At 50.7% G+C, this 65,798-nt stretch overlaps 4 protein-coding genes across 4 annotated transcripts; all 4 read right to left on the bottom strand.

The window, feature by feature from the left end:
• Positions 1-7,456: 7,456 nt before the first annotated feature.
• On the bottom strand, positions 7,457-9,979 carry IRF2BP1 (interferon regulatory factor 2 binding protein 1). Its single transcript, XM_041746305.1, has one exon. It carries the CDS (start codon positions 9,608-9,610, stop codon positions 7,856-7,858), a length of 1,755 nt encoding a protein of 584 aa, XP_041602239.1. The 5' UTR covers positions 9,611-9,979; the 3' UTR covers positions 7,457-7,855.
• Positions 9,980-12,998: 3,019 nt separating this feature from the next.
• On the bottom strand, positions 12,999-20,628 carry LOC121485662 (Myb related transcription factor, partner of profilin). Its single transcript, XM_041746343.1, has 3 exons — positions 20,474-20,628; positions 19,162-19,713; positions 12,999-14,326 (listed from the first exon to the last, which is right to left on the bottom strand). The coding sequence occupies exons 2-3, from the start codon at positions 19,658-19,660 to the stop codon at positions 13,611-13,613; spliced, it is 1,215 nt and encodes a 404-aa protein (XP_041602277.1). The 5' UTR covers positions 19,661-19,713; positions 20,474-20,628; the 3' UTR covers positions 12,999-13,610.
• Positions 20,629-31,684: 11,056 nt separating this feature from the next.
• LOC121485678 (nanos homolog 2-like) lies at positions 31,685-32,101 on the bottom strand. The gene has a single exon (XM_041746369.1). The coding sequence runs from the start codon at positions 32,099-32,101 to the stop codon at positions 31,685-31,687; it is 417 nt and encodes a 138-aa protein (XP_041602303.1).
• A 6,359-nt stretch (positions 32,102-38,460) lies between these two features.
• LOC121485679 (nanos homolog 2-like) lies at positions 38,461-38,877 on the bottom strand. Its single transcript, XM_041746371.1, has one exon. It carries the CDS (start codon positions 38,875-38,877, stop codon positions 38,461-38,463), a length of 417 nt encoding a protein of 138 aa, XP_041602305.1.
• Between the last annotated feature and the right edge of the window lie 26,921 nt (positions 38,878-65,798).

Genomic DNA, 65,798 nt, shown 5'->3' with positions numbered 1-65,798 from the left:
TATCCCTCTATCATGTGGGTTTTTATGTCTGTTCACACTCTGGGTGTTACCTGTGGGTGTCCTGGGATCTCTGTTTTTTGTTTTGTTTTGTTTTTTAAAGATTTTATTTATTTATTCATGAAAGACACAGAGAGGCAGACACTGGCAGAGGGAGAAGCAGACTCCCTGCGGGGAGCCCAGTGCAAGACTCAATCCCCAGACCCCAGGATCACGACCTGAGCCAAAGGCAGATGCTCAACCACTGAGCCACCAGGCGTCTGTCTCTTACTGTTTTGTGCATGTGGTTCTTTTTATACACCTACCCCTGGGTTCTTGTGGGTCTCACACTGTTAGGCGCACGTCTCCATTTGTCAGTTTGCATACCTGATGCCTCCAGGAATCTCTGTGTGGCTCAGTCGGTGTCACAGACCTGCCTGTCGCTGTGTGTTTTGTGCACCTCTGTGTCAGCATCTGCCTGTATGTTTAAAAGAGTCCGCTTGTGCCCTCCTATTATGCCTGTCACTGTTGTGTGGAGGGTCCCCTGTCTCTTCTGCAGGCAGGTGTGTAGAGAAGGAGCCTTTGGCAGCTCTGGGCCTCTGGGGGTTGGTGGGTGTCTGGGGGTCCCTGTTCCTCCAGGTCTCTCCCTAGGCTCCCGAGTCTGGTGTCAGGTGCTCAGATGCTCTAATCGCGTGGCTCTGGGGGCAAGAGGGTGTGCACATCCTGCCTCTCACTTCACAGAGTGGAAGCTGAGGCTCAGAATGGAAGGGACTGGGCCAGCGTCATTCAGCCAAGCTAGAGCAGGTGGGCAGGTTTGGTCTTATTTTTGTCTTTCCTTCTTTGGGGTTTGCCTTTCTCGGTCCTTGGTTCTCTAGTGGCTCATTCATTTGTTCCTCAGACATTCGTTCAGAGACCAAAGGCTGCCTGTTAACCAGTGTCTGTGCAGTGTCTCCCCCCCCCCCCCCAGTTTCTGTGTGTCCATATTTCTATCTCTTAGTGTCCTCTCTCTGTGTCACTCTGTCCTTAGCCCTCTCTTTGGGCTGGGCTGTTGTCTCTTGACTTTTTTGAACACTTTTGCTCATCCTCTGTAGTCTACCTCTTAGACAGTCGGCCTTGTGCTTTCTCTCTCATTCACTCCATTGCTTGGACTCTGTCCCTCCCTCTCTCTGGGCCCTGGGTGGCTCCCTCCTTCTCTTGGGGACTGTGACTCCTTTCCCAGGTCTGTCTCCCCCACCCTCGCCACCCCCACTCCTTTGGATCTCCAGCCTCACTCCTCCTTCTCTAGTCTCCCGTTCCCTGAGTTTCTGCCTCTACCTGCCACCTCGCAAGCCAGGCCCTCTATTTCTGTCGCTGTGCCCGCCCTGCCCGGCTGCGTGTCACCACCCCCCCCCGCCCCCTGCCGTGCTGGCTCCCCGTCAGCCGTCCCACCAGCCTCGGCTGTCCTGGGCAGGCCGGGGAATTCCTCCTGGTTCCTGGAAAAAACAACTGGGGCCGAGAGAAAGGCCCTCAGTCTCCCCGGGCGCCTGCCCCCCTCCCTCGGGCCTGGGGGTCTCTCCCAGAGTCGGCCGGCCCGAGGCAGGAAGCCCTGCGGTTTCTGGCTTCTCCCAGGCGGCCTCCGGATCTGGCCCCCGCCCCCCGGCCAACAGCCCAAATATTATTCCGCAGGAGGAGTCGGTGGTGGCGGGAGGAGGCCCAGGCTGAAAGAGGCTTTCAGGGCGGCCAGGCCTGGGGCTTCCTGTCCCCAGGCTTGGGCCTCAGGCCGCCCCAGTAGGGACCTCAGGTGGCCGGAGGGGCGGGTGTTGTTGTAGGGTCCTGGGGGGAGGGTGGGGCCATCCGTCAGGGTGTCTGGTGGCCACCGGCTCGGCTGGCGTGGGCAGGTGTGACCCCCACCCCAGGGACAGCCGGCTGATGTCCAGCGTGGAAAAATACCACGCTCAGACGTGGGACGCCTGGACAGACCGGAGGATGCCAGGGATCAGGGACGGAGGGATAGCCATGGGGACAGAGAAGCTAGGGCTGGGACAGGTGAAGCTGGACAGAGCCTGTGGGCCTGAGGTGACACAGTCCAAGGGAGGGGCCCATGGGTGGGGAAACAGAGGGCCTGGGCAGGGTCCCAGCTGCGGGCAGAGGTCCCATTACATCAGAAGGCGTGTGAGAATAATGTTAAAAGAATATTCATAATAGCTACCGGGGCTTCTCATCTGCCCGGCATTGTGTGAGCACTGTACCTACAGAATGGATTGACTCAATCCTTCCCACTCCCTATATATTATTGGTGAAACTGAGGCAGGATGAGGTGAAGCCACTTGCCCAAGGTCACAGGGGTAGTGTAGCGGGGGAGCTAGGACTTGAACCCTTGGCAGTCTGGCCCAGAGCCAGTGCCCTTAATCACTGTGCTGTTCTAGAGCATGAGAGGGGTGACAGCACAGCCAGGGCCCTGGGGTCCTGAGTCCTCCCTCGGAGTCAGCCCTATTCCCTGCCACAACCTGCAACAGGAGGAGGGAAGCACCCCCAGGAGCCAGCAGTCCAGGGGGGTTACAAGTGTGTCTGTGTGTATCTGTGTCACTGAATGTCACACATCTATCTTGGTGTCAGCATGTCAGGATCATTGTGTCGCAGGCTTATGTGTTACTCGTGCTGTGTCTCTGGTCAGCATTTTAGGGTGTGTCGTATGTGCCTGCCTGTCACTGTGTCCTCTCTGTCACTCTTTGTGCCTTGTCACTGCATCTCTGTGCCTAACCTCATGTTTGCCTATCGTTGTACCCTGATGTCTATTCCTGTGTGTCTGTCACTGTGTCTGCTCCAGTGTGTCTCTGTCACTGGGTGCTGTGAGTCTGTTTATGTCTCTGTCACTCTGGGTTTGCCTATATCTGTCCCTGTTTGTCACCATGTCTGTTCCCCTATGTGTCACCATCTACCCAGGTGTCGCCGTGTGCGTTACTCACCACCCAGGCCACAGGTGGGCGTGTCGGGCCCACTGGTGCCAGGACGAGGGCCCAGCCCATCCCACCCTCGCCTGCCGTGGGCCAGGCTGGGCGCCTGTTTGCAATGCCTGCCACAGGTAAACACCAAGATCCGGAACCCAAGGGCCACCTCCCTCACCTCTGTTCCCTGCCCCTTGGCCTGGCCAGGACTGGGCTTGTACCAGAGTCCCACAGTTGCTGCCCCCAAACTGGAGATGTGCCCTCACCCACCCGTCACCCATGGGCACGAGCCTCCCCCAAGCCCCTAGCCTCGGCTGGCCCTGTCTGCCTCTCCATCTGCTTCTCTCTCTCTGGCTATCTCCTGGCCTCTCTCTCTCTCTGTTCTTTGCTGTCCTTACTTCCTCTCACCTGAGTCACTCTGCGGCTTCGCCTTTCTCTGGAATGACCCCCATCTGCCTTCTGTCACTGTCCCTCTATGTCCAACTTTCTCTGTTTCCCTGCAGTGAAGTTTAATTCCCACCCCCTTTTTAAAAAAGATTTTTATTTATTTATTCATGACAGACACAGAGAGAGGCAGAGACATAGGCAGAGGGAGAAGCAGACTCCCTCCTGGGAGCCCGATGCCAGACTCGATCCCATGACCCTGGGATCATGTCCTGAACCAAACACAGATGCTCAACCACGGAGCCCCCAGGTGCCCCTCTCTCACCTCCTGATCTGCCTCGATTGGAGTCAGCCTTTTCCCCCTGCCCCTTGGGTTCTGACTCTGGGTCTCTGTCTTTCTGTTGCTCTTTCCACGCTTTGTAAGTTTCTCTCTCCTGTCACTGTGTCCCTCTCAGCCTGTGTCTGTCGGTCTTGGCTGCTCATCTCAGCGTGTCTCGGAGCCCCCAGCCCCCACAGGAGCAGACTGCTGCCATCCCCGGACCCCTAGGGAAGTGTGTGGCCCCCAGCCTCCCACCCCCAGCCCGCTGGTATATATATATACATACATATATATATATATAAAGGTATATGCACATATTATTTATATCTGTACCCGGGGGCAGGAGGGGCAGACACTGGGGCCTTTGTGTAGCCGCTGCCCGCTGCCTGCCCGCCCGCCACTCCTCTCCCTTCGTCCCTGCCACCCGCCCGCCTCCACTCCCCCCCCACCCACAGAAAGGTTCCTGTGGGGCCTGCCAGCTTCCTCTGCCTGAGGTGTGAGTGGGCACGCCACGGGCGAGGCGGGCAGGGGGGCCTGGGGACTTTTCCAGCTCCAGGGAAGCTTTCCGGGTGGGAAAGAAATGGGACTTCTCAGCCGGCTGGCTGACTGTCTCAGCCGCGCGTCTGTTGTCCCTGGGCGTCCCCGGGTCCTCACCTGGCTTCTCCCCGGGAGTCTGTCCATCCACCTAATGTCATTCTGACTTCTGTGCTGTTGCTTTGGGGCTTGTTCACTTGGGCACACAGTGTTGTCGGGCCCAGGTGCTAGGCCGTCTGGGAAGCCCCAGACACGGAGAAATGAGATGCTGTCCACCCCAGTTGATTCCTGGCTATTTCTGTCTCATTTCCTCCATTCTCTTCATTCAGTGCATGAAACCCTCTACCCATTCCCATTAAAATAAAATCTGAAGTCCTAACCATGGCCTACAGGGCCCCCGAGTTTCCCCTAACACCTCTCTGACCTCATTCTTTTTCATTTTTTTAACTATCACTTTTAAGTCATCTCTATTCCCAACGTGGGGCTTGAACCTACCACCCTGAGATTGAGAGTAGCACGCTCTACTGGCTGAGCCAGCCAGGTGCCCCTTCTGACCTCATCCCTCCCCTTTGGCACAGGTACTGGCCACCTGGCTGCTGCTGGAACAAACCAAGCAGGTTCCTGCCTCAGGGCCTTTGCATCTGCTACTCCCCCTGATTTCCCCCCGGCTCACTCCCTCCTCTCTTTTTTCAGTTTGGTGTCAGCTCCTCAGCAAGACCTCCTTTACCTCCTTCTTGACAGCAGCAACCTCCATCACTCTCTATCCCCTTCCCCCGGTTTACTTTTTCTCCTTAGGACTTACCACTCTGTGGCTGTCACATTTTATGGATCTGTCTGTATCTCCTACCCCAATGTTTGCTCCATGAGAGGAGGGGCTGCATTCGGTTCCCTGTTGTATCCATAGCACCTACCGCAGTGCTTGTCACACGAAGGATGCTGAATATTTCTCCAAGGGAAGCACATTACTCTATCCACCCTTTTAACTAACTCTGTTTTGGGTGGTGCTGGGTTCAGAGCACCGACTGAGACAGCTCTGGCCCTGCCCTCATGGGGCTAACAGTTCATTCCCCAGGGATAATCCAGAATGTGCTGGGCTGGGATAGGGGAATGCAAGGTTTGTGAGAATCCAGAAATGACACTTGACACAGCCTGGGGATCCAGGAGGGCTTCCTAGAGGAGGTGTCAGCTGAGCTGAGACCTGGGGGATGAGTGGGAGTGAGCCAGGCCTTGTTGTGGGGACCAAGTGATCAAGTCAGACCCAGCCTGGCCCTTCTTCATGGATCTGCGTTCTTTCTCTCAGTCTCCTAGGACTTGAGTTTGAGGATGTCTCAACTCTCTGTTTCAAACCCATACCTTTCCCTGATTTCAGTCTTTCTTTCTTCCGATCTCAATTCCTCTCTCTCCCTCCTTCGAGGTCCCTGTTCTTGGCATCTTATCTGTGCATCTCAGTGTCTCTGAACCTCTCTGGGGATTTCTCTACTTAGCTTTTCTGAAAGACTGTCTGCATCTCTGTGTCCACGGCATCTCCCCCATCTTGGAGGGTCTCTCAAGCTCTCTTGTCCCCCTCTGGATCTCTGTCTTCTTCCAGTGACCTGATCTCTATAGCTCCTACTCCACCTCTCCCTCTCCACTTTCACCATCATTCCCTGGGTCTCCCTGTCCATTTCTCCTTTTGGGAAGTCTCTTCATCTACTCACTGATCCCCCAATAAATCCAGAACCCCTCCACTCTGGCCCCACCCTGGCACAGGGGGGAAGGGGGGATGGATCCAGCCCCTCACACCCACACAGGTCAGACCGTCTGTTCTGTTAATGGTTAACTCAACCTCTATCTAGAATACACACCAGCCAGGCTGGGGGTGACTCCCCTGCCCACCCTCCCACACCAGCTGTTCTTAAAGGACCAGATGTCCTCCCCAGCTCTTCAGCCCTCACCAGGGGGTCCTGGTGTTTGGAGGCCCTGAGAATGGGAGGAAACTGCCTAGTGCTGGGGTCTGCAGAGCTGGGGCAGGGGGATGCCACAAGATTGCTGGGGATGGGTGCCCAGGCCTGGAGCTCCAGACAGTGTCTCCCTTGCCCCAGGCTTATCGCCTGGTATATTTAATCAGGGCTGGTTTTCCCAGCCCAGCCCAGGGCCCAGGCTGGCAGTACCAGGGGTGACAACACCTGAGGCCTGATGGCTGGGGGAGGGGATGGGAGCACCCCCTCCCTCCAGCCCAAGAACTGGGGGTTCAAAAGTTAAGGGTCCTCCAGATGTTGAGGACAAAGTCCCCGGGGCCCTAATATTTGGGATTTGGGACATGTGGATCTGCCAGATATGTGTGGGACACGTGGGTAGCCAAGAGGATGAGTCAAGACTATAGGGTCTTCCAGACTTAGGTGGTGGGACACCTGTATTCCTGAGATGTGGGGCAGTCTGGGGTCTCAGGGCTGTGTGCCAGTGCTGCGCGGTCACAGGACACACTATCATTCCCCATCTTTCCGTCCATCTGCTGGCCTTGGCGCCCCGCATCGCCCCTTCCCGCAATCTCCACTTGGGGGTCGCAGAGGGAGACTGCAGGGGTGGGGGCTGGGCTCTTGGGGCAGCCCCCTCCCCTTAACCCGTGCTTTGCCGCAGGCTGCTCAGGCCCCGCCTCTTGACGCCAGAGAGCAGGAAGTCCTGGTTAATGATCAGCCCATCCGGACAGGTGCGGGACAAGGCCGCGCACATCAGAGGCGGCCGGCCGCAAGGGTTGTGCCTTTTACCCAGCCAGTCACGGTGTCCTAGGATGGCCACTATTGAGACTGGTCTCCCAAGATGGGCGCGAGGAGCACAGTTCAGGGCACCACCAGAGGCAGGAAGCAGTCCCCTTGTTTCCAGGAATCCTGTTAGGGTACCCCACAAGGTAAATTTCCTCTCCTAGGTCAGTCCCCCTAAGCAATGTAGCCTAATTCTCTGCCTCTGAGCAAGAACTCACTATCCTTCCCTTCTAGGAAGCCTCCTGATGCCTCCTTCCCCTCTCCTGGAGGGCGCGGAGTCCCCTCACGTCCTGGACAGATACAGGGGCTGGCCTGGAAGGGAAACCTCCTTCCCTAGGTTGGCTCTGGTTCCCACGCAAGGAGCCTCCCCGTGCTCTGGGCCTCAGTTCTGCCATCTGGAAAATGGGCAGATGGCTAGCACGCTTGAGCTGTGGCCCGCCTTTCTAAAAACAGCCAAGGGGCCCGCCTGAGTGAAGGGCGCCACCTGGAGGCTACAACGCAAAGTCCCTTCCCTGCAGGACCAGTTCGGTCCCAGAGAGGGCGCAGCATCTCACACAACTAAGGGACCAACAAGAAAAAAAAAAACCCATCTTTCGGTTTATTGAAGGAGGAAAAGGGGGCGGGAGGGGGCGGGCAATAAAATGCTTTTGCTTTGTTTATAAAGAGCGAGATTTCAGGAGGCCCCTTCTCAAGGAGGAGGGGGGCACCTCTCCCCCAACTACAAGCAGCAGCAAAGCCAAGCCAAGGAGGGGCGAGGGATACTGGAGGGGCCGTGAGACCCCAAACACCCCCTCGAACAGAAGCCACAAGCTTTCTCCCCCCACCCTCAATGCATCTACCCCAGGGGACCCATCTGGGATGAGGAAGGGGGTATGTACACAGGTGGGGGTAGCACTGGGCTGGGGGAGAGGGAATAATTTATCCGCAGAAGCGGTGGGTAGCAAGGGGGTGGGAGGCAGTAGACTGGTGGCAGTGGTGGCCTAGGGGTCCCGTTCTTTCTTAACCTTGATGTCTCCAGCAAGGATAGTGGCGATCTCGCCCTGCATGAAGGCCCAGGGGACAGAGGAGCCCACCAGGGGGCACTTGTCTCCACTGGGGCAGTACACCTCCCCGGCAGGGCCCTGTGCCTTGATGAATTCCCGTGAGCAGGGAAAGCAGAACTTGTGTCCGGGCACTGAGGGGCACTGGACGAAGTGGGTATCTTCCAGCCGCTCCCGGCACAGGGTACAGCACAGGGGGGCCCCAGGGGTCGCCCCGGTGCCGCTACCACCCCCGCTCACAGCTTCTGCCCCTGCCGTGGGGCTGACTTCTGCCTCACCATTGCGAGCCACTAGACGATGCTGGGCGGGAGGCTGGGCGGTGGAGGAGGCTGCGGGGCTGGCACCCCCAGCGCGCACAGGGCCCCCGCCCCCGCCAGGGTCCTTGGGGGAGTGGCCCAGGGCCTCCGCCACATTCTTCAGGGCGGCGATGGGTGAAGGCACACCGGGGGTGTCGGCGGAGTATGGGCCACCGGGCGCTACCCAGTGCCGCTGTTGCTGTTCCTCCGTGGTCATCTTGCCAGCCGCCTCACCCTCGGGCTCAGGGGATGCCTTGCGACGGCGTGGTGTGGGCGCCAGGTTCCGGGATGGGGCTCGCGGGGGTGGGCCACAGAGGGCTGCAGGGGCTGGCTCCGGGTACTGCTGCGGCAGGGCCTCGGCAGGAGCGGGCTCTCGGAAGCTGCGGACCCCGTCGGTGAGCAGCTCCCCCAGCTGGCGCCATTCCCCTGAGCCGTGCCTCCGTTCATATTCGAGGTACTTGAAGCCTGATGAGGCCAGAGCCTTGCCCGGCTCCCGCAGAGCATCATGAAACATCTGGCGAGCCACGGCCAGGACTCCTGCGTACACGTTGCCAGAACCACAGGGGTATTCGGTAAAAAGCTTCAGCTCGAACTCGTAGCCCGGCGGGCGGGCGGTAGCGTCAAAAGCGAACACCCGCCCCACCAACCCGTGATCCTTCTTGAAGCGGACGTTGAAGGGGGCGCAGGCAGACAGGGCCAGCAGCTGTTCCCGCACGGCTTTGGGGCGCCCGTGCCACTCCTCTGCCCGGCCACGCATGGCCTCGTTCAGTTCTGCCAGACAGTCCGCATTCCTCTGCTGCTTCTCTTTCTCGAAATCGGAGCCAAAAGCTGGACGGGCAGGACTCAAGCCGGGTGCCAGCGTCAGCCCTCGGCTTCCCAGGCCAGACACTGCAGCTGCCAGCAGCCCGGGGGGCACCAAGCTGGGCATGGAGCCAAGCAGGGCCCTTCGCGCCCCCTCCGCCACGGCCTCCTCCCGGCCCAGCCCATTAGCCAGGCGGGACCCCAGGGTGTACTCCAGGGCGGGCGAAGGCAGGGGGAGGCGGCCGGACGATGTGGCCCTGTCATAGCGGTCCTGGCCCGAGATGCCGCCGCCTGTCCCTGACGGCTGGGGCTGGGCCTGCGGAGGCGGTAGCTGAGGCCCCTGTGTGGCGGCCGCAGCCAGGTCCTTAGTGGTCGGGTGCTTGAGGGCTGGGGGCCCGGGGGAGCGGCCCTCGGGGAGCACGTGGCTGCGCTTGAGTTGGCGGGCAGCGTCGATGAGCAGCTCGATGCGATCCGCGCCCTCGAAGTTCACGCACCCGCGGCACACAGCCTCGCTGAAGTCCCACACCATGGCCCACGGCATCTTGGGCAGGTCGCACAGGTAGCACCACTGGCGGCGGGACGCCTGCACCGACGCCATGACCCCCGCGCGCGCGCGCCGCTGAGCCCCGGCGTTCCACCCGCCGCCGACGTTCGATCCGCGCCGCCCGACGTTCGATTCTTGTCCCGGGGACCGCGCGAGCCACAGTCAGGCCTCTCCGGCTCGGCCTCCCCGCCGATCCAGGCCCGGCCCCCCTTCCCCGCCCCCTGGGCCCTAAGCCTTTTTCCTCACTCCCGCCTCCTTGAAAAGCCTGTAGGAGGCACGTCGGCGCCCCGCCCGCTCCGGGCTCCCGGCCGAGGCGCACAGCTCCGGCCCCGCGATGGGCCGCGGGCGCCGCCGCCTCGGGGTCCCGCCGCTCCCGCCGCCGCCGCCGCTGCAACGGCCGCCGCCGCCTCCACCTCCTTCTGCCCCAGAGGCCGCTTCGCAGGGAAAGTTACATAACGCGCCGGCAAAGCCTTCTGGGAAACGTAGTCCCGCCGGGGCCGATTCTTAAAGGGGACGGCTGGCGCCGGAGGAGCGGGCTCGCCGTCTCTCAGACGCGCAAATCCTACCGCTCGACGCTGCCCGGCAGTGAGCTCGGCGTGCTCAGAGGAGCTCGGGCACTGGGGCTTGGGAGCGGAGATGATATCTGAATGGTCAGAGCTACCCCGGATTCAGACATGGTAGGAGGTGGACAAGCTTTCGGGCGTCTAGAGTCGGCTCGGACTTGCTGTGCACCTTCAGGCAAAAGTCTTGCTCTCTCTGAAGCCCGATTCCCCGCCCATCAAAGGTGGGCCAATGACTGGTTAGGGAGGCAGCAGCTTCTGGGGCGGGGCGGAGGGGCTCTGATTGGATGGCTGCAGGGTAGGGGGACGGGAAGCTGGCAACTCGGGGAGGGAGGGTTCTGCTTTGGCACCTCGTTTTCCTGCTGTCTTGTGTAGCATTCTCTGAATTGGGCCGGGAACAGCCGGAGCGAGGGGAAGAACGGAGGCCTCTGGGCCAGGACTTGGCCTCAGTCGTCTCATCTATTAAAGAGAGTGGTGGAGCGCCCTCGAACTCCGTTTGGGCTCTGCCGCGCGCTCCGGTCTACAAAGGGTTACGCGGTGTTTCTCCCTCCCGCCTCCCTGCCACCGCTTCACTACAATTCCCAAAATGCTCTGCCGGGAGGATAAACTGACGCACTTCCGCTGTTTGGGAGGTGGGGGGGAGGCCTTCCCCATTCCCGCTGTCTCCCACCCCCGGCTCAATTTCTGGGCGCTTTACTTTTTTGGGGAGCACCAGGTTGAGGGAATCCTCATCCTCTACGGCTCGGTAATTTGGTGGAAGAAAAAGAGGCCAGAGATGGCGAGCAAGAGTTGTGGGGGGTGATTTTTCTACAACCTTGAGTGCTTACTACCTGATCGGACCAACCAGGTTTTGGGGACACCCCGCATCATCCCCGGACCCGGGGAGAGGGATTTCTTCTTAGCATCGGGAACGGTGCGAGTCAGGCACGAAGAGTTAGGGAGGGGAGGAGAGAAGTCTCCAGATTCTAACACCCATCACCCTCTTGCTCTCTGTAAGCTGGGATAAGCGCTCAAAAAAATATCTGAATGGCTTGTCAGAGTTGCATTCATTAGTAGTTCTCAAACTAATTGGATTGTCTGCTTCCTCTCCCACATCCTGCTGCAATCCTAGCAGCTCTGATTTTGCTAGCCAATCAGTGTCAGCTTCACAATTTCACTTACCACCTGGATTATTTTCTGGAAATTGACTCCCCTGAGGTGGTGTGTGTGTGTGTGTGTGTGTGTGTGTGTGTAAAGGCGTTAAAAAGTATTAATTTTGCCCCATCCTAAGAAATACAAGCATACCTCGGAAATATTGTAGGCTCCTTCCAGACCACCACAATACAGCAAATCTAGCAACAAAGAAATGAGATGAACGTCTCAGTTTTTCCAGCGCGTCTAAAAGTGAAGGTTACGCTATGCTACAGTTTATTAAGCGTGCACTAGTATGACGTCCAAAGAAACAACATATATACCTTAATTTTAAAATATTTTATTGCTAAAAGATGCTAACCGTCATCTGAGCTCTGAGTTTTAGTCACTGATCACAGAGCACCATACCAAATGTAGTAATAATGCCAAAGTTGGAAATATGGCAAGAATTATCAAATGTAACACAGATACAAGTGAGCGACTGTTGGAAAAATGGCACCAATTGACTTGCTTGACACAGGGTTGCCACAAACCTTCAACTAGTAAAAAACAAAAAAAGCAGTATCTGCAAAGTGCAATAAAGCAAAGCACAATAAAGCGAGGTATGTCTGTATTATGTGCACAAGTGTAGGTTTTTTTTAGGTACTAGCTGCAGTTTTGGGGTACTAGCTACATTTTAATCAAGTTAACACACCATATAGAATCATTAAAAAGGCCATCCACATATCCCCTAGAATTGCCTTTAAGCCATTCTTCAGGAAACACCAGTGGGGGATCAAGAGTTCTGGCCAGAGTCCAGCTTCAGGTGGCTGAATTGGGATTGGCCGCTGGCAAGGTTAGGGAAAGTCCCTAAACTTCTCAGGAAAAAAAACAGAGACCCCTGGAGAGTCTGCTTTTCATTGGGCAGGTTCAAGTTTAAAGGAAAACCAGTAAAAATGTTTAGCATGGTGCCTGGCCCAGGAAAGGAGCACCATACATGGCAACCCTGCTTTTTGAGCTGCCCATTAACTCAAAGATGCAACCCTCTTCTGTGTTGGGCAATGCTGAGGACACAGCACTGAGCTAGGTACAGGCCTTGCCCTGACAAGGCTCATCCTGGTGATGGAGGCAGACAAATCAATTTAAGTTTACTCAAATGATTATTTAACTGGATTTTCCCTAACTGATGGGATGGGTAGAGATTGCCAGGAAAGCCTTTTCTGAGGAGGTGAATATTTGAGTCGAGACCTGAAGAATGACAATGGAATGCAGCTGTAGCCTCCTACATTTTTGTGCCCATTTTACAGATGAGGAAAAAGGAGGCCCACACAGTTGGCCAGGATGGCACCAGGGGCTGGGCCAGGTAGGACCGGATCCAGGGTGGTGGTTATTAGCTACTTTGCTACTCTGCTTTGCAGCAGGTTTAGGAGTAAAAAAGAGAACCAGTTCTTGCCTTCCTGAATCTGGGGGGTGGGGATGGAGGAACTGGCTTTAAACGGATAAAGGCATGTATTCAGTTAGGGACCACAGGATACTAGACAGTAATCGAGGCAGACCCATCCTAGCCTGGAGGAGGATATCCAGAAAGTTCTCCTGGAGATGACACTTAGAGGTGTCAGAAGGATGAGTAAGTAGGAGTAAGATTTGAAAACAGGACTCGATGGCTTTCAGGAAAGGCCAGCTTCCAACTTCAAGGGGAGGATGCCACGTGTTCATGGAGGGGTGGGGCAGGCGTCAGTGCTGAAACCCCAGGCCTGTCTCGGAGCCCAAAGTAATTGTATTAAAAATAAGTTTATTCATATCTTGTCACCACGGGGGAGAAACGAGGGGGATGGGCCCTGGAGGTCAGACACAGCAATGGGAGGCAGAGGGCCCCACCTATACCTCCCATGAGAACTCCACCCCCCCTCCCTAGGGTATAGACTGCTATATCCTTTGCCATCCATATTCTGATGTGTCTCGAGACTCCCACCCCCTCCAAAGTCTGGATGGGGAAGCGAGGAGGCCACTATGGGTCAATTCTCTTCAAGTCAAGACCAGGAGTTGTTAGGGAAGGGGGTTATGTGCAGACCCGAGAGGTTCCCTCCGAAACCCACAGAGGGCAATAATAAATAACGTAAAATTGATGGCTTAGAAGTTAGGGTTCAGGGAAGCAGCCAGGCAGACAGCGCTGTACTGGAGAAAGGGCCGGGGCACCCATCAAAGAGGTCCCCTGAGAATCAGGCACTAACTAGTATAGGGAGTGGGGTGCTTGTGCCCCTGCAGCAGGGGAGCCGGGGTGCAGCTGAGATGGGGAAGGTGCATCTCCCTCCTCCACTGGGCTAAGCTTGGGGGAGGAGGTGCAGGCAGAGGAGCCCAGACAAGCTCAAACCCAACAGCAGATTTCACGGAGATTTCCATCGCCCCCGCCTCTTCCGTGTAGGAAAGCCTTTCCTCCTCTTGTGTGGGGGTGAGTCATGGGGAGGAAGCGGGGCTGGGGGTGGCCGGGGGGTCCCCTCCTCGCTCCTAGGGGCAATGATCACCCCCCTGGCTGCTACCACCGCTCCGTCCACCACAGCAGCTACCACAGATACGGGCTCAGGGGTGATCTCCACTTTGGGAGTAGGTGGGGGCAGGAGGGGCCTGGAGGGTGGGGGTGGGGGTGGGGGCAGGGGTGGGGGCAGCCTGTCCACTGGGGTTCCGGGCAGAAGAGGCAGTAGGGCGCTGAGGGCCTCACTCAGCTTGGCCAGTCCCTGCTGAAGGGTGCCAGCCAGCTCCCGGATGGCGTTGGCAGTCTCCTGCTGAGCCCGCAGGAAGTCCAGAGAGGGGTCTGGGGCCGAGGGCGTGGGTGTTGGCAGTGGAGGAGGTGGTGGGCTGGGGGACGAGGGTGCCACATGCACCTGCTGAGGTGCCTGGGGTGGTGGTGGCAGCGGCGGCGGTGGTGGAGGGGCTGGGGGCGGTGGAGACAAGGCCAGGCGGGGCAGCTGGACCGTCTGCACGGCTGCAGGGGGCGGGGACTCACGCTCCTTCGGTGGGGGGCAGCCACCTTCCTGGGGACTGCAGGAGGGCCGGGCCCACTGCTCGGGGCTGCTGGAACCCCCCTTGCTGTGGGCTGGTGTATCTGTGGAGAGAGAGATGTAGGTAAGGTGACAGTGACCCCCCACTGCCATCTTGATTTCCCCTTTTCACTTCCCACCCACCCAGGCCCCAGAGCCATCCTTTCAAAACCCAAGGCAAATCAAGCCTCGGAGGAGAACACAGGGGAGAAAGTCAATATATTTAAGGACCACCTGGTAGCCCACGCCAGCCTTAGTGGAGACAGGGTCCTGGAAGTCCCCTGCTGAGCCAGTCAGCACCAACATTCTAGAAGGCTCTGAACGCTCTAGACACTCCCCCCATCACACACCTCTCAGGCTGCATAAGCTGGGCTCTGTCCTATCAGGTGGTAGGAGTTCTACCTCAGCTGTGTCTGTACCAGTTCAACCCCAAGCCTGCTGCGCTTCTCCCTGACTCCTCTCCACCGAGATTTCATTCATGCTCAGGAACTTGTACAGTCTGCAAACAGAGGCTCCCAGGTTTCCTGGCTCAGCCTGAAACCTCTCCTCCAGTTGTGGACACAGCATACCCCCTCCATCATCTAGCCAGGCCTCAAACTCTCTGGCCCAGAGCCGAGCTCCTGGACCTCCATCTCCCGCCCCTCCCTCAGCCATCCCAATCTCCCCTGATGACAGCTCCTGTCTTTCCTGTCACTTGGGCCAAAATCTTTCACTCCTTTTCTCATCCAGGACACTTGTCCATGTGCAAATGTCACTGGCTCTGCCTTCAAACTATTTTAACATCCAACCTGTTTGTTCTGTCCACCTCCACGGCCCCTCCTAGTCCAGCCACCAGCATCTCCCACCTGGGACTACTGACGTCCCACCAAAATAACATGTCAGCTATGCTACCCACAGAGGACCACATAGCCTATGATCCATTTATATGAAATGTCCAAAACAGGCAAATCTACCAGAGACAGGAAGGCAGGGTTTCTTTCTGGAGCGATGAAAATGTTCTAAAATTGATAGTGATGGTTGTACAACTCCACGAATATGTGAAAAGCTACTGCATTGTTCATGCTTTAAATGGGTGGTCTTTCTCTGCTCAAAAGTTCCCTGGGGTTCTCATCTCTGAGAGTAAAATCAAAGCCCTCGAGGCCCCCGAGACTCTGCACAATTTACCCCACTGTCTGCCTGACCTCATCTGCACCCTTCCCCGCTGTATCACATTCACCAGGTTCCAGCCACCTTGGCCTGCTTGTCAACCCACAAACACAAGAGGCCTGCTCCTGCCTCAGGGCCTTTGCACTTGCTGTTCCTTGGCCTGGAAAGCTCTTTCCCCAGATACCTGCCTGGCTCCCTCCCTCAGCTCCTCTGCTCCAATGTGGCCTCCTTGACCTTCTGTCTCCATGACCTTCTGTCTACAGTAGCTCCCGTCTCTGTCCTTTTCTCTCTCCTAACCCTACCTGATTTCTTTTATACCACTTAGCTCCACCTGGCATGGGGTCGCTCTGTGTTTGTTGTCTGTCTCCTTCTCCTGATGTCAGCTCCATCAGGCAGGGCTTTGTTTTGTTCACCGCTGTTTACCCAGCGCCTAGAATAATGTCCAGCACAAAATTTTTTATTTAATGAAAAAGGAACTGTGACTTCCAGGGAGTCAGCACTGACTGGGGCACTGGGCCCCAGGTCCTCACTGCAACCCGCCCACAGGCCCCCAGAATCCACGGGGGATCAGTCCAGCCCCTCCTTAGGGCTGTAAGGCCTCAGCTCTTACCCCTTTCTTGTCCCTCTTCCTTGGCTCAGAGCCAGCGTACATGCAGTTCCTTCCACCAGGAGCACCCCCCATTGCATGGCCTCTTGGCCAGCTCAGATACTCCTTCCTCAGGGAAGCCTGTCTCCTGCTCCAAGGCCAAATCTGATCTCCTGGCTCTCCTGTCACAGACACAGCTAGCCACCTCTAGCCTTAAATACTGGGGCCCAGCCTCCCTGGGCCAGCCAGGTGAGGGAGGCAGGGGAGGCGGGGAGAGAGGTGATAACCAGAGCTAACACTTGTTGGACAGTTTCCTGGCTCAGCCCTAGGCAAACCAGCTAAGCTTTCCTCCTATAGTATTTTGGTGCTTCCTCTGAGCTATTCTCTGGGGATAGGTGCTGTCATTATTAACCCATTTTACAGATGAGGAGACCTGAGGCCCTGAGAGATGTCACAGTGCTAGTGAATGGGAGAGGAGGGATTTGAACTCATGCTTTTAGCCACTCCTTGGACCAGGCTGTGGGCCCAAGGGCAGTGAGCCTCCCTCATAAGGGGTGTAGGGACTGCAGCCACTTTGCAATACTGCTCTTCTAGCCTACTCAACAATAGAAAGTGGCCCAGCCTTTGTGCTCATGGGGGGGTCACGGAAGGGCCATGACAAGATTTAAAAGGATTTATTTGCAATCTTTGGGCCTCAATTTCCCCACCTGTAAATAGGTATGTAGTGAGCAAAGGACCAAGTGACTCAATAACCAGAACATCTCCCTGAGGGCCATCATAGGGATTATATGAATCACCCCAGGCACAGGGTTTAGGCCTCTGCCTGGCAAACCCTGTGCCTGGCACACAGTAAATCTTCAATGCTGTTACTGTTTTTTTTTTTTTTTTTTCAAAGTGGGTGAGAGGGAAATTATCCTTAGGTCTCCCTCTAGTGTCAACAGAGATGCCTCAGGCTGCCCCAGACACGGTTCCAGTCCTTCAATCACAGCAGTTCCTCTTTTATGAGTTTACACGGTGGGTAATCTCTGTGTGAGGTTCCAATCAAGGAGGCTTTAAGCATGTTCCTCCCTCAGGGCCTTTGCATGTGTGGTTTCCTCTAGCTGAAGCGCTGTTCTCCCAGATAGCTGCTTGGCTCAGTTTCTCTCTTCAGGTCTCTGCTCAGATTCCACCTTCTCAAAGATGCCCTCCCTGACTACCCTACATATAGCAGCCCCGACGTTCATCACTCACTATTCTCTTCACATGCTTTATTTTTCTCCTTAGTTTTTTTTTTAATCAAAGATTTTATTTATTTATTCATGACACACACACACACACACACACAGAGGCAGAGACACAGGCAGAGGGAGAAGCAGGTTCCCTGCGGGGAGCCCGATGCAAGACTCGATCCCAGGACCCCGAGTTCATGACATGAGCTGAAGGCAGATGCTCAATCACTGAGCCACCCAGGTACCCCTTTTCTTTTTAGTTCTAATCATCTCCTGGTATATGATCTGTTTGGGGGCTACTTGTTTGTGGTCTGTCTCCAATAACTGGAATGCCAGCTCCATAAGGAAAGGGAAATTGCCTTTTTCCGCACTGTATCCCCAGCATCTATCACTGTGCCTGCCTGACAACAGGTGCTCAATTTGTATTTGTTGAATGAATGAATGAATGAATGAATACAATAATTGTACAACTCTTGAAAAAAAAATTAAGGTTGCCATCTCCGTTCTGGTTCAATGTGGCCATTTCACAGATAGAAACGATGAGGTTTGACATTTGTACTGAGAACAAGGGTCCCAAGTGATTGTGTCTCTCTCTCCTGCCCAAAATGGCTTTCAGGCCTCCCAAATGCCCTGAAGATAAAAAGTCTAAAGTGCTGACCTTCACTTACAAACTGCCAGTGATCTAATTCCGGCATACGCATTAACTCTCAGTCAGTATCAATCCTTGATATTTGTATCACTGATATTTGGATATTGGTATTTCCAGGCCGTCTAGCCCAGTGGTTAAGTGCATGCACTGTGAGTTGGACACAACTCGTATTTGAGTCCCAATTCTACTACTTACTTGCTGTGTGACCTTGGGTAAGTGAATGAACCTCTCTGAATCACATAGTCCTGAAATTGTTTGATCACTTCCATGACCTTCTCTTTCTCAAAACCTTTCGGTGACTCCTTACAGCGCTTGGGATAAAATTCCTCACCTCAGCCTAGAAGCTGCTGCATGGTCTGGCCTCTGCTCACTTTTCTGACCTCTTCTCAAAAACATTTCCTTTCTTCAATCTTTTTCACTTTCCCCTTCCCCTAAACTGGAAACTCCTCAATTCCTAAACTGGCTAAGCTTTCTTGTCTCAAAGCCACTGTACATGCTGTTCCTTCTCCCAGGAACACTCCTCAGCTCCTCATTCTTGCTCTGTGTCTCTGATGTCTCCTCCTCCAGGAAGCCTTCCTTCACCTCCCAGTCTGGGTCAGGTGCCCCTGCTGGACTCCCACAGCTCAGCCCCAGGAGGTCAGGGCTAGGGATGTCTCAGGCACCATTGGGTCCCCAGCACTGCCCAGCACAGGGCAGATGGTTGGGGAAATAGCTGTAGAAAAAAGAATAATCCAGAGTCAAGGCTAAGTGGAAGTTTTTGTACTCTGTTCTCCACACTTCCCCTACTCATGGCATGACCTTGTGCAGGAGACGCCGGCGTACTAAGGAATTTTCACATATTAACTCATCTAATCTTCACAACAAGCTTTTGAAGTAGGGACTATTTTCTTTCATCCACATTTTACAGAGGCGGAAAGTGACCTGCAGTAACTTACCCAGAGTGACCCAGCTGAGTGGCAAAGTTGTGACTGAAGCCTGGACAGTCCGCCTCCATCGTCACTACCCTATGTTGTGTTTAATGAAATCCTGAATGTGCTGGGAATCCCAGGTGTGTGGACTCTGGAGCCAGACCTCTTAAGTCTGCGTTCCATTCATGACTCACAATCATGAGCTGTGGGACTTTGGGCAAGTCATTTTACTTTTCTGAGCCTCGGTTTCCCCATATTTAAAATGGGAATAATTACAGCACCCACCGCACAGGGTTGTAGTGAGGATGTGATGAGCCACGGAAAGGGCTGGGGAACAGTGCAGAGCACGCGGCTGACTTTGCGACTGTCTGCTCTGGCGAAGGTGATGCTGAAAGGAACTCACCTGCCCGTCGGTCGTCCCTGCGGTCCTCGGACAGCACGTAGCGTTGAGCGCTGGCACTCGGGGCGGGCGGCTGCGAGGAAGCGGCCCCGGAGGGCTGCTCGGCCCCTGCACCTGCTCCCGGCCCCGCCACGCCCGGCCCCAGGATGGCAAAAATGGTCTCCTCCTCGGCCGAGAAGGCGTCCTCGGCGGCAGGCCCCGCGCCCTGCGTGGAGTGCGGCACGCGGGCCAGCTTCTCCTTGGTGCGGCGCTTGAAGTCATTCCAGCGCTTCTGCACCTCCTGGCCGGTGCGCTTCCAGCTGGTGATGCCGTTGATCTTGGCCGCGATGCCGTCCCACACACGCCGCCGCTCCGCCACGCTCACCCGACGGCTCTGCGCGCCGTAAAGCTGCGGGTAGTGGGCGCGCACCTCGCGGATCAGGATCTGGTTCTCCTCGAACGAGAAGCGCGGCTTGCGCAGCCGGGTGGTCTCCTCCGCCTCGCCCGCCGCCGCCGAGGCCATGGCGCCCCCCGACGCCGCCGTCCGGCCGCCTGGCGCATGGGGGGGCGCCGGCGCTGCGGGCACAGGGCGCACGGCGCTGGCGGGGGCTCGGCGTCCGCGCGCCGCCCGCCCCACCCCGGCCGCCCCGACACCGTCTCCTGTGTCCCCGGGGCCAGGGGTTGCGGCGTTGAGTGGCTGGGGGCGACGAGCCACGCGGGACATTCGGAGTGCCTAATAATAGCTGACACCCGCTGAGCGCTCCTCCGGTGCTTCGCGCGGCGCAAAGTGCCACGCCGAGGAGTTGATGGAAATTGGGGGAGGGTCTGGAGGGGTAGAGGGAAAGGAGGCAAAGCGAAGGAGGAGACGGTGTCTGCAGGAGTTAGAGGAGAACGGGAGGACAGGAGAAGGCGAAATGGAGGGGCGATGAGGGTGTCTCGGGGGTCGAAGCAGCATGGGGGTGATGGGGGTCAGGAGATGCTGAAGGAGAGAAGGAGAGATGCAGCAAGAAGGGGGATCTGGAGCAGAGGAGCGCTCTGGGGGTTCCGGGGCAATAGGACGTCTGTAAGAACGGTATTGAGAAGGGGTCCTCAGAAGGGATGCCCAGGAATAACGGTGAACTGGGGGCTTCTAGGACAGTGGAGGCGCGGGGACTATAAAATACGAGGGATTAGGGTATGCGGGGATTGTGGGGGCTCTGGGGATTGCCAGGAATTAAGAGGAGCTCCGGGAGAAATGGGGTCCGGGAGTTAGAGGGGACAACGGAGGCGATGGGGGACTCCAGGAAGAGTGAGGGTCGTGGAGGATGGGGACCGAGTCGAGCCGCGGGTCACTCACCGGCGCCGCCGCAGCCCCCGCCTGCCCGTCGGTCAAGGCTCGGGCTTCTGCGGCCTCTTCCCTCCCCCCCTCCTCTCTCTGCCCCCTCTGGGCCCCGCCCCCGGCCGCCCCAAGAGCCACGGCGCAGGCGCACCTAGCGCCAGTCAGCCCCCAACGCCCTTACCGCTTGAGTTTCACGCCCCTCCCACGGCGCAAGCGCAGAATTGCTTTCCAAGGGCCTCCCCGAGCCGGGCTTAGCTGCGCAGGCGCAACATTAGCGCGGCGTTAGGTTCCCTCACTTGAAGCCACAGCCGCGTACGCGCAAAACTGTCCACGCATGCGCGCCCTCGCTCGCCCCGCTTCGGTACCCGGGGCTCCGTGTCTGCGCAGGCGTAGCAATCCTTGGAGGAGGTGGGAGAAATGGAGAGCTCGCTGAGAACGAGCGGCGTCCTCGCCTTCTGACAGTCTTCCTACCTAACCCTCTTACTATACTTGGGTATCTTTCTCTAGGAGAAAGGGGAGGGAGGCGGCGCTGGAGGGAAGCGCTCCGTTTCCATGACAACGGCGTGGGTGGCGTGGGGGCGTACGAAACCCCGATTGCCGCCCGCTGGTACCTGCCCCGGCGCGGGGCTGCTCTGGATCCGCCAACCAACTATTACCCATTGGGGCGGGGCACCCTGGGGATATTCCACCCCGGGCGAGTGCAGTAACCAGGGCAACCCGTCAACCTTCCAGCAGTGCCGGGAGGTGGCGGGGGGGGCGGGGGGGGAGCCCGTCCACACACTGACGTCATGGAGCGGGGAGGAAGGATTTAGAGGGAGAGAGTCTGCGGGACTTTTAGGGGAGGGTGATCCTGGCGCAGGTATGACTTAAAGCATGCTCGGAGGCAGGACTGAATCTAAAACACGGGTTGGGTGAGCTGGAGGAAAGGATGATGGAGTTAAGTCGGGCCGAGAAATGCATTTTGCTTCTTGCAGGAGTCCTCAAGGTCATTCAACAAGCGGCGCTTCATTCATCTAGTCAACAAACAGTTACTGAGCACCTACGTGGTTCCAAGTGCAGTGAGCACGAGAGACAAAAATCTGTACCTTCATGGAGCTCACAGTCGGGAGTAACAGACAATAAGCAAAATAAATAAGATACATAAGTGAGGAGGTGATTGATGAGTATTACGGAAAAAATGGAGGTAGGAAACAGAGTTGGGGAGTAAGATGCTTGTGGGCATGTCTGTAATTTGAAAATAAGGTGGCCAGGGGAGACCTCCCTGAGAAGGTGACATTTGAGTGAACAACGTGAGGGAGGTGAGGGACCCAGTGAAGCCAGAAGCAGGACTGTGTCTCCTGTGTTCCCGGAACATTGAGGCCAGTAGGGAGGGCAGGGCAGGGAGGTAGATGGGACTGTGTCTCCTGTGTTCCAGGAACGTTGAGGAGGCCAATGGGGAGGGCAGGGCAGGGAGGTAGATGGCACAGGGCTCATGGGTCCCTGTAAGGACACTGGCCTTTACAGGAGTTCGAGTCACAGGAGGACCCTTGAGTAGAGGAAGGACATGTTCTATCTAACTGTTCTTGGTTTAATAGGATTCCTCTGGGGGAACTGAATTTAGGAAGCAAGAGTGGAAGCTGAGTTGAGGAGAGAGATGGTTCAGGAGAGAGGTGGTGATGGTTCCAGCTGGGGTGGTAGCTGTGGAGGTGAAGTGAAGTATAGTTGGGTATAGGAAGTGGGAGAAAGAAAAGAGTCCAGGATGACTCCAACGTCTTTGACTTTAGCAACAGGAAGGTTGGAGCTACTAGAAGCAAAGATGGGCAGAGCTGCAAGAGGATCGAGAGTTCAGGTTTGCCCAAACTTGAGGTGCCCTTCACTCAACCAAGGACAATTGTCAGATCGGCAGTTGGATATTTGAGACTGGACTTAGAGGAAAGGTTCAGTCTTGAGATACAACTTTAGGAGATGTCAGTGATTAAATGACATATAAATCAGGGCACCTGGGTGGCTGAGTGATTGAGCATCTGCCTTTGGCTCAGGTGGTGATCTCAGGGCCCTGGGATCGAGTCCTGCATCAGGCTCCCTGCATGGAACCTGCTTTTCCCTCTGCCTGTGTCTCTGCCTCTCTCAGTGTGTCTCTCATGAATAAATAAATAAAATCTGAAAAGAGAGGGTTTTTTGATTGATTGATTGAAAGGGCTTATTGATTGATTAAGATTTGGAGAGAGCCAGCCTCAATGATCCTTTCTAGCCCAGTAAAGGGGTCTATCTGGAAGGGGGCCTGGGATCTTAAGAGGTTTATTTAAGATAGGAATTGTAATACTATGTTGTGGGCCAATTTAGGATGATTCAGAGGAAGGGAGGTTGATGGTGCACATGAGGGAGGGGAGAGTGTTTGGATCAATGTCCTGGAATGGGCATGGTGAGTGGGACCGAGGGCAGGAGTGGAGGGTAGTCTAAGGGGCAAGGGCTGTTCAGCCACACAATATAGTGGGAGGGGAGAGGACATGGAAGCAGGCAAGAGGCAAGATGTGATGTCAGGAATATGTGAACGTTCTCTTCTGTTCCTTAGATTGTTTCAGGAGAGTAAGAAGATAGGTCTGAGATGACAGGGAGGTCTTGAGGTAGGGAAGAGACCGGAGAAAGTGTTGAAAGAGTGAGTGAGTACCCAGGGAAACAGACAACAGACCCAGTCATTCAAGGTTACTGGTGTTGAAATTGAAGTGAGATTGGGTTTTCTCTGATCACATTTCTCTGTGTGCAGGCACACAGTGGGTAACAAGTGACTTTCAGCGGGGCTGGGTTTATATGAGGTCCCACCATGTGTCCGATGAGGGATCAGAGTCCAGGGGTCCGGGACAGCCCCTGCTGAGCGTTATGGGCAACATTAAGGAGCTTGAATGCAATCCTACAGGCCGTGAGTTCTGAGCAAGGAAGGATATGGTCTGATTCGTGCTTTAGAAAGATACCCCCCAACCCCACTCAGCTGTATAGAGAATAGGTGGGAAGGGGAAGATTATTGGCTAGACTCAAAGGAGAAATCTGGGACAGGGGCAGAAAGGGGATAGAAAGGGGTGGAGGGGACTAGGCAGGGATGGTGCAAAGGGTAGAAATGAACTGGAAGACATCTGAGAGGTAGTATATACAGGGCATGTGACTATCGGTCTGGGAGGGGAAGGGAGCCCTCTAGGTGACGTCAGTACTCTGGTCTAGGAGTGATCCTGCCACAAGCCAAGGAAGGCCCAGGGCAGCAGAGGCTGCAGGAGACAAGGAAGAAAGCAAAGAGGTGGGATCCCTGGGTGGTGCAGCGGTTTGGTGCCTGCCTTTGGCCCAGGGTGCGATCCTGGAGACCCGGGATCGAATCCCACGTCGGGCTCCCGGTGCATGGAGCCTGCTTCTCCCTCTACCTGTGTCTCTGCCTCTCTCTCTCTCTCTCTCTGTGACTATCATAAAAAAAAAAAAAAAAAAAATTAAAAAAAAAAAAAAGAAAGCAAGGAGGCAAGAGAAGAGGCATAGAAGGATCCTCCCCCAGAGCCTTCAGAGGGAGTGCAACACCGCCAACATCTTGATTTTGGATTTCTAGCCTCCAGAATGGAGAAGAGTACCTTTGTGTGGGTTTTTAAAAAAAATATTTATTTATTCATGAGAGACACAGAGACAGAGGCAGAGACAGAGGCAGGGGGAAGAGGCAGGCTCCCCAGGGGGAGCCCAATGTGGGACTTGATCCCAGATTCCAGGATCACAACCTGAGCAGGAGGCAGGTGCCCAACCGCTGAGCCACCCAGGCATCCCTACCTTTGTGTTTTTAGTCACTGGTTTGTGATACTTTGTTATGGCAACTCGGGGCCATTTTCTGTAACTAAAATGTGAAATTGGCAATTTGCTCTAAGAATTCTAGAGGAGAACTATCCTATAATGTTTTAAAATGGACATTAATGCCTCCCCTATTCTCCCTTTTGCGTCTGCCTTTGTCAGTGAGTAAGAATACATGGAAATTAAGGTATCCCAGTATTGTCTGGAATCTTTGCCAATCATTTAAGTGTTATATTCTTTGCTTTCTTCATAAACCTGAAATTATAGAAATGTGGTTTTCCTGTCAAAAAAAAATTGGCAACTCTGGGCATCAAAATGAGGTACCCAGGATGATGGTGACACCAAAGAAGACTGGTTTGGGGGGCTGTGGAGCTCATGAGAAGGGCTGGAGGCAGGGAGCTGTGGGCAGAGGTGAGGCGTGGGGAACCCCGGTGTGTGTGTGTGTGTAGGAGGTCAGAGAGCAGGGCCCTGGGATGGGGCATAAATCAGGGAAGCCTTTCTAAGACATGTTTTCCAAACTGTGGGTCCTGAAAAAATGTTTAATGGGATGCAACAACTATTAAAGATACAAAATAGGGCAGCCCGGGTGGCTCAGAGGTTTAGCACTGCCTTCAGCCCAGGGTGTGGTCCTGGAGTCCCGGATCGAGTCCCATGTCAGGCTCCCTGCATGGAGCCTGCTTCTCCCTCTACCTGTGTCTCTGCCTCTCTCTCTATGTGTCTCTGAACAATAAATAAATAAAATCTAAAAAAAAAAAAAAACAAAATAAAGCAGAATAGGAAAAAATGAGACTGCGCTATATGGAGTTAAGATGCATCTCAGGGTAGTGGAAATTGCTCAACTTCAGAGGCATCCTGTCAGGGTTCAAATTCTCCCTCTCCTTGTTATGTAACCTTGGACAGGTGACTTAACCTCTCTAGGCCTTACTTTTCCTTTCCAGAAAGTGGGGGTTAACCTCAGAATCTACCTCACTGGACTGTGATGGGTCACTAGGTATCAAGTATTTGAGCAGCTCCTGGCGTGTAATAATTGTCCTGTTATTACTACGATTATTATTTTGTGAAACTTTTGCCACCAGGTGTGTGTGTGTGTGTGTGTGTGTGTGTTGAATCAAGATGTGAAATGGACTTCTCACTATCATTTGCAGTAAAAAGTGAAAGGAGCTGAATTTAAGAGAGGACGTTCTTAAATCTGTCAACTAATTGGATCAGGCCCATCCTAATGATCCAGGATAATCTTTCTTACTTAAAGTGAACTAAACATAGACTTTAATCACATCTACAAAACACCTTCATGGCAACACCAGGATTTAGTGTTTCAATAGCTGGGGACTGTAGCCTCGCCAAGTTGACACATGAAACTGACCATTGTAACCACAGACATAATCAATAAATGAGCAGTAAAGCATGCTAGATGGTGGAAGGTGTTAGGAGGAAAGAGAAGTAGAACAAGGTAAGAAAGATCTAGAGTGTGGGGATGGGAAGGCCTCACAGAGAAGGTGACATGTAAGCAAAGAACTGCAGGAGGCAAGGAAGGTAGCCATGTGGCTCTCTGGGGCAAGGGCAATCCAAGGAGGGGAAAGGGTAAGTGCAAAGGCCCAGTGGCAGGAATATTCCTAGAGCATTGAAGGAAGAGGGAGGGAGGAAAGAGTGGGTGGAAGAAGAGGTCAGAGAGAGGCCAGGACTTGGGCTTTTACATAGTGAGACAGAGATCATGGAAGGGCTCTGGGCTGAGGAGAAGCACAAGCAGACTTGTTTTTAATGGGATCACTTATGTTGGGATTTGACATGTACTCTGGAGGATCAAGAGCAGAAGCAGGGACACGAGGGACAAGGAAACTTATCAGTCATGGTGGGGATCAGGTAGATAGTAGTGGGCTGGGGGCAGGTGGTCAGATTCTGGGTGAATTCCGAGCCAATAGGATTTCTGTTTTGGACATGACGAGACATCTGGGTGGGTATTGCATTGGCAGGGGTACATGATGAGAGTGGAGTCTGGGAGAAAGGTTTGCATTTGTCAGAATGACTGACAGAGGAGAGGGAAGGGAGGGTGGGAGAGGAGAGGGCAGAAGGAAGAAAGAAAGGAGAAGAGAAGGAAGGCGGGAGGAGACCAAAAGGACAAATGAAAGACACATAAAGCAATAGGAAGGGAAACCCAAAAAGTGATCTCTTGGCATGCTCAATGCAGATTAAAGTTAATACTTTAGTTAACAGAGCTACCTTTTCCTGTCCTTTGTATAAAATCCTCCACAATGGCCCCAATTCTGGTCAACTGTGGAAATCAGCTTTAACTTCTAGTTCCAGCTCACCAGGACACGTGGACCTCCCACGGGGCCCAAATTCAATTTCCGAGACCCAGACACCCATGCATACGGTGGGAACCTGAGTTTCAGGGATTCAACCTCAGGCTTGTGCTACTTCAGGCCACAGTGAGAACACTGTGGGGTTCTAGATCCATCTTTAGTGGATCTGATTCTCCTTCCCCAGCTCTAAGTGGGTATAGAACCTCCCCTCCTAAGCCCACAGTGGTTCTGGAAGGAGGAGGTCACTTCTAAGCACTTGCTTCTCTGCATGAAGTGCAGCCTCTCTCTCTTCTGTTCTAGAAGGCACAGAGTGGGTGCATGAAGCCCCAGAGCAGAAGATTCTGGTTGCCCTCCCAGACCCCACTTGTCTGCCCCTTGTCTGCTTGCTCTGAGTCTGGGAGACTGCCTTGTGTGCTGTCCGTCTGCCCAGCTGCCTTGTCTCTGTGTTCATGGGGGATGGAGGAGATGCTAGAGGATGCCAACCCTCCTGCATCCTGGCTCAACGTACCCACACCTGCAGAGCTCCATGTGCCTCACTTCTGCCTGTGGCTCCCCGCCTCCAGCCTTCTCATGAGCTGATTGATTGATTGATTACGATTTTATTTATTTATTCATGAGAGACACACACACACAGAGGCAGAGACACAGGCAGAGGGAGAAGCAGGCTCCATGCAGGGAGCCCGATGCAGGACTCAATTCCGGGACTCCAGGATCACGCCCTGAGCCCAAGGCAGGCGCTAAACTGCAGAGCCACCCAGGGATCTCTGTCTCTCTGTCTCTCTCTCTCTCTCTCTCTCTCTCTCTTTCTTTCAGATTTTATTTATTTTTCATGAGAGACAGAGAAAGAGAGAGGCAGAGACATAGGCAGAGGGAGAAGCAGGCTCCCTGCAGGGAGCCCGATGCAGGACTTGATCCCAGGACCCCAGGATCACAACCTGAGCCAAAGGCAAATGCTCAACCGCTGAGCAACCCAGGTGCCCCTGTGTATTAGTTTTTAGGGATGCCTCAGTTTCCAAGGGCAGTCATAACAATACCACATAGTGTGTGGCTATGTACTACCCCAGTTCTGGAAGGTAGAAATCCTGAAACCAAGCTGTTGGCATTCCTGCATTCCCTCTGAAGGCTCTAGGGGAGGATCTCTCCTTGCCTCTTGCAGTCTCTTGCAGCTCCGTGGCCTTCCTTGGCTTGTGGCAGGATCACTCCAATCTCTGCCTCTGTCTTCCTCTGTGTACCTCTTTCCTCTTACTTTTTTTAAAAAGATTTTATTTATTTGAGAGAGAGTGAGAGAGCATGCAGGAGCAGGGGGAGTGGCAGAGGCAGGTGGGGATCAAGGGGAGAGGCAGAGGAAGAGGGAGAAGCAGACTCCCTGCTGATCAGGGAACCCTGCACGGGACTTGATCCCACTACCCTGGGATCATGACCTGAGCTGAAGACAGATGTCAAACCGACTGAGCCACCCAGGCCCCCACTTTCCTCTTATAAGGACACCAGTCAAGTTGGATTAAGGGCACCTCATACTCTAGTATGACCTCATCTAAAAGGATTACATCTCCAATGACCCCATGTCCAAAGAAGGTCCCATTCTGAGGTACTGGGGGTTAGGACTTCAAAATATCTTTTTTGGGGGATGAAATTCAACCCATAACACCCCCTGAGCACCTGATACTCACCATGTCCTAACTGACCTCTTACCCCCAGCCAAGATTTGCACCAGACCCCTGCATGTCATCCAGACAACTCCCTTCACCCTGGGCATCTAAGGAAGGCAGCCAGGATATTGGTGACTCGTTGAAAGTCTGGGCTCAGTGGGGAGTTGGGTCTAAATCTGGTGTGGAGGTCATGAGAAAGCTGCAGGTAAGGAGCCATTGGCAGAGGAGCACGGAGCTCTGCAGGTGTGAGGTGCTGGAGGTGATAGAGGTCAGGGTCCATCCTTCCCTTGGCTTCTTTATGTTCTTCCCTTTTGTCATCTACCGTGCCACTCAATTATCTGTTGAACAAATGACCTAATTCATTAAAAAACAAAACCTGCAAGCTTGACAACCACTAATTGCTTATCTCCAGCTCTCTCCTCTGAGCCCCATCCCAGGTGTCCAGAAGCTTCCAGGATGCTTCAACCTTGTGAGGCGCTCGTGGATGTCTCTAAGAGACACCCCAGATGCACCTTGGTATCTTTCTCCCTCAGTTCTCGGGGTCTGACATGCACCCCTCCACTCATTGTAATGCCCCCAAATACTGCGTGTACCACCACTTGTCGCTTTCTGTACCTGCTGCCCACACTTTGTCAGACGGGGTCCCTTTATTAAACTATGAAGCTCTCCATCGGTCCATTTGAAAGGCCATCATCTTCCTGCTCCATGCAGCTCCCTCTTCTTCTGGGGCTCAACCTGCTGCCCAGGGAACACCATGGCTCTGGGTTTGGGGCATCTTCTTTTTATGTATCATTTGGTTTAACTTGGGGGAGGGGTCTCTATTGTGGACAGAACTGTGTTTCTGGAAAAGAACCTGGGAGCAGAGATCCTTTACTGGTGTCTTCGGTTCTCTATGTGACTAGCATATATAGGGAGGGGTCTATGGTGCCACACACAGTCTGAGGATGCACAATGAAGGTCAAGTTCTCACCAGGGTCTGCAAGATCCTCAACTCTCTGCCCACCTCATGTACCTCTCTGATCTTAACTCTTACCATACAGCTGGCCTCCTGCCACTGCAAGGCCTTTGAATTTGCTGTCCCCTCTGCCAGGAATTCCCTTCCTCCAGATATTCTCTGCTTTCCTCATTTCGTTGGGTTTTGCTCAAATGTCACCTCCACGGAAAGGCCTTCCCTGACTGCCCTGTGGAAAATAGTTTCTTCTTTCTCCCTGCATCCCTTCACCCTACCTTGTTTTCCTGCAGAGCACTTATCATCCACCATTTTATTATGTGTTTGTTGATTGATGGTCAGTGTACCCCATACCTCAATAGAAAGTCAGCTCCATGAGGCCAGAAGTGTCATCTGCTTTGTTGACTGATATACCCATCCATGCTAGAAAGGTGCCTGGCACAAAATAGGCGCTTAGTAAATATGTGTGGACCAGTGGGGTACAAGGTGCCCTGATGTTAGGGGTGCCTGGGTGGCTCAGCGGTTGAGCATCTGCCTTTGGCTCAGGGTGTGATCCTGCGGTCCTGGGATCGAGTTCCACATCAGGCTCCCTGCATGGAGCCTGCTTCTCCCTCTGCCTGTGTCTCTGACTCTCTCTGTGTGTCTCTCATGAATAAATAAATCTTAAAAAAAAAAAAAAGAAGCCCTGATGTTATAGGCAACGTTTTGTGCATATGGGCATTTCCAAGGGGGCAGGGACCATATTTTTCACCACCTCTCCAAAGAGCGTCTGGGAGTGGAATTTAAGAACTACCATAAAGTTGGTCCTGGAAGACCTGTGGTCTAGCAGGGTGGGAGGGGGGGAACCCCAAGAAGGACATGGAGAAGGAATCTGGGGTTAGGTGTCTGCCTTTGGCTCAGGTCGTGATCCCAGTGCCCTGGGATCAAGTCCTGCATCGGGCTCCCCACAGGAGCCTGTTTCTCCCTCTGCCTGTGTCTCTGCCTCTCATGAATAAATAAATAAATAAATAAATAAATAAATAAATAAATAAATAAATAAATTTAAAAGATTTTATTTGTTCATGAGAGACATAGAGAGAGAGAGAGAGAGGCAGAGACACAGGCAGAGGGAGAAGCAGGCTCCATGCAGGGAGCCTGATGTGGAACTTGATCCCAGGACCGCAGGATCACACCCTGAGCCAAAGGCAGATGCTCAACCACTGAGCCACCCAGGTGTCCCAATAAATAAAAGCAAAAAAAAAAAAAAAAAAAAAATGGAATCTGGGGTTAAGGTGGAGGCTGAGACATAGAGACATGAAGAGGGGCATGTGAAAGGACCCCAAGACCCCTTCCTGTTCTGCCTCCCTTTTTCCATGCCTTGGGGCAGACATGGTTTCCTTCCCCCAGCCTCCAGGTAAGAAGACAGAACCAGAGTGACTTCAAAGACAACCAGAAACGCTCTTTATTCACTAGTGCTGAACACCCAGGGCCCAGCCCTGAGCCAAAAACGGAGCGACTTAAAAATCTGACTGGGGCTCTTTCTTTTCCTTGCCCCTAAAATAAAATCTAGGCAGTTGCCTTTCCCATCTGGGCACTAAAACCCCTTTCTTGTCAGAGCTTCATTGATTAAGTGTTGGAGGACGAAAAAAAAAAAATGAAAAAGAAAACTGGGAGAAAGAAAAAAGACCTTTAGCAAACTACCTTGAAAGGTGGGTGGAAAAAAGAAAAAAGAAAGGTTGGTGGGAGGCAGTGGAGAGCTGCCCGCCCTTCGGCTGTGGGAAACACCCATTGGTGATTTGCGGTTGGGGGTGTTAGGGGCGGGAGTGCAGTGAAACAGAATGAACAACAAGGTCTACCAGGGGGAGTTGAAGGATGTCAGCAGCGCACCCCAAGCTCTCCACTCCCAGATAAGCCTTCCAAGACAAGGTCGTCCCCGCCCCCCTCCTGCCGCATGCCTCCTCCTGTCCCCAGCTACCGGTGGATGGGCTGCCCCGGCTGGGAAGGAACAATCCAGGGAGGTCCACGGTGAAACCATGAGTTCACATGTGGTGGCTGAAGCAGGTGGACAAAGCTGATCTCAAGTCAGAATCACATCTTGATGTTCTTGGGCTAGAGTGTCCAAGCCAGTCTCGTTCACTCTCTCCAAGTTCTCAGGCTGGGCCTGGGAGAGCACGCTGCGTCCTCTAGGTCCAACAATCCAAGAAGTCCACCAGGAATGGGATCATGGGGCTGCTGATGACACTGGCCCCCAGAAAGACTAAAGATCCACAAACGGTGGTCCAGAAGGAGCCACCAGGCCTTGCAGTCCAGAGGGCAGCAGTCCTGCCTCACCAAGAATCCACAGACACCCCCAGGACAGAGCTCCAGGCCTGAGAGGCCCCGGGGGGCAGAGCTGGTGGGGCTCCCCAGCAGCCTGTTGTTTCAGGATCCCGCAGGGATGTAGCTCTGGGAGCCAGAAGTTCCAAAGGGCTGGGTGAGTCAGGGGGAGGGTCCAGAGACTAGGCAGGGACCAATCCAGGAGGGTTGGGGGGTAGGCGGGGGGGTAAGCACCTCGCGATCCTCAGCGCTTGACCTTGCGGCCAGCTGAATTGCGGCCACTGCGGCGGTACAGAGACTGCTGGCCACCGTTGAGCGGACAGTACTTGAGCGTGTGAGCCTGGCCGCCGGTGGCCCCGCACAAGGGACACACATAATGCCGCAGGATGGGGCACACCACCACACCCTCTGGGGTCTTCAGCTGGTGTGAGGAGTAGACGTGGCGCGATTCCCCATTGTGCTTGCAGAAATTGCACAGGGTGGCCAGGCCTCGGCTGGCCCCCAGCCCTCCCACACCCTGATCCTGCCCCAGCTGGGGCCCAGGTCTCGGCTCCCCATTCCCTTGGGCCTCTGGCCTTTGCCCCCCACTCTGGATCAGTGCCAACACCACCTGGCTCAGGTTAAAGTAGTCCTTCCACATGTCGAAGGCTGGCAGCTGCATGGCTCCCAGGCGGAGGTGGTGGGTGGCTAGAGGAAGGCCAGGGCTCTGGGGCCAGTGGGCAGGAGGAGCAGGTGCTTTTCTGGAGCACAGAGGAACTGCACCCCCTTTTATACTCCCCCAAAGACCCTTCTAAACAAAGGTGGAGCTTAAGATTTAAAGGGCCCACTCCCTGCCCAGGATCCCCATCTGACTGTAATCCCCTTCCCCTTGTGTCTGGTCCTTGCTCTGCTTCCAGCCTACCCTGTGACTTCTGGAAAGACTCTTTCTTTCCCTGGGCCTCAATTTCCCTATCCATTCCATAAAGTTCCATGTGTGCAAATGCCCCCTCGCTCCCCATCCTCATTTACCCCAAGGCTGGGGGCCGCCCTATACCCCAGAACCATTCCTAATAATAAGGTTTTATTCATTTATTCATGAGAGACACACACAGAGAGAGAGAGAGAGAGGCAGAGCAATAGGCAGGGGAAGAAGCATGCTCCCTGTGGGGAGCCCTATGTGTAACTCGATCCCAGGACCCTGGGATCACACCCTGAGCAGAAGGCAGTCCCTCAACCACTGAGCCACCCAGGCGCCCCACATTCCTGATAATAATGACAGGTCCTTACCAGGAGCCCTACTGTGTGCTGCACCTGTGTGATCTGATCTCACTCTCACAACATCTATGCGGGAAACACAGTTACGAGCCCCACAGGATAGACTGAGTTACCTGAAGCTCAGAGAGGGAAACTCGTGGGCCTGGAGTCACAGAGCATGCAAGCCACGGAGCTGGGACCCTGACCCAGGTCCTGAACTGGGAGCCCTCTATTTGACAGATACTTTTTAAGCGCACACTTTGGTGTTCAATGTTTTATATGTGAGATCTATGAACATGACTTGAGCCTCATAACCACTCAGGGAGGTGGGCATAATCACTCACATTTTATAGAGAAGAATATGAGGTTCAGAGAGGTTAAAGAATGTACTTAAGTTCACTCAGGAGGGAGATGGCACAGTTGGAATTTGCACTCATTTCCACTCTAGAAATGCTGGGAATTGATCTTAGAGGCAGCAGAGGCCCATGCATGGCACAGTCTCACTTAGAGTGCTCCACCATGGCTCTGTGCATTGTCCCAAATCCTATCTGAGGTTGGCACCTAAGAAAAGCCTTGCCTCTTGCCCACATCACCTCCAGGAATTCTTCTTCCACTAACCTCTGTCTCCCTGACATTTGTCTAGTGCAGAGTCATCGAGGCTCCTTAGGTCGGATGCTGGTCAGCAGTGACGACAGCTAATCTGGTGCCTATTTCCAGTCCATTGCGGGGGTTGGGGGCTGAGGAACAGCCAGCAAATGAGAAAATAATAGACCCAAACCACTGAGCTACATATAGACAGGGGGCTCCAAGGGAGACTGGACTGGGGGAAGTGGCCTAGAAGCTGAGAGCACAAGGAAGAATCTTCCAAAAAGAGGAACACGAGACATGGAGGCCTGAAGTTTGGGGACAGCGAGGTGGGTGGAGTGGATGGAACAGAGTGAGAATCTCAAGATAAGCCAGCCTGGTGTGCACGGGCTGGAAGCCATCAGACTGTTGATTGCTTTTAGGGGATGTTTTGGAAATGGTGGGGTCCTTTGGGTTTGTCACAGTGATTGGCAGTGTGGCTGGATTTACTGGGCATGGACTAGAGATGCCAGATACCTCAGCAAACCGCATGCTCTTGGGCCCCACTTAGCCACCCAATGTCCCACTGGACACCCATATATGTAGGAAAACCCATTTATGATGATCCAAGTCTAGAACCTAGCTGTGTCTTGCATATAAACACTAGTGCTTTTACGGTATTTTCAGATACACTGCCTTTTCCTGGAATGCAACCACTGTGTACATTGTTATTCAGAGCTATTCACTATTTCTAGAAGCCCCACCACCCGAGGCTATGCTGATTGTGGCAACTGTCCAAACAACACACAGTTTGCTCCTGTCTCATTTGTAGGAGTCGACACAGAGATGCTAGTATCTGCCTAATGAGATGTGCTTTAGATTGGCCTTATCTGAGCATTCATACATGAGAATAGATTATTATTTTATTATAAATGGCTTTTATTTCCCCTTTGGAGTTCAGTTAGGACACAAAATTAATTTTTAAAAATACAACCTGTGTGTTCATGGGCTATAGTACCTATGAGTTTAATTTCTGAATATTATTTTTTTTTAAGATCTTATTTATTTGAGAGAGAGTGAGAGAGAGAGAAAAATCACAGAGGGAGAGGGAGAAGACAGCCTTCGACTCAGGGCTCAATCCCAGAATCCCAAGATCATGACCTGAGCCGAAGGCAGATGCTTAAGTGACTGAGCCATCCAGATGCCCCCTATTTCAGAACATCAGAGAGGCATTTCAAAATGTTAGATAAAGCAAATGTTGGGTCTCACAGAGTGAGAACCAGGGATATAGGCCAAAGTCAGCCCATTGGTCTTTGCCTTCAGAATAATAGGGAGCCACTGATGGGTATAAGCAGGGGAAGGACATATGAGAAATGTGTTTTAGGACACTACTCTGTTTGCTGTTGATTGAATAGGGGCAGAGGGGCTGTCCCCATCAGTTCACATTGTCTCAGTTTGGTCAGGAAGCAAAGTCTGAACAAAATCACTTAAGAAACCCTGATGGCAGACACTATGTTGTGCCTTCAGAAAGAGCTTAATAAAATTGCATTTAAATAAAATATATTTTAAAAGAAAAATAAATAAAAATCAGTTCATCATGAAAAAAAGAGCTTAATAAATGATTTTTTTAAAAAGATTTTATTTATTTATTTGAGAGAGACAGAGAGAGAGGATGAGCAGAGAGAGGGAAAAGCAGACTTCCTGCTGGGCAGGGAGCCTGATGTGGGGCTCGGTCCCAGGATCCCAAGGTCATGACCTGAGCCAAAGGCAGTTGCTCAAACGACTGAGCCACCTGGGCACCCCTTAATAAATGCTTATTGAGTGAATGTATTTTTTCTGTGGATGGGCTCATGGTTGGGAGGCAACAAAGGGGGAAATTCATGAATGTCACGGGAAAGGTTTTCTTGCCATATGATTTCCCAGGTTTCTGTCATTTCCTTTTGTAGTCATGATTTAGTTAATGAATTGTTCAATCTCTGTCCTCAGTGGTTACCTGTGAGCCCTGGGAGGCCAGGGCCAGGGCTGTCTTGGGCAATGTGGCCTCAACATTGTGCAGTGCAGGGCATTGAGCAGAGCATTGCATTGCTCTGCATTGAGCAGAGCAGGGGATATTAACCAGAAGAATGAATGGGGGCTCCTGGCTGGCTTAGTTGGTGGAGCACGCGACTCTTGATCTCAGGGTTGTGAGTTTGAGCCCCATGTTGAGTGTAGAGATTACTTAAAAAAAAAAAAAAGATGAATCGATGGATGAAGGTCTCAGGACCATGTTCTGTTTTCTTGCTCTAAATGTCCACAGACCAATGATAAGTTTTCACATGGTGACTCTTGTATCTTGAGTGCTCACAACGGCGGTCACCATTCAGCTCTAATGTCTCCTCCTCCAGGAAGGCCTCCTGACCCCCCTGACCCTGAATCCCTGGGTCAACTTCTCTAGGTGTCCCAGCTCTGCCCACTCTGAGTTACCACTGACTGGGAATGGGTCTATCTCTCCCTCTGGACTGTGTGCCCCTGAAGGCAGGGCTGAGGCTGTCCCCAACAAGGCCATGTATGCATTTCAAGTCACTTAACCCTCATCATTTTCTTCAGCTATGTGCTATTAGTAGTCATGATTTGCAGAGGTGGCAACTGATGCTCAGAGAGGTTCGGTGACTTGTCCATGGTCACACAGCTGGCAGGCAGCAGAGCCGGGATTCCAACCTGGGTCTGCCTGAGTCCAAAGTCTTTGCCTTAAACTACTGCCCTATACGGTCTCAATAAACACTTGACAACACAATGAATGAATAAATGAATGCATCCAAGAGTTCCATAGGATCTTCCAGACCACCTGGTCTAGCTTGCCCCACTTTCTTATTTTGCAGATGTAGAAACACCTCTGGATGAGAAGGATTCAAGATTCAGTTCTTTAAGTCATGGTTCCTGGTGAAGGTCCCTGGATTCATGTGCACACCAAGCACTTTCTGGAAACCTGTAAATAAAAGTACACCCCTGGTTATCTAGTAGGCTGTGAAGTTTTCTGCTGGTTCACCTCCCTGAAGAAGTGAATCAGACCTCTGTTCTAGAGTGTTGGCATCCTTGGGTCAGGCAGTGGGGTCACTTGAGCATGAAACACCTCAGGTTAGTTGGTGGACAGCATCACAGGTAAATGCTCAATAACCAGCCCTGGGTTCTAGCCTGGCTCTACCACCTGCTTGCCAAGTGGGCTGATTACTTAACCTATCTGCCTTTGGCTCAGGGTGTGATCCTGCGGTCCTGGGATCGAGTTCCACATCAGGCTCCCTGCATGGAGCCTGCTTCTCCCTCTGCCTGTGTCTCTGACTCTCTCTGTGTGTCTCTCATGAATAAATAAATCTTAAAAAAAAAAAAAAGAAGCCCTGATGTTATAGGCAACGTTTTGTGCATATGGGCATTTCCAAGGGGGCAGGGACCATATTTTTCACCACCTCTCCAAAGAGCGTCTGGGAGTGGAATTTAAGAACTACCATAAAGTTGGTCCTGGAAGACCTGTGGTCTAGCAGGGTGGGAGGGGGGAACCCCAAGAAGGACATGGAGAAGGAATCTGGGGTTAGGTGTCTGCCTTTGGCTCAGGTCGTGATCCCAGTGCCCTGGGATCAAGTCCTGCATCGGGCTCCCCACAGGAGCCTGTTTCTCCCTCTGCCTGTGTCTCTGCCTCTCATGAATAAATAAATAAATAAATAAATAAATAAATAAATAAATAAATAAATAAATTTAAAAGATTTTATTTGTTCATGAGAGACATAGAGAGAGAGAGAGAGAGGCAGAGACACAGGCAGAGGGAGAAGCAGGCTCCATGCAGGGAGCCTGATGTGGAACTTGATCCCAGGACCGCAGGATCACACCCTGAGCCAAAGGCAGATGCTCAACCACTGAGCCACCCAGGTGTCCCAATAAATAAAAGCAAAAAAAAAAAAAAAAAAAAAAGGAATCTGGGGTTAAGGTGGAGGCTGAGACATAGAGACATGAAGAGGGGCATGTGAAAGGACCCCAAGACCCCTTCCTGTTCTGCCTCCCTTTTTCCATGCCTTGGGGCAGACATGGTTTCCTTCCCCCAGCCTCCAGGTAAGAAGACAGAACCAGAGTGACTTCAAAGACAACCAGAAACGCTCTTTATTCACTAGTGCTGAACACCCAGGGCCCAGCCCTGAGCCAAAAACGGAGCGACTTAAAAATCTGACTGGGGCTCTTTCTTTTCCTTGCCCCTAAAATAAAATCTAGGCAGTTGCCTTTCCCATCTGGGCACTAAAACCCCTTTCTTGTCAGAGCTTCATTGATTAAGTGTTGGAGGACGAAAAAAAAAAAATGAAAAAGAAAACTGGGAGAAAGAAAAAAGACCTTTAGCAAACTACCTTGAAAGGTGGGTGGAAAAAAGAAAAAAGAAAGGTTGGTGGGAGGCAGTGGAGAGCTGCCCGCCCTTCGGCTGTGGGAAACACCCATTGGTGATTTGCGGTTGGGGGTGTTAGGGGCGGGAGTGCAGTGAAACAGAATGAACAACAAGGTCTACCAGGGGGAGTTGAAGGATGTCAGCAGCGCACCCCAAGCTCTCCACTCCCAGATAAGCCTTCCAAGACAAGGTCGTCCCCGCCCCCCTCCTGCCGCATGCCTCCTCCTGTCCCCAGCTACCGGTGGATGGGCTGCCCGGGCTGGGAAGGAACAATCCAGGGAGGTCCATGGTGAAACCATGAGTTCACATGTGGTGGCTGAAGCAGGTGGACAAAGCTGGTCTCAAGTCAGAATCACATCTTGATGTTCTTGGGCTAGAGTGTCCAAGCCAGTCTCGTTCACTCTCTCCAAGTTCTCAGGCTGGGCCTGGGAGAGCACGCTGCGTCCTCTAGGTCCAACAATCCAAGAAGTCCACCAGGAATGGGATCATGGGGCTGCTGATGACACTGGCCCCCAGAAAGACTAAAGATCCACAAACGGTGGTCCAGAAGGAGCCACCAGGCCTTGCAGTCCAGAGGGCAGCAGTCCTGCCTCACCAAGAATCCACAGACACCCCCAGGACAGAGCTCCAGGCCTGAGAGGCCCCGGGGGGCAGAGCTGGTGGGGCTCCCCAGCAGCCTGTTGTTTCAGGATCCCGCAGGGATGTAGCTCTGGGAGCCAGAAGTTCCAAAGGGCTGGGTGAGTCAGGGGGAGGGTCCAGAGACTAGGCAGGGACCAAACCAGGAGGGTTGGGGGGTAGGCGGGGGGGTAAGCACCTCGCGATCCTCAGCGCTTGACCTTGCGGCCAGCTGAATTGCGGCCACTGCGGCGGTACAGAGACTGCTGGCCGCCGTTGAGCGGACAGTACTTGAGCGTGTGAGCCTGGCCGCCGGTGGCCCCGCACAAGGGACACACATAATGCCGCAGGATGGGGCACACCACCACACCCTCTGGGGTCTTCAGCTGGTGTGAGGAGTAGACGTGGCGCGATTCCCCATTGTGCTTGCAGAAATTGCACAGGGTGGCCAGGCCTCGGCTGGCCCCCAGCCCTCCCACACCCTGATCCTGCCCCAGCTGGGGCCCAGGTCTCGGCTCCCCATTCCCTTGGGCCTCTGGCCTTTGCCCCCCACTCTGGATCAGTGCCAACACCACCTGGCTCAGGTTAAAGTAGTCCTTCCACATGTCGAAGGCTGGCAGCTGCATGGCTCCCAGGCGGAGGTGGTGGGTGGCTAGAGGAAGGCCAGGGCTCTGGGGCCAGTGGGCAGGAGGAGCAGGTGCTTTTCTGGAGCACAGAGGAACTGCACCCCCTTTTATACTCCCCCAAAGACCCTTCTAAACAAAGGTGGAGCTTAAGATTTAAAGGGCCCACTCCCTGCCCAGGATCCCCATCTGACTGTAATCCCCTTCCCCTTGTGTCTGGTCCTTGCTCTGCTTCCAGCCTACCCTGTGACTTCTGGAAAGACTCTTTCTTTCCCTGGGCCTCAATTTCCCTATCCATTCCATAAAGTTCCATGTGTGCAAATGCCCCCTCGCTCCCCATCCTCATTTACCCCAAGGCTGGGGGCCGCCCTATACCCCAGAACCATTCCTAATAATAAGGTTTTATTCATTTATTCATGAGAGACACACACAGAGAGAGAGAGAGAGAGGCAGAGCAATAGGCAGGGGAAGAAGCATGCTCCCTGTGGGGAGCCCTATGTGTAACTCGATCCCAGGACCCTGGGATCACACCCTGAGCAGAAGGCAGTCCCTCAACCACTGAGCCACCCAGGCGCCCCACATTCCTGATAATAATGACAGGTCCTTACCAGGAGCCCTACTGTGTGCTGCACCTGTGTGATCTGATCTCACTCTCACAACATCTATGCGGGAAACACAGTTACGAGCCCCACAGGATAGACTGAGTTACCTGAAGCTCAGAGAGGGAAACTCGTGGGCCTGGAGTCACAGAGCATGCAAGCCACGGAGCTGGGACCCTGACCCAGGTCCTGAACTGGGAGCCCTCTATTTGACAGATACTTTTTAAGTGCACACTTTGGTGTTCAATGTTTTATATGTGAGATCTATGAACATGACTTGAGCCTCATAACCACTCAGGGAGGTGGGCATAATCACTCACATTTTATAGAGAAGAATATGAGGTTCAGAGAGGTTAAAGAATGTACTTAAGTTCACTCAGGAGGGAGATGGCACAGTTGGAATTTGCACTCATTTCCACTCTAGAAATGCTGGGAATTGATCTTAGAGGCAGCAGAGGCCCATGCATGGCACAGTCTCACTTAGAGTGCTCCACCAGGGCTCTGTGCATTGTCCCAAATCCTATCTGAGGTTGGCACCTAAGAAAAGCCTTGCCTCTTGCCCACATCACCTCCAGGAATTCTTCTTCCACTAACCTCTGTCTCCCTGACATTTGTCTAGTGCAGAGTCATCGAGGCTCCTTAGGTCGGATGCTGGTCAGCAGTGACGACAGCTAATCTGGTGCCTATTTCCAGTCCATTGCGGGGGTTGGGGGCTGAGGAACAGCCAGCAAATGAGAAAATAATAGACCCAAACCACTGAGCTACATATAGACAGGGGGCTCCAAGGGAGACTGGACTGGGGGAAGTGGCCTAGAAGCTGAGAGCACAAGGAAGAATCTTCCAAAAAGAGGAACACGAGACATGGAGGCCTGAAGTTTGGGGACAGCGAGGTGGGTGGAGTGGATGGAACAGAGTGAGAATCTCAAGATAAGCCAGCCTGGTGTGCACGGGCTGGAAGCCATCAGACTGTTGATTGCTTTTAGGGGATGTTTTGGAAATGGTGGGGTCCTTTGGGTTTGTCACAGTGATTGGCAGTGTGGCTGGATTTACTGGGCATGGACTAGAGATGCCAGATACCTCAGCAAACCGCATGCTCTTGGGCCCCACTTAGCCACCCAATGTCCCACTGGACACCCATATATGTAGGAAAACCCATTTATGATGATCCAAGTCTAGAACCTAGCTGTGTCTTGCATATAAACACTAGTGCTTTTACGGTATTTTCAGATACACTGCCTTTTCCTGGAATGCAACCACTGTGTACATTGTTATTCAGAGCTATTCACTATTTCTAGAAGCCCCACCACCCGAGGCTATGCTGATTGTGGCAACTGTCCAAACAACACACAGTTTGCTCCTGTCTCATTTGTAGGAGTCGACACAGAGATGCTAGTATCTGCCTAATGAGATGTGCTTTAGATTGGCCTTATCTGAGCATTCATACATGAGAATAGATTATTATTTTATTATAAATGGCTTTTATTTCCCCTTTGGAGTTCAGTTAGGACACAAAATTAATTTTTAAAAATACAACCTGTGTGTTCATGGGCTATAGTACCTATGAGTTTAATTTCTGAATATTATTTTTTTTTTAAGATCTTATTTATTTGAGAGAGAGTGAGAGAGAGAGAAAAATCACAGAGGGAGAGGGAGAAGACAGCCTTCGACTCAGGGCTCAATCCCAGAATCCCAAGATCATGACCTGAGCCGAAGGCAGATGCTTAAGTGACTGAGCCATCCAGATGCCCCCTATTTCAGAACATCAGAGAGGCATTTCAAAATGTTAGATAAAGCAAATGTTGGGTCTCACAGAGTGAGAACCAGGGATATAGGCCAAAGTCAGCCCATTGGTCTTTGCCTTCAGAATAATAGGGAGCCACTGATGGGTATAAGCAGGGGAAGGACATATGAGAAATGTGTTTTAGGACACTACTCTGTTTGCTGTTGATTGAATAGGGGCAGAGGGGCTGTCCCCATCAGTTCACATTGTCTCAGTTTGGTCAGGAAGCAAAGTCTGAACAAAATCACTTAAGAAACCCTGATGGCAGACACTATGTTGTGCCTTCAGAAAGAGCTTAATAAAATTGCATTTAAATAAAATATATTTTAAAAGAAAAATAAATAAAAATCAGTTCATCATGAAAAAAAGAGCTTAATAAATGATTTTTTTAAAAAAGATTTTATTTATTTATTTGAGAGAGACAGAGAGAGAGGATGAGCAGAGAGAGGGAAAAGCAGACTTCCTGCTGGGCAGGGAGCCTGATGTGGGGCTCGGTCCCAGGATCCCAAGGTCATGACCTGAGCCAAAGGCAGTTGCTCAAACGACTGAGCCACCTGGGCACCCCTTAATAAATGCTTATTGAGTGAATGTATTTTTTCTGTGGATGGGCTCATGGTTGGGAGGCAACAAAGGGGGAAATTCATGAATGTCACGGGAAAGGTTTTCTTGCCATATGATTTCCCAGGTTTCTGTCATTTCCTTTTGTAGTCATGATTTAGTTAATGAATTGTTCAATCTCTGTCCTCAGTGGTTACCTGTGAGCCCTGGGAGGCCAGGGCCAGGGCTGTCTTGGGCAATGTGGCCTCAACATTGTGCAGTGCAGGGCATTGAGCAGAGCATTGCATTGCTCTGCATTGAGCAGAGCAGGGGATATTAACCAGAAGAATGAATGGGGGCTCCTGGCTGGCTTAGTTGGTGGAGCACGCGACTCTTGATCTCAGGGTTGTGAGTTTGAGCCCCATGTTGAGTGTAGAGATTACTTAAAAAAAAAAAAAAGATGAATCGATGGATGAAGGTCTCAGGACCATGTTCTGTTTTCTTGCTCTAAATGTCCACAGACCAATGATAAGTTTTCACATGGTGACTCTTGTATCTTGAGTGCTCACAACGGCGGTCACCATTCAGCTCTAATGTCTCCTCCTCCAGGAAGGCCTCCTGACCCCCCTGACCCTGAATCCCTGGGTCAACTTCTCTAGGTGTCCCAGCTCTGCCCACTCTGAGTTACCACTGACTGGGAATGGGTCTATCTCTCCCTCTGGACTGTGTGCCCCTGAAGGCAGGGCTGAGGCTGTCCCCAACAAGGCCATGTATGCATTTCAAGTCACTTAACCCTCATCATTTTCTTCAGCTATGTGCTATTAGTAGTCATGATTTGCAGAGGTGGCAACTGATGCTCAGAGAGGTTCGGTGACTTGTCCATGGTCACACAGCTGGCAGGCAGCAGAGCCGGGATTCCAACCTGGGTCTGCCTGAGTCCAAAGTCTTTGCCTTAAACTACTGCCCTATACGGTCTCAATAAACACTTGACAACACAATGAATGAATAAATGAATGCATCCAAGAGTTCCATAGGATCTTCCAGACCACCTGGTCTAGCTTGCCCCACTTTCTTATTTTGCAGATGTAGAAACACCTCTGGATGAGAAGGATTCAAGATTCAGTTCTTTAAGTCATGGTTCCTGGTGAAGGTCCCTGGATTCATGTGCACACCAAGCACTTTCTGGAAACCTGTAAATAAAAGTACACCCCTGGTTATCTAGTAGGCTGTGAAGTTTTCTGCTGGTTCACCTCCCTGAAGAAGTGAATCAGACCTCTGTTCTAGAGTGTTGGCATCCTTGGGTCAGGCAGTGGGGTCACTTGAGCATGAAACACCTCAGGTTAGTTGGTGGACAGCATCACAGGTAAATGCTCAATAACCAGCCCTGGGTTCTAGCCTGGCTCTACCACCTGCTTGCCAAGTGGGCTGATTACTTAACCTCTCCTAGCCTGGGTTTCTCATCTGTCAAGGGGGAATGATGCCAGGACATGCCCCAGAAAACAGACTCCAGTTGTGGTTGTAAATAGCACAGAACCTGGCTCGTTGGATGTGTTTATTAAATGGTAGCCATGGGACGCCTGGGTGGCTCAGCGGTTGAGCATCTGTCTTTGGCTCAGGTCGTGATCCTAGGGTCCTGTGATGGAGTCCCACACCGGGCTCCCTGCATGGAGCCTGCCTCTCCCTTTGCTGTGTCTCTGCCTCTCTGTGTCTCTCATGAATAAATAAATAAATCTTAAAAAAAATGTTAACCAGGATAATTAAGACACAGTTAAGGCAATATTTTTTAAAAAATTTATTTATTTTTTAGAGGTGGGGGTAGGGGCAGAGGGAGAGTGAGTCAGAAGCAGACTCCACGCTGAGCAGGGAGCCTGACACAAGGCTCGATCTCATGACCCTGAGATTGTGACCTGAGCCAAAACCAAAAGTCAATGCTTAACCAACTGAGCCACCCAGGCGCTCCAATTAAGGTAGTAATTTTAAGAGCAATTATTTACTGAGCACTTCCTGGAGGTCAGCACCATGCTCTGTGTCACCCCTGTAAGGTAGGGTGTATGAAGAGCCCCATTTTACAGATGAGCAATGGGAGGCTCAGAGGGACCAAGAGGCTTGTCCAAGGTTATATGGACAGTGGGTGATAGGCTGGAGCCGAACCCAGGACATCCTCTGACTCCTGTGAAAGTCTGCAAATTGGTTAGCAGAAAGCAGGGGAGCGGGGACAGACATGCCAGGTGTAGGGACTGTAGGATCAGGTGGGGAAACTGGCAAAGACGGGGGTAGCTGAGCCACACAGATTTTCCCACTGGGAGAACACGAGACCATCGATGGGACCTTCTTGAAGGCAGAAGAGACCAGAATCGACCGTATGGAAGAAGAGGGCTCCTGGAAAGAGGAACCAGGGTGAGTACAGGGGTCTCCGCACGAAGCGCTTTCCATGAAGTCACAGCTGGAAACCAACGCTCAGCAGATGTGAGTCCTTGGGTGTGGACAGGGACGCGGGGACCCAGTGCCAACCCCTGAAGCTGTGGCATCCCCTGCATGTGTGAGGTGGCTACGGGGAGGTAGAGGTTTGGAGGTTCTGCGACTCCCCTTAATCATGGCACCTGCTGTTTGGAGACTCTCAGATTCTATTGCTTGCAAGTCTGGTTTTTTTTCTTTATTATTTCTTCTGTGCCCCCTCACCCCCAACCCTGTTCCGCAATGGTTTTTTCCTAGGGCTCTGTTATGAGGGCCAGGGCTACCCTTCCTCCCCCTCCTGGGGGTGTTTTACTGGAACAGTAACTGAAGCACATCCCTCCCCAGGCCAGCCTTCTTCCATGGAGCCGCTGGGGCTGAGGGCAAGTGGGAGATGATACTGATGAGAAATTCATCAGCCATGCTGTTTACTCCATCACCACCTCCACCCCCACCATGGCAGCCCCACTCTCCAGACTCCAGGCTGCCCTGTTTACTCGTGAGTTTCCCTCTCAGCCTGGTGCCTGGAAGTCCAGAGAGAGGGGCTGGGCGGGGCGAGGGGGAGTCAGGAGGAGGGGGACCCCGAGAAAGTGGGGGAGATGGGGAGAGGGGGCAGGGATTCCCAGAGGGACCAAGAGGCTCCCTTGTGCAGACACCAAGGTGGGGAGGCGGGGCGCCTCAGTGGGTTAAGCATCTGACCTCAGATCAGGTCATGATCTTAGGGTCCTGGCATCGAGTCCCCGCTGAGCCCCTGCATGAAGCGCCCCCCTCCCCACCGTGGCTCCTGCTCTGCTCAGCATCAGCAGGGGAAGCTGCTTGCCCTCTCCCCCTGCTCCTGCTCTCTCTCTCTCTCTCTCTCAAATAAATAAAATCTTTTTTTTAAAAAAAGAAAGATGGGGAGGTGAAAGGGATTCCCCCAGGACCAAGGAAGTCAAGGTCATTGTCCTCACAATCTCTATTTATTTAAATATTTATTTTATTTTATTAAAGATTTTTTATTTATTCATGAGAGACAGAGAGAGAGAGGGAGAGAGAGAGAGGCAGAGACACTGGTAGGGGGAGAAGCAGGCTCCACACAGGGAGCCCACGTGGGACTCGATCCCAGGTCTCCAGGATCACGCCCTGGGCCAAAGGCAGGCACCAAACCTCTAAGCCACCAGGGCTGCCCTTAATTTATTTTTTATTTATTCGTGAAAGACACGGAGAGAGAGGCAGGCCCCCTGCAGGGAGCCCGCTGAGGGACTGGATCCTGGAACCCCAGGATCACGCCCCAAGCCAAAAGCAGATGAGGCCCAACCACTCAGCCACTCAGGCACCCCACGATCTCTATTTATTAAGTACCGGCCTGTGCCATCTCAGGGAAGCCTCCTCACAACTCTGACAAGTATTCTAATATCCCCATTTTACAGAGCAGGAAACAGGCGCAGAGAGGCAACATCTCTCACCGATGTCCAGTCAGCCTGGATTCAAATGCAGGTCTGCAGAGAGAGGAGGGGGACGCCCCCACCCCCAGAGTTATTTCAGGAGAGAGGCTCCACCAGAGGACGATGGAAACAAGAGACAGAAAATGAGAATAATAAGATACGCAGTCGGGTGATTGGGAGTGTGGCTGCTGCAAACGGAGGGCCTTGGGGAAATCTTGGCACTGCCACTTGCAGCTGTGTGGTTTTGAGCAAGTAATGTCCCCTCTCTGGACTTCTGTTTCCTCCGTTTGACCAAAAGGGAGATCATTGCAGACCTGCTGTTATGGGGCTGTTTCGAGGACGACAGCTGACGACACAGCTAAAGTCATTAGCATAGGTACATACATAGCGAGCTTTAGCCATTATGTTTAATTTTATTCCCTCACTAAAGATTCACTGCGGAGTGCTATGCAGAGGCACAGAGATGGGAGACTATTTGCTCATTCATTCCACAAATATTTGCTGATTACTTAATGTGTGTCTTGCGCTGCTGTAGGTGCTACAGATACAGCGATGAGCAAAACACACCAAAGCGCCTGCCTTCATAGAGCTGGAATTTTATAATATAACAAATGAGGCAGACAAATGATAATATATTGTGTTAGGCTATGTACTATAGAAAAAAAAGATAACGGGGATAGGGAGACAGACAGTGGTCAGGGAAGGTCTCTTGGAGGAGGTCAGTGAGGGAGTCTTAGGACAAATTGGTGGCTCAAGGCATGATCCTGGGATCCAGGATCAAGTCCCACATTGGGCTCCCTGCAGAGGCCTGTTTTTTCCCTCTGCCTGTGTCTCTGTGGCTCTCATGAGTAAACAAATAAATCTTAAAAAAATAAAAGAGAGAGAGAGAGAGAGAGAGAGTCTTATAGGTATATGGGGAGAGAAGAGAGTCTCAGGCAGAGGGAACAGCCAGTGCAAAGGCCCTGAGGTCAGAGCATGACTGAAGTATTCAAGGAACATTGTGGTTTGGGTAGATTGAGAGGGAGAGCAGGAGGAGGTGGTAAGAGATAATGCAGGGGGGATCCCTGGGTGGCTCAGTGGTTTAGCGCCTGCCTTCGGCCCAGAGCGTAATCTTGGAGTCCCGGGATCGAGTCCCACGTCGGGCTCCCGACATGGAGCCTGCTTCTCCCTCTGCCTCTCTCTCTCTCTCTCTCTCTCTCTCTCTCTCTCTCTCTCTCTCTGTGTGTGTCTCATGAATAAATAAGTAAAATCTTTAAAAAAAAAAAAAAAAAGAAAGAGATAATGCAGGGCCCTGTGGGCTATTGTAAGAAATCTGGCTTGTGCTCTGAGTGAGGTGGGAACCATGGACAATGGGGTTTTCTGAGCAGAGAAGGGACATGATTAGATTCAAGATCTAATGGGTCCCTTTGACTGCTGGGTGGAGGAAAAGACTATGGGAGTTGAGAGTAGACGCCAGGAGCCCGGTTCAGTCTGGGGGAGAAGTGATGGAGGCTTGGGCAGGTGTGGGGAGGGAAGAAGTAGAAGGAAGTGGTTGGATGTTGACTATTGCATAGCAACAGAATAAGATTTCTAAAATGCAAATCAAGTTCTGTCGCTCCTGCTTAAAACTTTCTCTCATTCTCTGTGAACCTCAGAATTCAGTCCCAAAATTTAGCCATGGCCCGCAGGTCCCTAAGTGCCGTGTCCACACTCCCGTCTGGCACCCACGGCCTCTACTGTGATCTCTCAAACCTCATTTCCAATCTCTCTCTTCTCATCCAGGCCTTCTTTCTGACCCTCAGATGTGCCATGGGGCCTTTGCACTTGCTGTTTTCCCTTCCCTGAACTTCTCTTCTTCCCCACTCACCTTTGTGGGGGTTTTTTGTTTGTTTGTTTGTTTGTTTTTTTGAGACCAGCTCCTTAGCTCTATCCAAATCTTGGCCCAAACCCAAATCAGTCTTCAATGGCCATAGTCTCAACAGAGCTCACCCTGTCACCCCCATGTCCCCTGCCTTGCCCTCATTTCCTTACTCTGTCATTACTCTGTTTATCAGCTAGTTTAACATCAGCTAGTTTACTAGAGTGTGAGTCTCACAGGGCAGTGTCTGGCTCATATTCTCTATAGTATTCCCAGGCTTGGTATACCATGGACAGTATAGATGCATGAATGAACATAATGGGTCTTCACAATTCCCCACAGCCCGTGCCTTGGGTGAGTCAACACAGAGCCATCATGAGCTCTGGAGTCACAGGTTCAAATCCAGCTCTCCTACTTCCTGCAATCACTGTCACAAATTCTTCAATCTGGCTATACCTCGAACAGGAGAAAAGTAAGGTACCCACCTCTTAAGGATGTTGTGAGGCGTTAACACATGCTAATCAATGTGTGCTTTGAACAGTGTTTGACACACAGTAGCTGTTTCAACAAATATTAGCAATTACTTTGATCTTTACAATCATCAGAGAGCACAGAGTAGGTAAATGTTGAATGAATGTATGAATGCCAAGCTAAGGAATTTGAACTATGCATTAAGAAGGCCCCTGGGGAGCCTAGGAAGGTCTGTAAGCAGGAGAAGGTCATGGTCATATCTGAGCTTTAGAAAACACTCAAGGCTTTCTCTCCATTTTGGGCCATTGCATATACTATTCTCTCTGCTTGAAACATTCCTGCCCACTAATTTCTACTGCTCCTTCAAATGTCAGCTTAGGGGCACCTGGGTGGCTCAGTGGTTCAGCATCTGCCTTTGGCTAGGGATGTGATCTCGGGGTCCTGGGATTGAGTCCCCCATTGGGCTCCCTGCTGGGAGCCTGCTTCTCCCTCTGCCTATGTCTCTGCTTCTCTGTGTGTATCTCATGAATAAATAAGGAAAATCTTAAAAAAAAAAAATCTCAACTTGGATGCTCCCTCTTCCAGAAAGCCCTCTGAGACCACAAGGCTGGATCAGGGGCCCCCTTGGGGCTCCTGCAGCCCCCTGTGTTCACTCCATTCCAGCCCTACTTACTCGAGGTTGTTACTGTCTGGGGGACCAGTCTGTCTCCCCCACAGGACTGGAAGCCGCATGAGTGCAAGACCAAGAGTGTCTTTTTTTTTTTTTTTTTTTTTTTTTTTTTAAGACCAAGAGTGTCTTGATAACAGCTGTGCCCCTAGCACTGCCCTACATGGAGCTGGACGATCAGGGCAATTTGTGGGGATTAAATGAATGAGAACAAAACTACAACAGAATTGGGGAGGGTTGAGGTAGGAACCTACCCCAGCCAAAGGCTCTTTTTCCAATATATCACTGACTCTCTTACTCCAAGAAATAGTTTCTCAGTTTTTCTCCAGCCTCATCTTGAGCCACTTTTTCACTGCTACCACCCAGAACTTCTAGACAGAGCAAAAACTGAGTAGATCAAGATGGACATGGAGGGAACTGGAGGAAAGGTGAATGGGAACTCTGGTGGTGATTGTGACGTAGCTTTTCAGCATTCTGGTAATTTGGTACAGCTTTAGAGTTTAAAGTACCAAAAATCCAATATTTTTGTTAGAGTCATAACATTTTTTTAAAGACATACTTATTTTTTTAAAGATTTTATTTATTTATTTATTTATTTATTTATTTATTTATTTGAGAGAGAGAGAGAGACAGAGAGAGCAACAGAGAACACAAGCTCAGTGGGAAGCCCAAGTTAGGACTCGACCCCAGGACCATGGGATTACGCCGTGAACTGAAGGCAGATGCTCAACCCCTGAGCCACCCAGGCATCCCGAAAAATAGTAACTTTAGAATATTGTGACTTGGTAGACATCATCTTACCCAGGTGATCAAAGTTAACATGTCCCCTGAAGTCACATTGATATCATGTATATAATATGATAGATAAGTATGGCATCATCCCTTTGTGATCTTTTCCCCCCAAATCTAGAACTACAGTCATTATGAGAAAACATTAGACAAGCCCAAATTGATGGTGGCTATTCAACAAAATACCTGATTCAATGAAGTACTCTTCAAGAATGTCAAAGTCACGAAAAATAAGCAAAGACCTAGAAACTGTCCCAGATTGAGGAGTCAAAGGAGAGATAAAGATGAAGTACAGTGTGATATCTTGGTTTGGACTGTGCAAGAGAGGGATGCCTGGGTGGCTCAGTGGTTGGGCATCTGCCTTCAGCTCAGGGCGTGATCCTGGAGTCCTGGGATCGAGTCCCACATCGGGCTCCCTACATGGAGTCTGCTTCTCCCTTTGCCTATGTCTCTGCCTCTCTCTTTCTGTGTCTCTCATGAATTAACAAATAAAATCTTTTAAAAAAAGATTATGGATTGTGCAAGAGAAAAAAGACATTGTTGTCAAAACTGGTGAAATCTGAATAAATTTTAGTTTTATCACTTGTATTGTGCCAATGTTAATTTCTGAGTTTTGATAAACATAGGTGGTTGTGTAAAGTTAGGGGAAATTGGGTAAGTATACATGGGAGCTCTCTGCTTTGTCTTTTCAACTTTTCTGTAAATCTAAAATTATTTCGGGGCACCTGGGCAACTCAGTTAAGTATCTGACTCTTAATCTTAGGTCTTGATCTCAGGGTTGTGAGTTCAAGCCCCGTGTTGGGCTCCATGCTGGGTGTGGAGCCTACTTTAAAATAATTATTTCAGGGCAGTCCCATGGCTCAGCGTTTTAGCACTGCCTACAGCCCAGGGTGTGATCCTGGAGACCCAGCATCGAGTCCCACATCGGGCTCCCTGTATGGAGCCTGTTTCTCCCTCTGCCTGTGTCTCTGCCTCTCTCTCTCTCTCTCTCTCTCTGTGTGTGTCTCTCATGAATAAATAAATAAATAAAATCTTTCAGTTAAATGATCTCAGGGTTCTGCTTCTCCCTTTCCCTCTGCGCTCTCTTTCTCAAATAAGTAAATAAAATCTTTTAAAAAAAGAAAAGAAAAAGTTTTGTGAAAGAAAATCTCATTTATATATTGAGTCATATTCAGTGAGCTATCGCATATAAAATTTCCAGTGTGACAGTCTTTGTCTTTTACCTATTTATCCACTTACATTTAATATAATCACTAAGATATTGGGATTAAATCTACCATTTTTTTATTTAAAGATTTTTTTTAAATCTTATTTTATTTATTTATGATAGGCACACAGTGAGAGAGAGAGAGAGAGGCAGAGACATAGGCAGAGGGAGAAGCAGGCTCCATGCACCGGGAGCCTGACGTGGGATTCGATCCCGAGTCTCCAGGATCGCGCCCTGGGCCAAAGGCAGGCGCCAAACCGCTGCGCCACCCAGGGATCCCTATTTAAAGATTTTTAAAAATTTATTTATGATATTGAGAGAGAGAGAGAGAGAGGCAGAGGGATAAGCAGTTTCCATGCAGGGAGGCTGACATGGGACTTGATCCCAGTCTGCAGGATCACTCCTGGGTCAAAGGCAGGCACTAAACCGCTGAGCCACCCAGGGATCCCCTACCATTTTATTTTGTACTTTTTATTTGTCTGTTTCTCTCCTCTTTTTGTTTGTTTGTTTGACAGGGTATTTTTTTCTTAATCATTAAATTCCCATCCCGCACCCCCAACACAAGTTGGAGTTTATGTGTTTCTGTTCTTTCAGTGGTTATCCTAGAAATTACAAATGCGTAATTAACATACTGAATTCTGTATTCAAACTTTCATCCACTTCTGGATAATATAAGGCCCTTAGAACACTTTAACTCCACTTAATTTGCTCCCAATATATGAGTTACTTCTGTCTGCAATTTTAAGTCTATCCTCTTCTATTTTATTTATTAGTTTTTAAAGATTTTATTTATTTATTCATGAGAGACACGCAGAGAGAGAGAGAGAGAGGCAGAGACACAGGCAGAGGGAGAAGCAGGCTCCCTGCAGGGAGCCTGATGCGGGACTGGATCCCGGATCACGCCCAGGGCCAAAGACAGGCACTAAACCACTGAGCCACCTGGGGATCCCCCTCTTCTGTTTTATTTTAACCCCACTAGACACTAACATTACTATTTTTAAAAAAGATTTTATTTATTTATTCATGAGAGACAGAAAGAGTGGCATAGACACAGGCAGAGGGAGAAGCAGGCTCCCTTTAGGGAGCCAGATATGGGACTTGATCCCAGGACCCTGGGATCACGACCTGAGCTGAAGGCAGATGCTCAACCACTGAGCCACCCAGGTGCCCCCCAGGTTTTTTGTTTGTTTGTTTTATTTATTTAAGTACTCTCTATACCCAACAGGGGGCTCAAACTCACCACGCCAAGATCCAGAGTTGCATAGTTTTCTGACTGAGCCAGACAGGTGCCCCAAAGTTACCTCCAGTTTAACAATCTACTTTCTGCTGAAAGTAATCTATTTCCTTCCCTGGCTGCTTTTTAACAGGTTTACTATGAGTTCTCAATGTGTGTATTTCTCTGTCTTGTTTTGGATTTGCTGGCTTCTTCAAGTTGTAATCTGATGTCTTTTATAGGTTCTGGAAAATTTTCAACCATTCTGCAGGTATTACTTCTGCCCCATTCTCTCTCTCCTTTCCTTCTAGGCCTGGCATTAAGTATATGTGTTAGACCTCTTCCCTACATTATCTATCTATTAGCCTCTCTCTCCCTCGGTGTTTTCCATTTCTCCCCTTCCTGATGCTATGCCTTGGATGACTTCTTCTGCCTTTTCATCTTTTGTGTCCATCCCACTGTTAAACACACCTGCTGAGTTTTAAATTTCAGTGCTTGTCTTTTTTCTTTTTCTTTCTCTCTTTTTTAAAAAAGATTTTATTTATTTATTAGAGAGAGAGAGAGAGGCAGAGGGAGAAGCAGGCTCCATGCAGGGTGCCCCATGCGGGACTCGATCCCGGGACTCCAGGATCACACCCTGGGCTGAAGGTGGCGCTAAACTGCTGAGCCACCCGGGCTGCCTTTTCTTTCTTTCTTTTCTTTTCTTTCTTTCATTTATTCATGAGAGACTCACACAGAAAGAGGCAGAGACACAGGCAGGGGGAGAAGCAAGCTTCATGCAGGGAGCCCGACGCGGGACTCGATTCCGGGACTCCAGGATCACACCCTGGGCTGAAGGTAGGTGCCAAACTGCTGAGCCACCCCGGGATCCCCCAATCTTCTTCTTCTTCTTTTTTTTAAGATTTTGTTTATTTATTTATGAGACACACAGAGAGAGAAAGAGAGAGAGAGAGAGACAGGCAGAGGGAGAAACAGGCTCCACGCAGGGAGCCCAACATGGGACTTGATCCGGGGACTCCAGGATCACGCCCTGGGTGGGAGGCAGCTCTAAACCACTGAGCCACCCAGGATCCCTTGTCTTTTTTTCATTTCTAGTTGTCTGGTTATCTTTAGAAAAAAACATCACTTTTTTATAGTTTCCTAATTCTCAGCAGATGTTGTCTCAGCAGATGGCCCCCAGCAGGTGGGGGCCTGTCCTTATTTCAACGTGGTAAGTGTAACTTTTAAAATCAGTGTCAAGGGGGATCCCTGGGTGGCTCAGCGGTTTAGCACCTGCCTTTGGCCCAAGGTGCTATCCTGGAGTCCCAGGATCGAGTCCCACGTCCGGCTCCCGGCATAGAGCCTGCTTCTCCCTCTGCCTGTGTCTCTGCCTCTCTCTCTCTCTCTCTCTCTGTCTATCATAAATAAATAAATCTTTAAAATCAGCGTCTAATCTTTCTAGCACCTGAAGTCTGGCCACACCTGCTCTGTTCTCTTGGCTCTTGCTGGTGTTGTAGTATTTCCTTGTGACGTGTTTATTTCTGACTGATGATCACTGAGGTTTACATTCAATTGTGGGATTTCCCCTAGTCCTGATAGGGATGTGATACCGCCAGAGGCTGTGTTTGCTTTGGCCGTGCTCTGGGACAACCCTTCCAATCAGAGCCACCTCCGATCCAGTTCTGCCTTAATGTTCTTTGACTCACCCAGTTATCTATCCCAGGGGTGTCAATCTGTTCTTGAGTCATTCTGCGGTCACAACTTCTCAGGGACTTTTGAAAATTTCCTTCACCTGCTTTGCTCAGTGTCAGGGCTGTTGCTCCTGGAGTTGGGGCAAGGAGGCAGGTTCAGATCTGGCTTGCCCTAACTTGGAAAGACACTTTGGGGTCCCATTTTAATATGGAAAGGTTTTTCATTCTACTTCCTGTCTTGGCTAGGCCCTGGGCATTGACTTTGGGGGCCACAGTGTGAAACCCATCTGTGTACGCCCAGAAAACACTCTGAGGATACAGCACCTCGGTATCTCTGTTTATACGGTAAACTCTGCAGGTTTTTATCCTGTGTTTGCATCTCATAAATTATTCTTTTAAAATTAAACTTTTAAAAAATTTTTATTTATTTATTCATGAGACACACAGAGAAGGAAAGGCAGAGAGACACAGGCAGAAGGAGAAACAGGCTCCATGCAGGAAGCTGGATGCGGGACTTGATCCCAGGACTCTGGGATTAGGCCCTGAGCCAAAGGCAGACGTCAGCCTCTGAGCCACCAGGCATCTGTAAAATTAAACTTTTTTTTTTTTTTTTTTTTTTTTAAGATTTTATCGGGCAGCCTGGGTGGCCTAGCGGTTTAGTGCTGCCTTCGGCCCAGGGCGTGATCCTGGAGACCTGGGATCAAGTCCCATGTCAGGCTCCCTGCATGGAGCCTGCTTCTCCCTCTGCCTGTGTCTCTGCCTCTCTCTCTCTCTGTGTCTCTCATGAATAAATGAACAAAATCTTTTAAAAAAATAAAAAATAAAAATAAACCTAAAAGAAAGAAAGAAAGACCCTCACCTTAGCAAGTTGGGACGTGAGAATGAAACCAGTAATAATCTTTAGGAAAGGTTGTAACCTGGAGAAGTTGTGGTCTGGCCATCTTCTTAGAGATAGTAGATTGGCAGGATGCCTGGGTGGCTCAGTGGTTGAGCATCTGCCTTTGGCTCAGATCCGGGTCCCAGGGTCCTGAGATCCAAGTCCTGCATTGGGCTCTCCCTACTGCCTACGTCTCTGCCTCTTTCTGTGTGTCTCTCATAAATGAATAAATAAAATCTTTAAAAAAATGATAATAGATTTGGAAAATTTAGTTTTTTTGCTTCAGGTAATGGAGGCTGAATTATTCACATCAACCCTCTAGCTTAACACAAGGGAAACGCTGGCTATCTGTATTTTTTTAATCTAAGAAGCCGTTTGACCATTTGCTATAACACTAACCAGGCACTTACCACAGTACCCAGCAATTACATTATGGGCACTTTCCCAAAGAGATGCATGCACGGTCACACATACAACTGGCACATGAATGATTATGGCACCTTTATTCAAATAGCCAAAAAATCAAAAAACAATCTGGATATCTTTTGACAAGTGAATGGTTAAACTCACTGAGGTACATCCATGCCATGGACCACGACTCAGCCATAAAATGTAATGAACTATTGGCACGTACAACAGCTTGGATGAATTTCCAGAGGATTGTGCTGTGTGAAAAAAAACCAGTCCCAAAAGGTTACGTACCATATTATTCTATTTCTGTAACATTCTTGAAACAACAAAAATCACAGAAATGGAGACTAAAATATGTTGCCAGGAAAAAAAATAAGATAAAATATGTTGCCAGGGATTAAGAAGAGGGTAGGAGGCAGGAGAGAGTTGAGTGTGTTTATAAAAGGAGCAGCCAGGTGATCCTTGGGGAATGGAAATGTCTGTATCTTGATTATGGTGGTAGATATGCAAAACCTACACGTTATAAAGTTGCATAGAACTAAACATACACACACATAGATGGGTTCAAGTAAATACAAAATCTGGACAAGATCAGGGGATTGTATCAATGTCTGCATCCTGGTTGTGGTATTATATTATTGTTTTGTGTTATCATTTAGGCAAACTGATTTAAGAGTACACAGGATTGGGACGCCTGGGAGGCTCAGTGGTTGAGCGCCTGCCTTCAGCTCAGGGCATGATCTCCAAGTCCAGGATCGAGTCCCGCATTGGATCCCTTGCGGGGAGCCTGCTTCTTCTTCTGCTCATGTCTCGACCGCTGTCTCTGAGTCTCTCACAAATAAATAAATAAAATCTTAAAAAAAAAAAAAAAGAGTACACAGGCTCTCTATTATTTCTTATGACTGGATGTGACTCGACAGTTTATCTCAAAATAAAAAGTTTAATTTGCAGGGGCAGCCTGGGTGGCTCAGTTGGTTAAGTGTCTGCCTTCGACTCAGGTCATTATCCCAGGGTCCTGGGATTGAGCCCTGCATCCAGCTCCCTGCTCAGCGGGGTGTCTGCTTCTCGCTCTCCCTCTGCCCCTCCCCTTGCTTGTGCTCCCTCTCCCTCCCTCTCTCAAATAAATATTTTTTATTTTCTTTAAGATTTTATTTATTCAAAAATAAAAAATAAAAATAAATTTCACTTCAGCCCACACCCTGGGCTGAAGGCAGCGCTACACTGCTGAGCCACCCAGACTGCCCTCTTTTTTTCTTTCAGATGTATTTATTTATTTGAGAGAGAGAGAGAGAGAGAGAGCACAACGAGGGAAGGGGCAGAGGGAGGGGGAGAGAGAATCCCAAGCAGACCCCACGCTGAGTCCAGAGCCCAATGTGGGGCTTGATCTCAAGACTCTGAGATCATGACCTGAGTGGAAACCAAGAGTGGAATGCTTAATTGACTGAGCCACCCTGATGCTCTGGAGTGTCTGTTTTTATGTTGATTACTCATTTGTATTCTCTGGTCCAGTGTGGCCACCTTGCTATTTCCAGAAACTACCCTCCTTACCAGAGAAGCATTCCAGAAGATGGAGCTGGGGAGAAAGAAACACTTGGGGAGGGGCAGGGAAGAGATTAGGGATGTAGGGGAGAGGTTCCAGCAGAGCCAAGAGCCTGGCTATCACCATCCTCCCCCCTCCCCGCAAGATTTTATTTATTCATTCATGAGAGACACAGAGAGAGGCAGAGACACAGGCAGAGGGAGAAACAGGCTCCCGGCGGGGGCGGGGGGGGGGCTCATGTGGGACTTGATCTCAGGACCCCAGGATCACAACCTGAGCTGATGGCAGCTGCTCAACTACTGAGCCACCCAGGGCCCCCACCATCCTCCCTTCTGATTACAAATGGGATCTGACATATTGGTCTGTACCTGCACTCCCCCCCACCCCCAACTGTGGGTAGCTTCCATAAGCTCCTATCAGGTCACTTCTGGCCTTCTCTTCTGTCTCTGATGCTTCAATGGGATCCAGCTTCCCACTGGATTCAGCCAAGGTCTGCCTCCCCCTCCCCCATTCCCTCTCCTCACAGTTCCTAGACTGGAGGTTAACTGCCCTAGGGTACCTCACCATCCTTAGGGGTTTAGCTACACATTTGTAAAGGACAACTTTGACCCAAATGGAATGTGCCCTGTTTCCTTTTAGGACAATAGTCTAGCCTTCCCTGGGGGTTCTTGAGCTTTCTTGGTGATGGAGGTGAGAGTCCCCTGAACTTGTGCTGGGATCTTCACAAATCCTAAAGGCCCTGCCTCCTCCCACTCCCACTGCCTCATCTCAGAGAACCCTTCCCTTTCCAGACTCCAGCACCCCGCTCCTTCACCAAAATACATACAAACACACAACCCTATGATGCAAGGACCCCCATCCTTCAGATAGACTCTTTGGACACTCCATTTTAAGGACCCTTGGCGCATTGTATGTCAATTATTTATTTTAATTTATTTTTTATTCTTACCAAATGCTTTGAACTCTTGTAATCCTTTCTTTTGGTGTTTTGCTCCCAGGATTCTAGATAATGTGTTTAAATTGCTACCTCTTATTTTTCTATTTCACGTTATCCATTGACTTCCACTGGTTTGGAAGGTGATAGGGTTTCATACACACACACCCCCTCCTCCTAGGACACTTACTCTCTCCTTCCTCACTGAAAAATTGCTTCCAGATTTATTATTAGATCAGTATTCATGCCTACCCTATTATGATTACATAAAATCCTGTCCCCAGATGAGCCTTATAGTATGCTATGATTACATTTTTCTTGGATAACTTTCTGTTTTCATGAGATTGAACAGTTGCTGTCTGTAGTCGTTGGCCTAATTTCCCACCATGAAAAATTCTTCGGGGTAAGAGTAAAAGCTCTTTGGGGTGCCTGGCTGCTCATAGGAGGAGCATGTGATTTTGATTTCAGGGTCATGAGGTCGAGCCCCACACTGGATGGAGAGATTATTACTAAAGAAGAAAAGACACTTAAAAAAACTCCTCTTGGGGTGCCTGGGTGGCTCAGTGGTTGAGCGTCTGCCTTTGGCTTGGGTCACGATCCTAGGGTCTTGGGATAGAGTCCCTCATTAGGCTCTCTGCAGGGAGCCTGCTTCTCCTGCCTGTGTCTCTCTCTCTCTTTGTGTCTCTCGGGAATAAATAAATAAAATCTTAAAAATAAAAACAAAACAACTCCTCTTAAAAGTCTAAACATGCTGGGGGACATAGCAGTTTTATGAAGTGGTATTAGAAATTATTCTAAAAAAAATTTTAGGTGTGATCATCGTATCTTCATGATGTTTTAAAAAGCTCTTTTTTTAAAAAAATTAATTTATTTATTTGAGGGAGAGAGTGAGAGTACACATGGTGGGGAGTGGCAGAAGGAGAAAGAGAACCCTGAAGCAGACTCCCTGCTGAGCACAGAGCCCTGTTGGGGGGACTCCATCCCACCACCCCGAGATCACAACCTGAGCTGAAACCAAGAGTCAGATGCTCAACTGACTGAGCCACCCAGACACCCCCCGAAAAGCCCTTATTTTAAAGATACTCCCTGGATGGAGTATACGGATGAAATGATAGAATGGCTGAAATATGTTTGAAGTAACAGTGGGGGATACATGTAGCTCCCCAGAGTCCACTGACTTGCTCTCAGCAAGACTGCTTTGCACCCTAATTCCTGGATTTTAGTTCTTGGCACTATTTCTCCAAGGCTGGGAGTGGAGTAGGGTGATGGTTATCCCAGAGTCATCAGGAGGAGCTTGGGGAGCTTGTTAAAAATGCAGCCTCTAGTCCCACACCACAGAATCAGAGGTTTCTGAGGATAGGTCCTCAAGTAGCTGCATTTTATTTTTTTAGATTTTATTTATTTGAGAGAGAGACAGAGAGAGTGCAAGCAGAGGGAGGGGCAGAAGGAGAGGGACAAGGAAACTCTCTGCTGAGCAGAAAGCCTGATACTCGGCTTGATCCCAGGACCCTGAGATCATGACCTGACCCAAAGTCAGACACTTAACCCAGAGCCACCTGGAGAACCCCGATAGCTGCATTTTATTTTATTTATTTATTTATTTATTTATTTGATAGCTGCATTTTAAACCAGCACTCTGGGTGATTCTTTTTTTTTTTTTTTTTTATTCTTTTATTTATTTATTTATTTATTTATTTATTTTACTCTTTTTTATTTTATTTTTATTTTTTTTTACTCTGGGTGATTCTAATGCATACCAGTGTTTGAAAATTATCCTGAAGAACTTTTGATTCCAGAAATTTCAAGCATACATTGTTATGGGCTGAATTGTGGTTCCCTTTCCACCCTATTCATATGGTATTTGGTAATGGGATCTTTGGGGAGGTAATTAGGGTTAAATGAGAACACAAGAGTGGGGCCCTAATCGGATGAGGTGTCCTTAGAGAGAAAGAGACACGAGAACATACTCTCTCTTTCCTTCTGTCAGTCATTCTGTCCCCACGAGCACACAGGAAAGGCCACGTAAGGACACCAGGAGGAGAAAAGGTGGCTGTCTACAAGCTAGGAAGAGAACTCTCACCAGAAACCAGAGTAGATGGAATCCTGATCTTGGACTTCCAGAACTATGAGAAAATAGATTTCCATTATTTAAGCCACCCAGTCTATGGTATTTTGTTACAGCAGCCTGAGCAGAGTAGTAATATGCACACAAAAGTGGAGAACATGGTTTAGTGAAGCTGTACCTACCCATCACCCACCCTCCACTTGTTATTGACACATGGCCAATCTCTCTCTCTTTCTCTATTTTAATAAGGTTTTAAAATAATATTTTATTTATTTATTTGACAGAGAGAGAGAGATTGAGAACAGGAGCACAAGAAAGGGGCGTGGCAGGAAGAGGGAGAGGGAGAATCAGGTTTCCCGCAGAGCAGGAAGCCCGATGTGGTACTTGATCCCAGGACCCTAGGACCATGACCTGAGCCAAAAGGAGATGCTTAATTGACCGAGTCACCCAGGCGCCCCCGACACATAGCCATTCTCATTTGATCTCTGTTCTACCATGTGTCCTGCATATGCTAGATTATTTAAAGATTCATTTATTTATTTTAGATAGAGAGAGAGAGAGAGAGCGCACAGGTAGTGGGGAGGGAGAGAAACTCAAGCAGACTCCCCTCTGAGCAGAGCCTGAAAGGGGCTTCAATCTGACAATCCTGAGATCATGACCTGAGCGGAAGCCAAGAGTCAGATGCTTAGCCAACTCAGCTACCCAGGTGCCCTTGCTAGATTATTTAAAACAAATCCCAGGCATAATATCATTTCAACCACAGATACTAGAGTATGTAATTCAGAGATTTAAAGTACAGCAATAGAATATGATGCGTAATATTAATCATAATTTCTTAATGCTATGAAATATTCTTTTTTAAAAAAAAGGTTTTATTTTTAAGTAATCTCTACACTCAACGTGGGGCTCGAACTCACAACCCCAAGATCAAGAGTCACACATGCTCCCCTAACTGGGCCCAATCAGGTGCCCCAATACTATTAAAAATTCAAATGTCCAAATTTGAAATCCAAATATGTGTGTGTGTGTGTATATATATATATATATATATTTGAATATATGGTTGTTGTTTTCTTTTTAGACTTCTAGACATCATTCATGACACATGACACTGGTACATATTTCAACGTGCATGCACCTCCTAACAGGAGGTACATTCTCCTAAACAGCCGTAGTACAGTGATCCAATTCAAGGAACTTAAAATATAAATAGACCACTATTATCAAATATAGATATTCTAATTTTCCTAACCATTTCAATAATGTGTTTTATACTGTTAACTTCATTTTCCTAAATCCAGGATCCATGCTACATTTAGTGATAATGTCTGTTCAGTTTCCTTTCATCTAGAACACTCTCCTGCCTTTTTTCGTTCCCATGAGATTGATACTAAAAAAAACAAAAACAAAAAAACAAAAAACAAAAACCAGGTGTTTGGTAGTGTCCCTCAATTTGGGTTTGTCTGATTTTTCCTCATGAGTAGATGCATGCATTTCATACAATCATAGTGCAAAAGTGCTATCCTGTCCTGTCCTTCTGTGTGGGGAGAGGTGTCACATGCCTTGGTTAAGGCAGTGTTCGGATCTCACCACTATATAGGTGCCTTCTCCCCTTTGGAATTACGAAGTAATGTCTGGAATGACACTTTGAGACTATGTGAAGATCCTGTTTAGGATACATTTTAACATTTTAAAAAGCTTTGGAGAGCAGGAGACAGAAATGCTCCTTGCTCTCAAGGAGTAAACATTTTATTTGGGGGTGGAGTGGGGGAGGCACACAACAGACCAGCAAATAAGCAAATAGTTAAGAGGTTCAGAGTGTGAGCCTCCTGAAGGCAACGACTTTGTCTTGTTTACTGCTGTGTGTGTTGCCTAGAACAGCATCTGGCACCTACACTTTATAAAGACGTGTTGAAAAATAAAATAAAGACGTGTTGACATCAATGAATGAATGGTGTTTCTGCTATAAAGACTCTAAATTAGGATATTCATTAGAGACTCTGGGGTGAGGTGAGTTGAGTGGCTATTTTAGGTCGGCTGTTGAGTCGGAAAGAAGATGAAAAGCAAATGTAGAAGGTCCCTGAGGCAAGACAGAATTTGGTGTGTTGATGAGCAGAGAGAGAAGACCACCAGGAATGGGGAGGGAGGGGTGGGCAAGGAGAGCCAGCCAGGCTGAATCCAGGTCCCCTCAAGATCAGACTGATGAGTTAGCCAGTGGAGTGGGACTCTGCAGACCACAGTAGGTAGTGTGGATTTTACACGGGAAGCCTGGGGTCAGGGCAGGGGTTATAAGCAGAAAGTGATAGGTTTAGGGATCCCTTGCTATAAAGATACCTCTTGGTGCCTTTCTGTGGACTTCTCTTACCATTTGGGGGGCCCATTGGGGGATCTAATCAAAAGGGGTAGTTAAACACATACAGTTTTGTATGCAGTTTCAGAGGGTTCACTGGGTGCTCAGGTTCAGACTGGTTTGGTCCATGCCCCTCAGACAGATAAACTGAGACTTACATCTCCTAATAACTAGCACCAACAGAGCCCTTAATCTGTATCAGGCTTTGTTCTAAGTGATTTATAAACAGCTCAGTCTTTGCCAACAACCCATGAAGGTCCTTCATGATCCCCATTATATAAATGGGAAAAAAGAGAACCAGAGACAGCCTTTTCCATGATTCGCTAGGTAGTCAATGACAAAGGAAAGGTGACAAGACTGATGTATCTCTTCTTAACTATTAGGTGAGGACTCCCTCCAAGTTAACCCAATCCCAGGGGTCAAGGACACTCTGAAGTCCATGCTGGGTCTTTCCAAGGGTCTCAGGCTCAGTGGCTAGAAACTTTGGTTATTTGACCCCATCTGTGCCAGGAAAGCTGGACAAAGCAAGGGCTGTCATTGTTGGGGTCAGGGGAGGACCCCAGGCTTGTAAGGTGGGGAGGCCGAGTGGCGGAGTCCCACCGCTGGCAAGGTGGACAGGGAGAGGGGATCATTCATTCAGTCGGAGTGTGCGTTGTGTGCATTTGTTGCTTGTTACCTTGTGTCTGCTCCTGGGGTCCGTGGGAGCATTTGAATCTTTAGTAAATCAGAGCAGAGGCTCGGGAAGGAGGTTGCAGGACTTCAACTCCCGCTCACGGCTCACTAGCTGGACGACTTCAGGCAAGTTACTTAGCGTCTCTGTGACTCCTTTTCCTTGTCTGTAAAATGGAGATAATCAGTTTCTACCTCATAAGGCCTTGTGAGTGAGGACTGGAGGAGATGGTGCGCATCAGGTGCCACCAGCCTGCGGCGGGGTCGGGGAGGGGGCTCCTCAAGGGCAGCCTATTCGATCTAGTGATCTAGTGTGTCGTTCCGCAGTGTGTGCCGGATGACATCCCATCAGCTTCACTGTGCGTCCGCTGGGTGCTACGTTTGCCATCCTGCGTATGCCTCAGCGCTTGGAGCAGCTACAGCGGTACTTTCCGGATCCTCTGCTAAAGCGCTGGTTACAAACTTATGGTTGGCATCCACCCTCAGAGCCGGGCGCGAACCCGGGTTCCGGAAACACCCCCTCTCAGCCGCCCCGCGATCCAGGACTAGGAAGTGATAACTTCCTTTCAGACTCCCGGGGGCCCGCGTCCCTTAGCCACGCCCAACACGATGTCGTCACGCCTCAGCCCTCCAATCCCAGGCATGATGCTGCTAAGCCACGCCCACCTGTCAATTCCAGGCCTGGGCAAGCCCGAAGCCTCGCACAGCTCACCACGCCTCGCTCCCTCCCTCCCTCCCTGCTCTAGCCACGCCTTCTCCGCCCCCCCTCACCCCCCCGCCACCTGGCCTGGGACTGTCCCAGGCCACCCCAGTCTGACACCTGGCCCCGCCCCGCCCCTCAATGCCTGAGACCTTGAGCAGTCACTAGATTGTGGCGGGTGTGGGTCCTGGAGACTTTATTTGCCCGCAAAAAGGTCTTGCCGTGGGAGGTTGGCAAAGTACATCTTGCCCTAGGGACACATGAACCTCTGGGCCTTGGGGCGGGGGTAAGCAGAAGCCCGCTTAGAGACCTCTGCCCACCTCCCTTTATCCATAAATGGTCTGTATTTCAAAAAACATCTCCAGGGATCAGTCTTCCTGTGGGGAGAAGAGAGCCAAAGGCACCTGGGGTGATGTGGGGATACCCCTCAAAGAAAACAAAGGCCACTTGTTTTCTACCTTCATCCTCAAAGTTCCACCCAATCTCTGGAATCTATAGCAAGAGAGGAAAACGTTATGATTGTTTTGTTTTCGTTTTTTTAAAGAGGGGAGGTCAGAATTGGGTAGGCTCCCTCTTGCCTCTAAGATACAAAACTAAAAAAAAGAAAGAAAGAAAGAAAAAAGAAAAGAAAAGAAAAAGAAGGGGAAATGCTACTTCGTTTACTAAAAGAAACACATGAGCTACATATAGCTGTCACCTTGGAAAGACCCAGAATGGGGGTCTTGCCTCACTGAGTGAAGAGAGGGGGAAGGAGGAAGGGTGACTCCAGGGAAGGTGAGGAGGGGGCTTCTGGGTTCTGCCCCCAGCCACTCTGCCTGGCTTTCTCTATTTTCGGTTCTCTTCTTTCTCTGGATCTCTACTCACCCCCTCTTGATCTCTGTCCCCTTCTCCCTGGGTCTCTATCCCACATCTCTCTAGCTCTCTATCCCCCATCTCTCTAGCTCTCTAGATCCCCCTCTCTCCTTTTTGTGTCTCTGTCCTCTACCTAAGTCTCTTGTCCCTCTCTCTGACTGCTCCCCTCCTCTCTATGGTCTCTGTCCATTTCTCTCTGTCTCTGAGTTTCTCTGCCTTCTCTCTATTTTTTTTTTTAAGATTTATTTTATTCATACATGAGAGACACAGGCAGAGGGAGAAGCAGACTCCATGCAGGGAGACTCCAGACACAAGACTCCATCCCAGAACTCCAGGATCACCCCAGGGCTGAAGGCAGGCGCTAAACCACTGAGCCACCCAGGCGTCCCGTTTCTCTGCCTTCTCAATCACTGCCGTCTATCTGGACTTTTGGCCATACGCCCTTCTCAGCCCTCCAACTCTGGGGCTGAAGACTGTCCATGGATATTTCTCCCCATCAATTCCAGGGCTGTTAATCTACACTTCTCCTCCCAGAGTCCCCTTTTGTATCACTGGTAAGGGCCAAATGACTAAGTGTTCGTGAATGGAAGATGAGCAAAAGTTAGGAAGGCTTCTCCACCTCCCCTATCCCCTTCCCTGGGCAGCACCCATTGGTGATGGTGGAGCCCATAAATGGACATCTGCTTTAGGTCTGCTTTGTACTTCTGTGTGAGCAGGAGCTAACCTACCATTGTCGTAAGCCACCGAGATGTCAAGGTTTCTTTGTTATAGCAGCTAAAGTTACCTTACCTAATACCATGCCCACCCTTTCTTCCCATACAGAAAGCTGCCAAGACCCCAAGGCTAAAATCCCTGAATTTTCAACTCCCATCTATTTCCAATGGCAGGACAATATCCTCTCCTATCAGGACCCTACCCACATCCTACCAAAAGCTGAGTCAACATTTAAAGGTAATCTTACCCCAGTCTTAGTCTCAGCTCTACCTTTGACCTAACCTGATTCTGACTTCAGGTAAATCCCTAGCTCTGTTTCTGTTATAAACCTAACTTTGACTTTGTCCTTAATGTCATCACTGTCGTTGCCTAATTCTCTTTTTAATGACCTTGGCCTTGATGCAACCCTTAACCTTAAGTCTGATGATTATGACCCACTTATATCACAAGTCTAAATCTTAACCCTGGTCCCCAGCAGAAATTCACCCTGACCTTGATCCCAGCATCAGCCTCAATCCAGTCCTAGATCCAAACCGAGCCTCGATTTTAGCTATAATCATAGCTTTGGTTTTGATTCTGGCTGTCTTAACTGTATACCCAATCTTTACCCAGGTTCTGTGTACCTAACTCTTACTCCAACCATGGCCATAACCCAAACACTAGGGCTAGTCGTCACCTTTACCTGAATCATAATCCTGTCTTCAACCCCAAAATAAACTCTACCAATACTGATTGCTGCTGATCCTTAATCTTAACCTTAGCCTGATTCTTAATTTCTAATCCTAATTGGAACCAATCTCCAGTTCTTAAGAGTTACATATAATTTGGAGTCACCCCTGATTCTTCTTTCTCTTTCACTCCCCACATCCAGCCTGCCAGTCAATGCAGGCAAGTGCTATCTTCACATTCTATCAGTGTCCAACCATTCATCTCCACCTCCAGGTTCCCCAGGTCCGGCCACAATTGTCTTCTTCCCGGACTGCTGCAGTCACCCTCTCCCTGGGCTCCCTGTTCATTCTACTCTCCTAACCCCCAATCCAAAGGGATCTTGTTAAAACCTAAGTCAGCTTACATCTCTGTGCTCAGAACCCTCCAATGGCTTCCATCTCACTAGGAGTAAAAGTCAAAGTCCTACCCTGGTGCCCAAGATCCTAAATAGCATGGCCC

The sequence above is a fragment of the Vulpes lagopus genome, chromosome 2 (genome assembly GCF_018345385.1).
Source record: "Vulpes lagopus strain Blue_001 chromosome 2, ASM1834538v1, whole genome shotgun sequence".
NCBI classification, from domain to species: Eukaryota; Metazoa; Chordata; class Mammalia; order Carnivora; family Canidae; genus Vulpes; species Vulpes lagopus.
Note: the sequence above shows the minus strand (reverse complement) of the source record. Positions and strands in the feature narration are given on the sequence as shown.

What these genes read in the sequence shown, in the direction of transcription:
- LOC121485678 (XM_041746369.1), bottom strand. Translation starts at nt 32,101, where the DNA reads ATGCAGCTGCCAGCCTTCGACATGTGGAAGGACTACTTTAACCTGAGC.
- LOC121485662 (XM_041746343.1), bottom strand. Translation starts at nt 19,660, where the DNA reads ATGGCCTCGGCGGCGGCGGGCGAGGCGGAGGAGACCACCCGGCTGCGC. An exon ending in CAGGGACGACCGACGGGCAG is followed by an intron (nt 14,327 to 19,161) that starts GTGAGTTCCTTT and finishes CTCTCTCCACAG; the next exon opens with ATACACCAGCCCACAGCAAG.
- LOC121485679 (XM_041746371.1), bottom strand. Translation starts at nt 38,877, where the DNA reads ATGCAGCTGCCAGCCTTCGACATGTGGAAGGACTACTTTAACCTGAGC.
- IRF2BP1 (XM_041746305.1), bottom strand. Translation starts at nt 9,610, where the DNA reads ATGGCGTCGGTGCAGGCGTCCCGCCGCCAGTGGTGCTACCTGTGCGAC.